Source organism: Talpa occidentalis, unplaced genomic scaffold, assembly GCF_014898055.3.
Source record: "Talpa occidentalis isolate TD23 unplaced genomic scaffold, MPIMG_talOcc4v2.1, whole genome shotgun sequence".
Classification (NCBI taxonomy): Eukaryota; Metazoa; Chordata; class Mammalia; order Eulipotyphla; family Talpidae; genus Talpa; species Talpa occidentalis.
Genome location: NW_026555331.1, coordinates 34,944,030 through 35,016,118, shown reverse-complemented (window position 1 = coordinate 35,016,118; position 72,089 = coordinate 34,944,030). Strand labels below are relative to the sequence as shown.

Below are 72,089 nucleotides of genomic sequence, written 5' to 3'. Positions count from 1 at the left end.
CTTAAAAGAAAAAAAAAATCCCTTTTTGTGCAAAAGTTAACGTATTTGCTTCATTAGTATAGAAGGGCCGAGTTTCAGTTTGACTGAATCTCTGATCCCTTGGGAAGTGTTTTGGCAGGTGCAACTCAGTTTCTCAAGTTTGATCACCTCTACTATGATGGTTAATTTATGCATCAACTAGACTGGGCTAAAGGATGCCCAGATACTGGTCAAAATGTCTGTGAGGGTGTCTCTGAGAGAGATTAGCATTTGAGTCAGCAGACTGAGCGAAACTATCACCCTCTCCAATTCAGAGGGCATTATCCCTGTTGAGGACATGAATAGAACAAAAAAGTGATAGAAGGGCAAATTCGCAATCTCAGTTTGTGCTGAGACATCCATCTTTTCTTGTCTTTGGATACTGGAATTCCTGGTTCTTGAGTTTTTTGACTCAGATGGGGACTTACACCATTACCTCTCATCTCATCATACATTCTCAGACTCAGATGAAATAACACCAGCAGCTTTCCTTGTTCTTCAGCTTGCAGATGGTGGGACTTCTTAGCCTTCATAACCATGTGAGCCAATTCCTATAATAAATCTCTCTCTTTCCCCCTCTATATGTGTGTGTGTGTATATATACACACACACACATACATACATGGAATCTCCTATTGGATCTGTGTCCCTAGAGAACTCTGACTAATACATCTACCTTGAGAGAACAGGTCTAATCAAGTTTCTGATCCAGGAAAGTTGAGGTCTCAGGCCTTTGGTGCCTTAGCTTAGTAATGCCACTTTGTGATGACATTTTACTGAGCAGCTAGCCAGTTGATCTCTTCATATTTTAACTTTAACAGGAAAGGTTTCAGGTGACTGAGGACCCTGGACAATACTATTATTGCTGAAATACCATAATCACTTTGGGCATATTTCCCCAGATGCCTTTTCCCTAATTTGCCCCCCAAGGCTGTCCAGGGATTAGACTAAGATTTCTAGAGTCTTGCAAAAACTGCTTCAGTTTGGCTGTTCAAGATGGACTCAAACCACTGCAGGAGGCTGAAGAGGAAACAATGTGAGGAAGTTGGATATAATCATACATTATGGGAGAAGATTTGGTTTGAGTTCTTAACCATTCTTTTGCAGATATTCCCAGAGCATTTGCAAACTGCAAGTTTTCGTGGGGGCTCTGGGGCCTCAAAGCTGAAAAAGTTCTGCCTTAATATAGAATACGGAGCTGGAACAATGTAAGCTTCATCAAGTGTTCTCTGGAGAAGCAGGCATTTCCTAGCCATTGTGTTTACCCAGGACTAGATACACATAGAGGATCAAATTAACCTATCCTTATTTAGTTGGAAAGAAATTTGGAGATAATAAAAAGAAGATTCAGTGACTCCTACGTTTGTTGGATTATGTTCAGGGAAATGCTGCATTTGACTTTATTTATGAGTGTTTTTATGTTTCCAGTATTTTTGGTTCCTGATCTATTTATAAAATGTTTCTAAGCTTGTTCCGCATTCTTTTGACACTTCCTGATAAAAAGATCTTTTGCTCTCAGTTTTTTGCTCTCCATTAAGGATATATGTTACTTTCTTCTCTATTATTCATTTTCTATTCAGGCCAAGGCAGTTTACAACATTATTTGTTAAACATGTGCTGGGTGTCTTAAGAGCAGAAACTGTATCTCACCAATCTCTTTTTCCTGGCACAACTGGCACAGAGGAGTCAAGTTTAGAACAGTTAAGTCTTACTGAGCACCTACTACACACACTTAAGTCTTGCACCCAATTTACTTGTTATATGGTAGGGAGAGATGGCCAAGTGCACAAATAATGAAAATAAGAAGCAGAAACTATAAAGTGCCACCAGGAGTGACAGGTGATTGCTTCAGTTTTCTAAGGATTGTCCTAATTGGTTTGGGGATTCATTACAATTTTTATAGAAGTAAAGTAAATTATGGAATTTGAGTTGACTTTGTGATGATTGTTAGGGTTTCAATCCCCATTTGACATTTTTTAAGCACCCATTATGTTAGGGGCTGGGGTTTAAGATCTGTGGCTAGTAGAGAATTTAGGAGTCTAGCAGGGTGACATATGTATGCATTGAGACCCTTTTAGAGGCAAGTCAGCAAAACTAGTTCATGGCACCTTAAGCAACAGACACACTCAAATAGCCTGTACAATTGTCAAGTCCAGGAGCAGAGGCAATATCAGGCATCTGTGAATCTGGGGAGTCAAATAATATGATCCCTGCTTGAAGTCCTCTTTTACCTCTATTATAATTGGGCTTCCTCTATGTGGAAGTTGCTAGAAATTATGGTGTAGCTTACACCATTTCAGCTGTAGACCTAAAGAAAGAGAAATCTTTTCATTTCCTGCATATACGATCCTGAGAAGGAACACTGATTGACTTGGTGTCAATCCTTTGCCACATTCAGGAACCACACCAGACCCACAATGAGTGACAGAAGCGTAATTCTCTAAGTGCTGTGTGGATCTGTCACCAAAGGAAGGGGGGATCATGGAGGGAGGGCTGTTGAGCCGATGCACACAACAGATACCTTTTAGAATGCACAGGAAAAAAAATGACAATAAAATGTGACAATAATGGAGATGTTAGGGCTCATAAGAGATTAAGGATCATAGGAAGACTGATAAAGCAGTGATTTATATCATGGAGAGGACTCTCCTGAGGTTGAAAAATATGTAAGCAATGATGAAAAAACAATGAAGATACTTTGGTCTAATTTGTTTCAGCACTGGGTAGTAACACCAAGAGGAATAGAAAGATGAGAAAGACATGATGAAGGACCTGGAGACATGTCTAAAGTGGGGGGTCTGTTTTACTAGGGAAGGTTTCTAATGAAAACTCAGTTATACTTAGATTGTTGTGTTCAAAAGGATGGACAAGATAGAAATCTCACTCTTCTTTACAACTAAGCTTCTTGAAGGACTTAGCTAGGACATTTTCTCAAGTATGCATGTTGCACAGCATTGCTCTATTTGTCCCTGCCCTGACTGCATCTGCCATTCTTTCCCCACCTCTAGCTCACTGGGCCCTGGAGCCTTCACTGTTCAATGTTAAGCTCTCCAGCATCTCCAGTTGTGTACTGCCTGGAAAAACCTAAGCCTGGGCAAGCCCCTCTTACTCAGCTTTCTCGATATCTGACTCCAACGGCTATGCAGTGCTGGAGACAGTCACACTCCAGGGCAAATTAGTGCATGGTCCATTCAAAATGCCCCCCTTCAGCTAGCCCTCAGTATGGCCAGACTACATCCCTCTGCCCCTCTGTTTACTTTCCCACAAGATTTTCAACCTTTCACTCTAAATCTCTATGCTCCCCTCTTTCTCCCCTGCTGCCCCCAGCTGGTGGATCTCAACTTCTTTTTCACAGAGAGAAGTGAATGAATCCTTTTAACTTCCCACCGCCCTCATCTCTTCTTTTGTTCCTCGTGCTTTAGGGCTGGATTCTTGCTGTCTCAGGCCAGTTCCTGCACCCTTGCTTTGGACTCTGCTGCCCTGCCTCAAGCACTTTACCCTTTGATGATCGCTTCATTCTTCTTAACCACTTTTTTTAAATTAGATCTTTCCCATCAACATCAAACATATTCAACTCTCTCATCTTAACAAAAGAAAATCCCAACTCCTTAGGCCCCTCCAGACACAACCTTATCTCATTCCTCTTCAAAACCACACTTCTTGCAAGAGTTAGCTACAGCTATTCACATTTTCTCCTTTTTCACTCACTCCTCAGACTATCTTTTTTTTTTTTTTTTTTTTTTTTTTAAAGTGACAGTCTTTTTTTTTATTTATTTATTTATTTGTTTGTTTTGTTTATACAAGCACTGGTACAGTCAGAAGCGCGGGAGGGTGAGAGAATCCACCAGAGCCAGAGCGGGGAGCAGAACAGGCAGAAGGACCGAAGTACACTGCTGAGGGGAGCAGCGGGCGGCAGGAGAGGTCTGCGCGCCATGTGGGACCCTCCTCCGGTGGCCGGGAAGCAGCCGGGATCGAACTGGCGCCGCAGAGGCCGCGGGCAGCTTCGCAACCCAGCGCTCAACCGCTGCGCCACCGGGGAGGCCCTCCTCAGACTATCTAACCACTACTACCTTCTCTCCATTGACCAATTGCTAGGCAGATTGGTTCAATTATTTACCTCTCTTAAATTCTTAGCTGCTTTCTCTTCTGCAAACTTTCTTTTCCTTGATTCCATAATACCACATTCCCTTACTTGCTTTCTTCTGAACTCTATTATTTTTATTGTGGCAAAATATAAATAACATGAAATTTGTGTCTTTAACCACTTTTAAGTGTACATACAACTCAGTGGTTTTAATTATATTCATGATATTGTACAACCATCATCTCTTTCTAAAACTTTTTGGATCGCCCCAAAGAGAAACTCTCTATCCATTTAGCAATAACTTCCTATCTTTCCCCCCGTCCCCCTGCCAGCCTTTCCTAATTTTTAATCTACTTTATGTCTCTGTATATTAACCTAGTCTAGAAACGTCATGTAAATAGAATTGTTATAGATACACCTCTGTGAAGGGGAGGAGCCATTTCCTTGCCCCTACATAAATTTGCTATAAGTGTGCCATGAACTGGACATACTGAAGGGAGGAGCTACAGAGAGAACAAGAGATGGAGTAGAGCGGCCAACTGGACCTATATAAGTGGAAGGCAGGCAAGCCCACTTCTTATGCTTTTCTGGATTTGATTTGCACTTAGAGGAGACACACGGCAGGAGACACATGGAGCAGAGACATACAAATGTGTATAAAGCTGTCCAAGTGAAATAGGTGGCCTTAGACATGCATCTGTTGGTACTGGGGATTCAGAGGCCCATTAGCACGTAAAATTTGAAGACAGTATGCACCAAGTACCAAGAGTGCCAAGCACAGAAGCAAAGATTTTGAATTTTTAGTCTTTCCTGTCCCAGCTCTCTGGGACCTGCCTAAATCTCTTTCAGACCCTCTTTTGGGTTGAGCCTGTTTGGCTGGGTATTTGGCCACAGAGGAATGGGTAATTTTTAGGAATATTCTTTCTCCTTTTCTCTCTCTACTCACACTAATTCTATTAAAAGTCTTTTACACTAAGAGTATGCTTCCTTTGCCTTTGTGGGCACAGATGACCAAATCCCTTTTAGATGGCGCACCCCTTAGCAGTGTGGGGTCCCAGTACTCCTTGGTTGTTCATTAACAGAATCATACAATTTTTGCCCTCTGTGTCTGGCTTATTTTACTTTACAATATTTGCAAGGTTCATCCATGTTGTACGTGTAACAGAATTCCATTCCTTTTTTATAGAAGGACAATATTCTGTTCTATGGCTATACCAATATAGTTGATAGATACTTGGGTTGTTCCCAACATCTAACAATTGTGAATAACACTGCAATGAACACTGCCTTACAAGCATCTTTTTGAATCCTTGTTTTCATTACTTTTGGATAAATACCTATGAGTGGAATTGCTGGTTCATGTGGTAATTATATGTTTACTTTTTGACGAATCCCTGTATTGTTTTTCACAGTGGCTGCACCATTTTATAATGTCACCAGCAATGTAATAGGGTTCTGATTTTCCACATTCTCACAAACACTTGTTAGTATCCATTTTAAAAATTATAGCTATTGTATTTGGTCAGGCTGCCATAACAGAATACTACAGACTGCGTGACTTGAACAACAGAAACTTATTTTCTCATAGTACTTGAGACTTGAAATCCAAGGTTGAGATGCCAGCAACACTAATTTCTGGTTAGGTCTCCCTTACTGGATTGCAGATGGCACCTTTTCTGTGTATCCTCACATGGCCTTTTCTTGCATATGTATGTGGCGAGAGATCTCTGGTATCTCTTTCTCTTCTTATAAGGACAACAGTGCTTTCAGATTAGGAACATTAGGCCCCACCCTTTTAACCTTAATTAACTATAATTATCTCCTTAAGGACCCTTGAAATCTCCAACTACAGTCACATTGAGATAAGGGTTTCAACATGTGAATTTTGGGGGGGAGGGACACAGTTCAGTTCATAATAACCATTCTAGTGGATGTGAAATTGTATCTTATTTTTTTTTTAAAGATTTATTTTATTTATACAAGAACCAGCGTACAGGCCAGATGCTGGCCTGTGGGAGGATGAGAGGACTCACCAGAGACAGAGCGGAGAGCAGAACAGGCAGACTGACAAAATACACTGCTGAAGGGAGCAGCGGGCGTGACAGGAGAGGTCTGCCGCGCCATGTGGGATTCTCTCCGGCTGGCCGGGATTGAACCCATGCTGCAGAAGCTGCTTCACAGTGCTGCACTCAACTGCCTGCGCCACCAGGGAGGCCCCTGTATCTTATTTTCCTATCTTTGTTGATGACTCAAACTCTTCTACGCAGCCATTAAGTGTTGAGACTTGGCCAGAAGCCTACTCCTCTTCCCATCCCCCACTTTCTCTCTAGGCCATCATGTTTTCCCCTATAGTTCCAGTTAACAAAGTCAGAGACTCCAATATTATTTTATTTTAATTATTATTTTTTGTACTTAATTCTGTTTGTATTGAGGTTCAAAATTTATTTTTCACAAAATAGCATAACTGTCAAAATAATATCCCATCATTTTGATATCCTTGCTTATTTACTTTTTATTATTGAGGTAATGTTGATTTATAACACCTTATATGATTTAGGGGAAAAGGTTCACACCTCCTCAGATGTATATTATCACACCAAATAGAGTGTCCACATCCCTTCACCACAGACCACTGGATCCCCACGATCTCCCTCTAGTAGCCTTAAATCCGTAATCCTATTTCTAGGATTTGTTTTGGTTTAGTTTTGTTAGTTTCTTTGTTTTGTTTCTCTATATTCCATGTATAAGTGAAATCATCCCATATTTGTCCATAATTCTCCTTCTAACTTATTTCACTTAACATAGACTTCTCCAGTTCCATCCATGTTGTCTTGAATGGCAAGATTTCACTTTTTTTTAATAGCCAAATAGTATTCCTGTATGTATATACATATTACATCTTCTTATTTATTTATTTATTTATTTATTTATTTTGATAGAGGCATGTTTTATTTATTTGTTTTGCTTTGTTTTGTGTATACATGCACTGGGCACAGTCAGAAGCGCGGGAGGGTAAGAGAATTCACCAGAGCCAGAGCAGGGAGCAGAGCAGGCAGAAGGACCGAAGTACACTGCTGAGGGGAGCAGCGGGCGGCAGGGGAGGTCTGAGCGCCATGTGGGACCCTCCTCTGGTGGCCGGGGAGCAGCCGGGGATCGAACCAGTGCCGCAGAGGCCGCGGGCAGCTTTGCAACCCAGCGCTCAACCGCTGCACCACCGGGGAGGCCCCATATTATATCTTCTTAATACACTCATCTGTTGCTGGACTCCCAATTTCAAAATGCAGACCTCTTGAATTCCAGACTCCTCTGGTCAATTCTGTTCACTATTTGGATGCAATTCTGTTCACTACTAGGCACCATTTTAAGTGATTTACAATCAGTTTCTTATCACAATCCCATGAAAAAGTAATGTCATTTCTATTTATAGATGAGGAAACTGAAGCTAAAAGATTTTCTAACTTGCCTGTTGTCCCCAAGCTGGTAAACAGCAGAGCCTGGATCCACAACCAATTAGATGTCTCCATGGTCCATATTTTTCACAACTGTATCATGCTGCTTTTCAAATAGCTCCTCAAGCCAAGTCTGTTCAGGATCAAATTTCTGATCTTTATCTCTTATTATTTTGCAGGGGTTGTCATAACAAAGTACCACAAACTGTGTGACTTAAACGAAGAATTTTATTGTCTCACAGTTCTGGAGGCTTGGTATCCAAAATCAAGGGGTCTGGAAAGTTGGTTCCTTCTGACAGCAACAAGGAATCATCTGTTCCATGCCTCTCTCCCACCTCTGGTAGTCTCAGGCATTCCTTCATTTATTATTATTTTTTTAAAAGATTTATTTATTCATTTATACAAGCACTGGGTACAGTCAGAAGTGTGGGAGGGTGAGAGAATTCACCAGAGCCAGAGTGGGGAACAGAACAGGCAGACTGGCTGAAATACACTGCTGGGGGGAGCAGGGGGCGCAGCAGGAGAGGTCTGCGTGCCATGTAGGACCCTCCCGGTGGCCGGGGATCGAACCGGCGCTGCAGAGGCTGCGGGGCGGCTTCGCAACCCAGTGCTCAACCGCTGCGCCACCAGGGAGGCCCCATTCCTTCACCTATAAATGAAAACAGATTCTGTTTCTTCACAATGCTCTTCCGACAGTGCATACCTGTGCCCAAATTTCCCCTTTTTATAAGGACATCAGTCATATTACATTGGGGCCCACCCAATGACTTCATTTTATCATGGCTACATTTAAAGACCATTATTTCTAAGATTACATTATTAGGTACTTGGAGTTAGGACCTTGATATATTTGACTTTTTAAGGATGGGGGCACAATTTAATCTATGACTATCCCCAAGCCTGGCCCCCATGTTTTCTTAGCTCAATGAATATCTTAGTCATTTGTTCACTAGTTCAGTAAATAGGAGTCATCCTAGCGTTTGACTCTCTACCACCCCATATCCAAGGCTTATCTCTGATGGCCCCTAAATGGCCCAATATCTTCAATGTTCTCCATTTCCACTGCCACCATCAGAGGCTGTGTTCTCATTCTATCTCACCTGGACTTCTTTTTTTTTTTTTTTTAAAGATTTATTTATTTATTTTATTATTATTATTATTATTTTATACAAGCACTGGGTACAGTCAGAAGCGGGGGAGGGTGAGAAAATTCACCGGAACCAGAGTGGGGAGCAGAGCAGGCAGAAGGACCAAAGTACACTGCTGAGGGGAGCAGCGGGCGGCAGGAGAGGTCTGCGCGCCATGTGGGACCCTCCTCCAGTGGCCGGGGAGCAGCCGGGGATCGAACCGGCGCCGCAGAGGCTGCAGGCAGCTTCGCAATCCAGCGCTCAACCGCTGCGCCACCGGGGAGGCCCTCATCTGGACTTCTATGATAGCCTAAGAGCTGGCCTCTACTCCTCCTCAGGTTCAATCTCCATATTAGCCAGAGTGATTTTCCAGAAACAGTTGATACCTCATTCCTTCCATGAGTTAAAATTATGTGCTGGCTTCCCACTTGATGCTAGGATATAAACCCATATCCTTAATCTGGTCCACAAAGCCTCCCATGATCTGCTTGGCCCCTCTGCTCCCAGCTGCAGTAGGGCCCGTTGTCCTTCCAGCATCCCTGTTCCTCCACACCGAGCTTCTCATTCTTTGCATGAGTATCACCCCCTCCCCTTTGGTTTCCTCTGTTTAAATGTTTTCTCTAGATTTTTTTCTCTTCTCTAACCTGCCCCTTCATCTCTGTCCCTTTTTTGAAGAATACCTCCCTTGCAGTTAAGGTTGATTCATTTTCCTTCATGATATTCTCTTGTTGTATTGGGTTCCTTCCAAACTCTTATTTGAATCAGGCTCATTAGCATTTTGATTTTTCTCAGCAGCCTCCACCAAACTATAAGCACCATGAAGAAAAGATCCCTTTGGTTCTCTTTTGTAGCACTGTGTCTGTCGTAAACTATACATTCCGCATGTGTTTGTCGAGTGAAATGAGTAGATAGAGAGCTGGTTATTAAACATCTGCCCCTACTCTGCTTGGAAAGGCTGACTGCTACAGACTGTGGACCCAGTTCCCTACCAGGCACTGGCTTCTGAGTATGAGCAGAGGGCGGAGCCAGCAGATCAGAGGGCAGGAGGAGAGATGTCTCCTGGCTGCCTCCCTCCATGATCACAGCTCCTCTGGACACTGGCTCCGGGCACTGTCACAGCTTCTCATTGTTGCCAATTTTTTTTTTTCTGACAGCTTTTTGATGTTTCCACATTACTTTTTAAAATTCTTTACCTTGTCCACAACTATATAAGCAGTTCTCCTATGATCTTGGCCAATAACATATAAGGAATAAGATTACATTTTGTCTAAGCAGAAGACAGTGAAAGTTTCCAGGGTGGGGAGTAGGGTAAGTGGGGGAGGGACAGAAAAGAAAAATGGGGATAAGTGTATGATAAATGAACCCTACAATTTTAGTAGCTGATTCCATGTACAGACTGCATGTTCTCTTAGGGCAGGCATCGTGTTTCATTCGTTCTTTGACTCTTATGCCTGACTCTTAGAAGGTGCTCAATAAATATTAGTAGAATGACTTATTGGAAGAGTAAGAGATGATTCCAAGGTTCAAGCCTGGGTTAGTCCCCTTAGTAAAATTTTGCAAATTAGTGAAAATTAGTTTGCAAGCACAAGTTAAACTAGCAGTAAGAATGACACAGAATGAGGGCGTCCCTGATGGCACAAGGGGTTGGGAAGCAACCTATGAAGTTCCCCACAACCACTGCAGTATGAGTTCAATCCCCGGCCAGCCAGGGAGCTAACCACATGGTGCAGCAGACCTCTCCTGTCTCACCTGCTGCTCCACTCAGCAGTGTATTTCACTCAATCTACCTGTTCTGTTCCCCACTCTGTCTCTGGTGAGTACTCTTACCCCCCACAACTCTGGCCTGTGCCCCAGTTCTTGTATGTATAAATATTTTTTAAAAAAAAGCAGAAAATTATAAAAAGTGACACAAAATGATACTGCAGAAATAGCAAGTCAGGTGGATCTAGAACCCAACTTAAGTACTAGATCTTGGGTACAGGACTTGACATCTCTCTTTGAGATCAGCTTCCTCTGAGATCTATAAAGTGAGAGTAGAAACCCCCAATTCATAATGCTGCTATAAGGATTGCTGGAGATTATATATGCAGAGGATATACTCATCTCCTCACCATGATAGACATCTTGAGATATGACACAGAGACTGAAAGACATCAAAATCTTTCACAGGATTCTTTTCCTGCCACCACGAAACATACCATCAATTACCTGTGTCTATTGTACTCCTTCCTGGAATACCATTTAGATTTGAAAGTTTTACTTCCACCCGCTTCTAGCATTTTAGTATTCTAGAAAGTGACAGCTTGTGCTATCATTACTCAATAGATTGTATTTGAGCTTGCAGAACTGTGGTTTCCTCAGGGTGGGTCTAATGATATGAACCTTCCTCCTTTTAGTGTGCTTTTATTTCAAGCACTTCAGTTAAGAACATTAGGAATATATTAACCTTATAGTAGAGATGAAATTCACTCAACCCCTCTTTTCACCTTTGGTGTGCTTTGTATTTTTTTCTCCCTTATTTTCCTGCTGTCTTTAGACCAATTCCAAGTGGTCTCAAAGATACAATTTCTCAGCTCCAATTGGACAGCAGACTTCACATTTCAGTCTTAAGAGGTACCAAAGGTTGTCTTTAACACTTTATATTGGATTTGTTGTAAAAACTATGAATGATTCCCTGGAGACAATGTAGTGGTAGAACTGGGCAGACAAGAGGCAGAAGTTCCCTTTCAGGATATTTTTAGTGCAAATAATGACCTCTGTTGACCTGCTGCCCATAATTAGCCTTCCCTTCTAACTCATGGGGATTGTCTTTCCTACTGTTTTTGTTGTCACTCCTTCCTCTCTTAAGACATGAGACTTTACCTTTCAAGGAAAATCTATCAGGCTTTATTTTAGCAATCCAGACCTTGGGCATCCAAGAATTCTTATTCATTATGCAGTTTACTCATTGAACATTCACAACTTCTCACAAAGGCATTTTCTCTAAGTTTATCAAGGCAAGTTAGAGTGACTTCACACTAAGAAAGCATGCTTGAAAGGTAGAAATACTATATATTTTAAACCCGCATTAACATTTTGGAATAGGAAGAATGGAATACTCCTTGAAGTCCATAAAGTCCAACAGAGGGGTAAAAAAGAGGTTAGGCACTGAGTTTTCATTTAAAACATACAGTTTATTCTTTTTTTAGTTTCTTTAAGTCAATAGGTCCTTACATTGATATGAAATATTCCTACTACCTTATGGAAATATTTGCATTAACCAAATCATTTTAGGGCTTCTCAAAGGCCTCCATTATTTTTAAGGTTCCCAGTATGTTAAACATATTGTTAAAGAGTTATTTATTTATGCATACAAGAGCTGGGGTGTAGGCCAGAGGTGTGGGGAGTGGAGTGAGAGGATTCATCAGAGGCAGAGTGGGGAGCAGAACTGGCGGATTGACTGAGTGAGACAGGAGGGTCTGCTGCACCATGTGGGTCAGCTTCTTGGTGCCAGGGATCAAAATGGTGTGCCAGTGGCTGCCGATATCTTCATAGCACTGAGACTTAACTCCTTGCACCACCAGGGAGGCCCATATTAAACATTTTTTAATTCTATAATAAGGTTTACAAAATTGTGGTTTTTGAATATTTAACTTTTAATAATTAATGTCTTTAACACAAAAAAACCATAACACAAAATAGTTGAGTGAGTCAGAAATTAAAAGATTAAAATTTAATAACTACTGTGTACTAAAGGTGACAATAGTTTAGTCAGAGATCTCAATTTTAAATTTGGATGTGGTGTCCTCTTTGAATCTCATTAGAATATCTCTGTGTAACCTCTCTTGGAGGTAATACAAAAACTTAAAATTCAAGACCCTTTATAAATGTGGGGCCCGAGTCATATGTCTTCTGACTCTATTCTCTCATCCTACTCCTCTTCCTTCCCATAAGCTGAAAATATTTAGTTAATAATTGATAATGCACATCATTATTTAGTAATACATAATTTAAAGTGATCGTCATCAAGTCTTATCCATTCTAGTTGTGTAAAGAAAAACTTGGAATAATCCAGGCTTGGGTAAGTACAACAAACAGCAGATTCTAAGGGTAGTTACTCCCACAAATGCTGAAGCTTAGGATTTTCTTAGCTAATATTTATAGGTATTGGTTTGATATGTCTTATTTAGAGCATAAGCTCTTTACAGAGGAACTCTATCCTGGGTTATCATTAAAAGCAGTAATGGGTAATTTCTATTTAAACTGTTAATTCTAAGAATTAAACAGGAAAAGGTTTTCCACTTATGATATGGGCTATATTATTTATATATATGTAGAGATGTGGAAATATCCTGAACTCAGCTTCATCTTTGTGAATTCAGACACCATCACTGTCAGTCAACACCTAAAACACTTATACACATACACAAGTATCACCCACTCAAATGACTGCCTTTGATTGGGAAGCACCCTGTCTCAATATTAGTACAATAGAAACGAGCTCAATCACCTGCATGTCATTTGTAGCTGAAACTTGGCTGTTCCTTGTTATGGGGAGAAACCAGATAGTTGGATTTAGATCATCAGCCATCTTGCCCTGGGAACTACTGGGCCAAGGGGTCACAGAAAAGAGAGTGTCAATGGTGCAGTAGAGATCCTCAAGACAGCAATAGAGAAAAGTGTAGGAACTGGGATCTTCCTAAGATGCTGAAATTGCACCATAACATCCCCAGCTCCAGGACAGCCTGGCCAGAAAGTGGATTAATGAAGGTTAACCAGCCTCCACCTAAAGTTGAGCTTCTCTTTCTTTAGGAGAAAGAGCAAAGAAGAGATGTAATTTCAGCAGAGATTGCAAAAGAGGGCAGAGAAAAAGTGTTTAGAGGATAAATTGACAAATATATTCTCCTGTTAAACACACAGAAAAACCATCTTGAATATCAATTTCCCCCTTAATATATTAAAAAACTTATTGTAGGCGGTTGAGCGCTGGGTTGCGAAGCTGCCCGCAGCCTCTGCGGTGCCAGTTCGATCCCCGGCTGCTCCCCGGCCACTGGAGGAGGGTCCCACATGGCGCGCAGACCTCTCCTGCCGCCCGCTGCTCCCCTCAGCAGTGTACTTCGGTCCTTCTGCCTGCTCTGCTCCCCGCTCTGGTTCTGGTGAATTCTCTCACCCTCCCGCGCTTCTGACTGTACCCAGTGCATGTATAAACAAAACAAACAAACAAATAAAATAAAAAAAAACACACACAAAAAACTTACTGTAGGGTAAGAAAAGTATCAGGCTTTTCTGCCCTCTGCCATTAGGATTGATAATGGACCCCTGCGATCCTGAATGCATGCCTGATGGCAGGCACCTGGAGTGGGGTGTGGGCATGCGTAAGTGGGTACACCTGGGCTGAGAGACTTGAGTTTATAAGGGCGGCGTCACAGGTAGGCCAGAAGAACCAGGAGAGCAGCAGAGAGGACGCGAGAGAAGGCCAGAGAGCCTAGAAAGAGTGACTCTTGCTGGGGCTGGGAGGTCAGCCAGCAACACCCCCACTCCCGCCTCCATCCCCCACTGCCCCCCTCACCCCCACCTTTGCCTGCCAAGTACCTGGTAAATCCCAATAAAAGCCTGAAAAGCCACTGAGGGTTCCGGGACTCTCTCCTCCTTAACCCCATCTGCTCAGATCGTAGAGATCCTGCCCTGTGGCCATTCCTGCCACTACACTTACTAAACAAATAACTACTGTTTATTAATGCTTCCTTTAAAAAAGAACACATTTTTAAAGTCATATTTTTCTTAAATCACAAGCTACCCCTCCCTCAAAATACACTGCATTGAATTAATCTGACTGATGACAAATGTGTTGCCTTTTTTTTTTCAATTTTTTTTTTTTAAGATTTATTTATTTATACACGCACTGGGCACAGTCACTCCTCTGGTAGCTGGGGAGCAGCCAGGAATCGAACCAGCGATGCGGAGGTTGCGGGCAGCTTTGCAGCCCAGCACTCAACCGCTGCGCCACCAGGGGAGGCCCTGTGTTGCCTTTTCTAAGAAACACAATTGGTGAGTTGAAAACAATGAAAATAAAAAGTATAATCAATTAAAAAAAAGAAAAACAAGAGCCTGAAGATTCAACTTTATCTTCTACTCTAATAATTTAAATGCTAATTTATCTAGGAGGGTGTTACCATCTGGTATTACAATTAATTCTGATAATGCAAACACAAGTTATAACCATTTGGAACTTTAGCTTTTTACTAAGATACTTGCACAGCTGTTTTTTTGTTGTTTGTTTGCTTTTGTAACTGGGGACCTAGATTACAATTTTCAAAAATTCTATAGACAGCCACTCTGATGCAAAGTGAGGGGTTTTAATTAGTATAAACTCAAGATCCTTCTGATTCTAAAATTAGAACTGTATTGCTCATATAAGTTAGAAAGTTTTGTGGCAGAAAGGAGAGGAAAGAAAAAGGAAAGTGTAGAGGCAGTGTTAGGGGGAAAGGATGTCCTGAGCTAATCCCATACAGGCTTTGTGGACTCCACCCCCACTCCAGACTAAAGCCATCAAGACATTGGGAAAGACAAATCCCATGACCACCAAGGGAGGGTGACTGGGACCTGAGGGTGGAGTTGGCAGCCAGGTTGGATATAAAAACCAAACACGTGGGCCTTGGGGGGCTCGCTGTCGCTCGCCTCCTGGCTTCACGGCTCCTGGCTCGCGGCCAGCTCTCAGAGCGCCATTTTGGGATTCCTGATCGGCGGATCGGGTAGGACTCATTTAAAACTTTGTCTCCCACTTTTCTCCCTGAGCTGTACATTTCCTCATTTCCCCTTCCCTTGTAAATAAACCTTTTTTTTTTTTATAACAACATTTTTTTTTAATAGAGGCATGTTTATTTATTTGTTTGTTTGTTTATACATGCACTGGGTACGGTCAGAAGCGCGGGAGGGTGAGAGAATTCACCAGAGCCAGAGCGGGGAGCAGAGCAGGCAGAAGGACCGAAGTACACTGCTGAGGGGAGCAGCGGGCGGCAGGAGAGGTCTGCGCGCCATGTGGGACCCTCCTCTGGTGGCCGGGGAGCAGCCGGGGATCGAACCGGCCCTGCAGAGGTCGCCGGCAGCTTCGCAACCCAGCGCTCAACCGCTGCGCCACCGGGGAGGCCCGTAAATAAACCTTTTATTAACCTTTCGCGTGTGCCTGCAGTAGAGCATTGATAAGTCTTTTTAAGCGCGCGGGTGAGGACCCACAGGCAGGCACCCCATTTTCTATCGGGGTTGCTCTACAACAGCAGGAATGGACATGGAGCAGGATCTCTATGATCTCATGCAGACCGGGTAAAGTAGGAGAGAGTCCTGGAGACCTTGGTGGGTTTTCAGGCTTTTATTGGGATTTACCGGGTACATGGCAGATAGGGGTGTTGGGGGGCCGGGAAGCTGGCAGGCCTCCCAGCCCCCAGCAAATGCTCACTCTATCTGGGCTCTCTGGCCTTCTCTCTGCTTCTCTTCCTCTCTCGGCTTCTGTTTGTTCATGGCTTCTGCTGGCGTCCCCTTGACGGTGACGCCGCCCTTATAAACTCAGTCTCTCAGCCCAGGTGTACCCACTTCAGGTGCCCGCCATCAGGCATGCATTTGGGACCACAGGGTTCCCTCATCTATCCTAATGGTGGGAGGGCAGAAAAGCCTGATACTTTTTACCTTACCTTACAGAAAGGAAGAGAGAGAGGGGAGGGAAGGGGAGAGGAGAGAAAGGAAGAAGAACAAAAAAAGGGACTAAATTCCTGGAGGAATTTGTAATTGTTCACTCAGACAAGGCCAGTCATCTTTTAAAGTTAAACGGTGACTGTGTGGCAGAGAACAAACTGGCAATTACTCGGTTTTCATTCCCAAACTTGAAATTAAACGGTGAAATGTTTTTCAGTCTTTTAAAATTAATCCCACTAGTGTAAAACTTCAGTGGCTGCAAATCAGGGGTCTCTAACTTACCAGTTGGGATCTCTGGGGAGCAGAAGCTGAGAGAGGAAGGGGAGGAAAAGGTTTCTGGGGGAAGTACAAGCTGTAAAGAAAAAGGGGAGTGAAGTTGGCTTGAGTGGAGGAGCCATGGACCCAGGTCACTTCCTTAGGGGGAAAAGGATGTCCTAAAGCTAATTCCATACAGGCTTTGTGGACTCCGCCCCCACCCCAGGCCAAAGCCAAAGACACTGGGAACTCCAAATCCCATCCCCACACCAAAGGGAAGGTGGCTGGGACCTGAGGGTGGGGTTAAGCAGCCAGGTTGGTATAAAGCTTTGGGGGGGGGTCCCCCATTTTGGCTCTCCGGCAGCTTGCAGCGTCCGGCCAGCTCTGAGAGTGCCTTTGGGTTTCCAGGTCGGCGGATCGGGTAGGACGCATTAAAGACTTTATTTCCCTATTTTCTCCCTGAGTTGTACATTTTCCTCATTTACCTTTCCCTTGTAAATAAACCTTTTATTAACCTTTTGTGTGTGCCTGTAGTGGAGTATTAATAAGTCCCTTCTAAGCGCGCGGGTGAGGACCCACAGCCAGGCAACCGGTTCAGTATCAGGGCTGCCCTATAACAGCTTGACAAAGGATTTGCTAAAACAACAAAAGATCAGACCACAGCTTGCACTTTAAAGGAGTCCTCTATGGGGCAGAAATGTCTAGGCCTCAGTCCACTGACTGCCTCAGTCATTGCTGCAGCTGCCCTAGAAAGTGGGGTCCTCCTCTCAAAAGCTGAAGCAGAATCACAAAGAGCCCCGAACTGTCAGTCAACCATGCTGCACTCAGCAGGGAAGCAAACTGGTGGGGCCATCAGAGAATCTAGCCCCTAGGTGTTGGCCTCACCTCCACTAAATTTCTAGGTGAGCTTCCTCAAATCTCTCCTGTTTACCTGACCTCACTTTCTCCTTTTCCTCAGGAAAAGTCTAGCTTCTTCTCACTTTGTTATGCAGAGCATTCAGGGGGGGCAAAAGAATGCTGCTTTTCTAGTGGGAGGAGTCATCTTTAAAACTCAAGAAGGCAGGGCCTCCCTGGTGGCACAAGAGGTTAAGCACAGCACTATGAAGCTATCTGAAGCTTCTGCAGCACCGGTTTGAGCTGGCCAGGGAGCTACCCACATGGCACAGCAGACCTCTCCTGACTCGTCCGCTGCTCCCCTCAGCAGTGTATTTCAGTAGATCCACCTGTTCTGTTCTACGCTCTGTCTCTGGTGAATCCTCTCATCCCCACCCCCCAGCACTTCTGGCTGAATGTATGCATAAATAAATAAATCTTAAAAAAAAAAAACAACCCAAGGAGGCTTATCAGCTATTTCCCCTAAACATGAGTATAAAATATTAAGCCATTCCCTTAATATGAGAGTGGTTGTGATGAATTCTTGTTCTAAATAGCACTTTCGGGCCTCCCCGGTGGCGCAGCGGTTGAACGCTGGGTTGCGAAGCTGTCCACAGCCTCTGCAGCGCCTGTCTGACTGTACCCAGTGCTTGTATAGATAAATAAATCTTTAAAAAAAAAATAGCACTTTCCCATTCTTATTACAGACAGAAACAACTCGGGATGGTGAGAACAGAGTGAAATCGAGGAGCAAAAGCTGAGAGTTTTAACACCCTGGGTAGATGGGGTGTGCCCAATCCCCCCCCCAGGTGTCCTTCTGACCTCTCACTTTCTAAATTCACCTTTGGGATTTAACATTTTACATATGGAGACTAGCTTTGGGTGGGAGTAGTAGAAGTAGGGTCCTTTTCTTAAATATTTATGCTAAATTCCTAAAACAGAATTTTAGGGAATCACATGTCATTCTTTGCTTCCAATTGACATTTGCTAAATGTTTGTTGTGCTATTTCATTAATAATTATGTAGAAAGCAGGAATTTTACTTCACAAACTCAGAAGTTCAAGAAATATATTCATAATTTGTTCAAAACTAAATGAACATTCCTACTGGGTCTATCCTACATTGAAATTCCTGCATTGAAATTATTGATACGTATCATTTTGAAGATTGCCTTTTTTGTAAGATAGATTCCTAAAATGTGGGATTCTTAGGTCAAAAGGCAAGTGCATTTTGAATTTGAGCACATAGTTCAACACACTATCTGCCTTCCCCCTGCCCCTGCCCCAAAGTAAGAGTCTCTGATCATCCACACTCTTTTCAGCCCGGAAGTTCTCCATCTTTCAATTTTTGTTAAACAGATGGGCAAAAATTCAATTTGGTATTATTTTAACTTGCATTTTCCTGGGTACTGGCAAGATTGAACAACTGTTATGTTTTTACAGAATCTTCACTTTCTTTGATCCACTGAGTCATTTGTCTTCTTATTGATTTATAAAAGTCTTATGCAAGTAAGAGCTCTTAACTTTTTTTTTTTAAAGATTTATTTATTTATACAAGCACTGGGTAGAGTCAGAAGTGCGGGAGGGTGAGAGAATTCACCAGAGCCAGAGCGGGGAGCAGAGCAGGCAGAGGGACCGAAGTACACTGCTGAGGGGAGCAGCGGGCGGCAGGAGAGGTCTGCACAACATGTGGGACCTTCCTCCGGTGGCCGGGGAGCAGCCAGGGAGCAACCGGGGATCAAACCAGCGCTACAGAGGCTGCTGGCAGCTTCGCAACCCAGTGCGCTCAACCGCTGCGCCACCGGGGAGGCCCGCTCTTAACTTGTTTTTGAGTGTGTTTGCTGCAAATATTCTTTTAATTTACCACTTGTCTTTTAACTGTTTGTGGGTTAGCAAAGATAGCTTCCTGCTCCTCAGCTCATGTTCCAATGGGGACTTCAGAAGAAAGATAATGATAATGCAACCTGATAAAGGTATACATAGACAATGTTAGAAGGGGCACTTCTAATATCGGCAGCTTATTACTGAAAACAATTGTGAAAATTTGTTTTCACATTAATGGGTAATGAAAAAAACCTATGTACACTGATGGCCACTGGCATATTTTTTTCATAACATCAGGCAAAAAAGATCACTACTTTTTAGATTTTGACTATTCAACCTCATTCAACTTCTACCACTTCTCAACCTTCTACTCCCAAATTCCATTCTTCCTCAGTACATCGTACATCTATCCTCCCTTTTATTTTCAAAGGAATGGATTTTGTTTGTTTGTGATAGAGATTTTAGGTCGCTCTCCAGTATTTAGACCAAATATATACATTAAAGACATCTGAGAAGCCTTTGTTTCTTCAAAGTCTACTATGTGAAAAGAAGTCATATTTTAGTATGTAATATTTTCAAATAGGAGAACTTATTTTCCTTTTTTGTATTCATTCATTTAACAAATTTTAACTACATACCTCCCTATAGTAGGGACTGTTTTAAATACAGTGGATATAGCATTATATCTACATGTTCATAAAACTTACATCTTAGTTGAAGAAGGCAGTTATTAAATTGATAAAAACATAAGTTTATATTAGATGGTGATACATACTACAAAGAAAAATGAGGCATCATAAGGGGTGTTATAGATTGCATTATATTGTCCCCCAAAAGATGCTGAATCCCAGTACCTTTGTTTGTGACCTTACTTGGAAATAGGATCTTTGTAGAAAATCAAGATGAGATTATTAGCATGGGCTCTAATCCAATATGACTGTTTTCATAAAAGGGGGGAATTTGGACAAAGATACACTTGCACACAGGGAGAATACAACATGAAAATAAAGCAGAGTTCTGGGTGATGGATCTGTCAGCCAAGGAAAGCCAAACGTGGCCTACAAAACACCAGAAACTGGGAGCAGGGCATGAAACAAATTTTCCCTACAGCCTTCAGAAGAAACCAACTCTGCCAATACCTTGATCTCAGACTTCAGTATCCAGAATTGTGAGACAATACATTTCTGTTGTGTACCCAACTTGTGGTATCTTGTTATGGCAGCCCAGGACACTAATAATAATAGAGGGAAATTAAGATTTTAGATGGGGTGATGAGAGAAGTTCACCTGAGAACAGACAACAGAATAAAGTAAAGCAGGGAACCAGGTAGAACACACAAAGGTGGGAAGAGCCAAAGCAAATCTGTCTGGTTGTAGCATGCCTTGCAAGTGTAAGCATCTCAAGGTCAGGGTTCTTGATGTAGAGTGAGTGAAGTGGGAAAAAGTGGGAGGAGATAAGGTTAGACTATGTAGGGATTTACTGGCTTTGTGTGGGCATTGGTAAATGACATTATCATTGTCACCAGTAAAGTATCTACTTTTTTCTGTTAAGCAGATTTTATTTTACATGTAACTTGCTTCAGTTATTTGCTGATTTTTTTGTTTACATATAACCAATGAGTTTCAAAAAATGTATAGGCCAATGGATTTCTGTAATCTTGTGTACTTAGAAGTGTTATAGGGCAGCCCTGATACAAAACGGGGTGCCTGACTGTGGGTCCTCACTCGCGCGCTTAAAAGGACTTATCAGGGCCTCCCCAGTGGCGCAGCGGTTGAGCGCTGGGTTGCGAAGCTGCCTGCGGCCTCTGCGGCGCCGGTTCGATCCCCGGCTGCTCCCCGGCCACCGGAGGAGGGTCCCACATGGTGCGCAGACCTCTCCTGCCGCCCGCTGCTCCCCTCAGCAGTGTACTTCGGTCCTTCTGCCTGCTCTGCTCCCCGCTCTGGCTCTGGTGAATTCTCTCACCCTCCCGCGCTTCTGACTGTTACCCAGTGCTTGTATAAATAAATAAATAAATCTTTAAAAAAAAAAAAAAAAAAAAAAAAAAGGACTTGTCAATACTCTACTGCAGGCACACAAGAAAGGTTAATAAAAGGTTTATTTACAAGGGAAGGGCAAATGAGGAAATGTACAGCTCAGGGAGAAAAATGGGAGACAAAGTTTTAAATGCATCCTACCCGATCCGCCGATCAGGAATCCCAAATGGCACTCTGAGAGCTGGCCACAAGCCAGGAGCCGTGAAGCCAGGAGGCAAGCGACAGAGGGAGAGACCCCAAGGCCCACGTGTTTGGTTTTTATACCCAACCTGGCTGCTTAACTCCACCCTCAGGTCCAAGCCACCTTCCCTTTGGTGGTGACGGGATTTGTCTTTCCCAATGTCTTGATGACTTTGGTCTGGAGTGGGGGTGGAGTCCACAAAGCCTGTATGGGATTAGCTCAGAACATCCTGTTCCCCTAACAGAACAATTCCCTAATTAAATGAGATACTTGAAGAAAAACATTTTGTCATACTGCAAAGTTTCCATCATACATGTTAGTTTTTTCAATTATATAGAAATTTTCAAATGTCAAAAATAGTATGGAGACTAAGATAATGTATACTCACATATCCGCCACCCTGATTTAGAAAATGTTCTAATTTTTGTTTCTAAATGTTTCTAAATGTTTGTTTTGCTATTTTTAAATAAATGAAATATCACAGATGAAGTTTTCTTGCTACTTCTCATTACCTTCTGTTGATTTATTCATTAATGTCTTCATTTACTAACTTTCATTTAACTACTTTCTATATGATCAAGCCAACTGATTCAAACAAGCAAGTCTGGGCTTGTTTCCTTTCCTCAAACTGCTCCCAATCTAGCAACATGGGGCAGATAAGAAAATACCTGGAAGGAAGGTGAGTTGGGGTGGGAAAGGAGTGTGTATCTCAGACATCTGGATAAAAATACAAATGTAAAGATGATCATTTAATATAAATTATAATGAGCTAATATTGGAAAAGTGGATGTCAACCCGATGTGAATGCCAAAAGAGAAAAGAGGAAGAGAAGGAACAAGAAGAGATGAAGGGGGAAAAAAAAAGATGAAAAGGAATGATAGGGCCTCCCCTGGTGGTGCAGCGGTTGTGTACTGGGCTGCAAAGCTGCCCGTAGCCTCTGCAGCGCAGGTTCCATCCCTGGCAGCCAGAGAGGGTCACACATGGCACGTAGTGTATTTCGTCAGTCTGCCTGTTCTGTTCCCCGCTCTGGCTCTGGTGAATTCTCTCACCCTCCCACGCTTCTGACTGTACCCAGTGCTTGCATAAACAAACAAACAAACAAACAAATAAATAAATTTAAAAAGAAAAAGGAATGATATCACAATCTTAAAAGCTCCAAATAATCTCCTTTTACAAACACACATAAAGAGTGAAGGGGTGATGATCACAGACATGCTCTGCCTCTATGGGAACCTGACCTAGGGACTGTGGCTTAGGTATTTGCAGTTTTTGGTACAATGCCGCAATGGCATCTTCTTCTCTCCTATGTTAGAATGGCATTATTATGGGGATAACCTAGGATCATCTCCCATACAATATATACATACATACATACATACATACACACATATATAAATAAAGCACACTATTTTCAAGCTTTGGTTTTTTAGTTCTGATTCAAAATTTGTGCAAGGCAACTCACTAAAACCACATGACAAATAAGACAGGTCTTGCCATCAATCTCCCTTACTCTCTGACAAAGGATTTTGTGGATTAAGAATATGGAACATTTCGTAATGATAGTCCCAAAATAGCAAATGGTCATTTTGTACTAGATGGGTAGGAACATAGAAGAAAATAACAAAACTAAAGAGAAGACAGCTTCTGCACTGAAAAAGTGGCAATATAAGACCACAGAGGAAGCCAAAGGGCAAATGGATAAAACTGCAATTGTACTCACATGTGACCTCTTTGCCTCTTATTGTTTCTGATTGTGTTCTTAGAATCGTATGGTAGACATGGTTTTAGCAAATGAAAACCTGACACTTGCTAATTTTATCACAATTCATAGAGTCTAGTTCATACCAAGCATATAGCCAGTACTAAGTGCTCAAAAATGTTGAGATGACTAGCTTTCCTTCAAGGCTAAAATGGTCTATTTGTATGTATTCTTAAAAATAGTAATTGAGGATATGTATGTTACATTGAAAAGCACAACACATTCAAGTACTCCATACTCATAATTGATAGCAAGTACTCAAAAAATCACATAACTACCATGTCTGACTATTAGATGAGCAGTAGAAACTTTTCACAAGGGAACCTATTCCTTTCAGCTTGAATGTCTTCACATTCTGCCATTGTTAGAGTTGCTGGGTCTGATTTGCAATTCCGGTTGGAAGATTCACATTTATATACCATTGTAGTGCAAAACAGGAAATGTTTCCTCTGGGTTCATGCAGCCCTACAAACTTGTGCCTTTCTGCAAAGAGAAAAGCTCCCTTTCCTCAAAGATGCCTCAAACCAGCCCACACTAGTTCCACTTGCCCCCTTGGCTGGGCACATTTGTTCAGTACACAAACTGTATAACCAGGTGCCTTGTGTCCAGTGCCAAGACAATGGCTTTCTGAACAATACTCCCTAAACCGGGCACTCAGCCAGGCACTGAAAATAAAAAGAGGAATAAAACAGAACCTACCTTTGGAGACTGGGAAGAGGGCCATATAAAAGATCACCACAAACAGACTTAGTAATCAAAGAGAAACACACGCAAATTGCTATAGGGATCACAAATGAAGAAATCACTCATTTTTCTTGGATGGAACTGAAGTCAAGGAAAATTCAAAAAGGAAAAGGCATTTGAATTTGGGCTCACAGGATGAGGTCCATGAGGTGAGAGAAGGGCATCAGGATTTTTAGTGACAAGCACAAGCTCAAGGGTCACTTCCTGTACCCCCAACTTCAGGAAAGTCTAAGTTGCAGCTTCCTCACTTTGATCTAGGTCTTTGGTCACCATTTTTGTTTGGTTTGTTTTCTTTTGTCTCTTTTTGCCTTTGAAGTGATCTAGACAAACTCAGCAGTGTAATAAACTTCATTTGCCAGGACTGTCCCCCTGTGTAGCTTTCTTGGGAGTCTGTGGAGCAGTAGGTGGCTAGTCAAAGGCTGTGGATTTGGGATTGTGGCCAAATGCCTCCTTGAAGATATAGCACTCAAGGACATTCCAGGAAGAGGGAGCAGCATAATCCCTAGTATTTTGTTTGCCAGATGGAAATATCTCTAGTGACAAACATATTTAATTTGGCTGCAGGTGTGACCTTTGGTTACGCAATAGAATTGTGGATCAGGTAGAATCTAATTTTCAAAGATCTAGAATGTTTAGTTCCCTAGAAGGATCAGTTAGTTTTGCCCTGAAAGGCTGTTCCAAGACCACAGACTACATTTCTAACTCTAGTGAACCTTTTCCCTTGTTGGCAAGTGTTACTGGTTGCTAGAAGATTCAGGAGGGAACATGTGCATAGCATAGCTCCACACAAAGCCACTTGCAGAAAAACAACTCAGTTTGTGTCCTTTTGGCAGGAAGTCAGAAACATGTTCTCTGAGTCATCAAGGGAAAGCAGTCTAAGGAAGGCATCAGAGTGGTTGTGAGGCTACAGTAGGGGGTTGGTGGCAATGACCTTTGTTTCTTTCCCTATAGCAGGCACTCTGCGGCTGCTTCGATGTTCTGCAATGATGTCGTCTGAATTTGTTTAGGGAGTTCATGGAGGCCCAGGAGCTTCACTGGGTGCTGTTTTGTACAATAAAGACAACAACAACAACAACAAGCCAACTCTGTTTTCACTGATTAGTTCCAAACTAGCTATTCCAGGCCACACATTCACAAACCAGTTTTTCATTTGATGACCCCTATATTGAAATAAAAGGTAAGGGTTTAGGTTACATAGTACCAGTGCTCAGGAACTGCCTGAGGGCCCTCACTGCATGACAATCTGATAACTGCTAAAAGTACTAAGGAGTACTTCCCCACTCTGTTTTTATGACCCACTGACTGAGGAATGGAAAACACTGGCCCATATTAGTACCCAGGAAGGAGTCATCAAAGAGAGAACAGGACAAACTCAAGAACAATTTGTAAACCCCAAAAGCACATTTCTACAAAGTAGGCAGGTACATTAAAACATGGCAGGTCAAAAATAAAAACCAAGGGCAGCCACAGCGAGTTGAGAGATGTGTCAGGCTATATTTAAGGGTCTTGTTAAAGCTGGTCATATGTTAATAAGTATCACTGGGAAAGTACTAAGCACCAAACTATCACTTCATAAAAAAAAAAAAAAAAATCACTTCATTAAGACTTCACATTCCTCAGCAAAGGAAAATAATAAAGATACCCCCATTCCACCTGTTGCTTATGCCAAAAGCATAACTATCATTTCTTTTATTCTTTTTTTCACTACCTGGTACTTCCACCTCCCATAAGTTAAACCTCCAAATTATATATTGGTCTGTCCTTTTTTTTCCATCTCCACTGCTACCATCTCAGTCCAAGCCACAATAATATGTGGCCCACACCACTTCAATAGCCTACGTAGTGGTTTCTCCATACTCCAGTTCCCCTCCATCTCCGCTTTCTGTTTGGGAAAGGTCTTCATAAGCATAAACAAATGTAATAAATTAATACAGGGAAAGTTCTATAATTTGACAACAAAAAAACTTAAAATTTTGAAATACCAGCAGACTCCCTTAGCAGTAGGAGTGAGTGGAGTGAGGAAGAGAGAACATTTTTATTGTGTTTCCGTATTACTTAATTTATTCAGTGAGTATGTACATATTTAAAAATAAAAGAAGACAAAATAACATGTTGTAAATAAGTAAAAGTTAATAAAAAACTGGAAAAATAGTTGACACAAATATAACAAAGGCTTAATACATTTGATAGTCTTAATATATAAAAGCTCATACAGGTCAAAAAGAAAAGCATTAAGATCATCAGATTAAAATAAGAAAAATATTATATTTTGAACTCAATGACTATGTTTTTAACAAGAAAATGTGTAAGGATGATGTTAAGAATCACTGAAAATTAAATTCAAATATGAGATAAATAGAAAATGTTCTATTCTACTAATAATCAAATAAATAAAAAGTAGAAGTGAAATATCACTTTTTGTCTATTAAAGAGAGTAGCAAGCCTATTAAACAGACTTAAAATTTTTTCATTTTCATCCAGAGTTTGTGGGAGGACAAAATTTCTCTTTGGTAAGAATTTTGGTAATGTCTGATAGCTTAGAAGTTCAGTCTTTTGACTAGTGATTTTATATCTAGGAATTCATAAGGTAATAACTACAGATATGCATAAGACTCAATAATAAAGGTTTACTTAAGAATAATGTGTACAGTCAAAAATTGGGGAAATTATAAGAATTGAATAATAAAAGTATAGTTAAACTGATGGTGTTACATCTATCAATGAGTTATAATGTTATAGAAATGTTTATGAGGGCTTAATATATTAAGTAGATATTTTTCATGAGTTAGGTGTAAATTTTACATAATTCCAATAAAAATACCTCAGTAGAAAAACTGACCCTAAAAGTCAAAAGAATGGCCAGAAAAATTCTAGAGAGGAAAAAGGCAATCAGAAAGGACTTAGTACTACCAGATATATTTTATTTATTTTATTTTTTTAAAGATTTATTTATTTATTTATACAAGCACTGGGTACAGTCAGAAGCGCGGGAGGGTGAGAAAATTCACCAGAGCCAGAGCAGGGAGCAGAGCAGGCAGAAGGACCGAAGTACACTGCTGAGGGGAGCAGCGGGCGGCAGGAGAGGTCTGCGCGCCATGTGGACCCTCCTCTGGTGGCCGGGGAGCAGCCAGGGATTGAACTGGCACTGCAGAGGCTGCGGGCAGGTTTGCAACCCAGCGCTCAACCGATACGCCACCAGGGAGGCCCCTACCAGATATATTTTAAAGCCTCAAGAGTGAACCACTCTTAAGATTGTGGTTCTAGAACATTAAGAGAGGAACAAATAAAACAGTATAAATACAAAATACATGCAAGGAAAAAAGGCGAACTCCTGAAGAAATGATAAGACTAGATCAATGTAAATAAAATGGTTGACTCCATGTCTTCATAACATTTACCTTCTCCAAAAAATGGAAAAAGAAATGTAAAAATTGAAACTGTATAAGAAACCAGAAGTACTAGAAGAAAACAAAGAAAAAAAATTCTTTTAAAAATTGAAAAAAGGGGAAGCCCTTTTCGAAGTGTTTAAAAATCCAAAAGCCATCACAGTAAATACTGGTGAGTTTGACTATATAAAAACATATCACAAAATTACTACATAGCAAGATTCCACAATAAAAATCAAAACCAAGGCAAACGGAGAGAAATATTGTAATCTCTATCCCACTGAGCTAGTTTCTCTCATGTATATAGAGCTCTCAGAAATCAATATAGAAGAGGGCCTCCCCGGTGGCGCAGCGGTTGAGCGCTGGGTTGCGAAGCTGCCCGCGGCCTCTGAGGCGCCGATTCGATCCCCGGCTGCTCCCCGGCCACCGGGGGAGGGTCCCACATGGCGCGCAGACCTCTCCTGCCGCCCGCTGCTCCCCTCAGCAGTGTGCTTCGGTCCTTCTGCCTGCTCTGCTCCCCGCTCTGGCTCTGGTGAATTCTCTCACCCTCCCGCGCTTCTGACTGTACCCAGTGCCTGTATAAACAAAACAAACAAATAAATAAATAAAACATGCCTCTATTTGGAAAAAAAAAAAAAATGTGAAAAAAAAAAAAAAAAATCAATATAGAAGACCTGCAACTGATAGAAAAGTGGGCAAAACGTCTGAGATGACAGTTGATAGAAAAAGCTATAAAAGCTACTCTAAAACTATGAAAATATTCCGATCTTCACTCAAAATAAGAAAAATGCAAAATAAAACCATATTGTCTTGCTACTTTTTAGTTTATCCACTTGTCAAAATTCCCCAAATTTGATAACACACCCTTTTGGCAAGACTCTTCAGAATTGGGTACTTTCATAATAAACAACTAATAGGAGCATAAAATAACAGAACTTCTAGGAAGGAAACTTAATTGCATCTATCAAAATGACAATTTTATGTAGTCTTTGACCCAGAAATTCTACTTCTGGGAATTTATTTATGCATTTGCATGCAAAAATGATGCACAAAGTCAATAACTGGGCACTGCTTGTCATAGCAAATAATTAGGAAAAAAACCAGTATTTCCACCATTTTGTGTTTTGAATAATGCTGCTATGAACATGGCCTAAAATTTTCTTTGCATTCTCACTTGTATATTTTTATATTTAAACATTTTTGCACCATGGAAATTTCATTAATAATTAGTAGCTCCAAAGCTTGATGATACTAGCAACAATGATTTATTATTTGTCCTGGTTCTGTGGTTTGGTTGGGGGTTCTTCTGTTTGTTTAGCTGGTCTCAGTCATGTGGTGGCATTCAGCTGGGTGATCTGGTAGACTTGGAGGTCCACATAGTCTCATTCATATGTCTGCAGCTGGTCTTGGCTCTTGCAGGTTCTCCTTCATGTGACCTCTTACCCTTTGATAGATTAGAACAATTTCCTTAGATGGCAGCCTCAGAGAAGTGCTCAATAGGAGGAAAGTGGAAGCTGCAAGGTTCCTGAGGTGTAGGCTACAGAACTTGCACGATGTCACTTTTGTTATATTGGTCAAAGAATATCATAAAGACAGTTCAGATTCAAAGGGAAGGAAACAGATTCTACTTCTTGATGAGAGCAGTTGCAAAAAAAAATATGGCAATACTTAATTGGCCATAGGAATATATTATCTGTTCAAAAATATTAAATGAAAGTGTCTATAAATAAATCTTAATGATACGGGAGAGTTCATGCTATAATAATTTTAAAGAGCAGAGAACCAATGGTATATGACTTGTGTGATTCATATCCATACTACCAAGTCTCCTGAATTTCCTGCTAGCTCCCTGATAATTCTATTTCTCATTTCCACTAGAGATAATGGCTTCAAGGAATATGGATTATTTCATATAACGAAACGTTCTGAAGAAAGGCCGTTCCAGTGGTTGAAAATTCATCTACATACTCAAGTCAGCAGAAACTCAGAGCCACATCAGCATTTCACCTAAATCCTCCAGCTAGACTCCCTCATGATGTAAGATGGTGTCTAAGTCACATTCAGAAAAGATAATATCCAGAGGAAGAAGAAGTATACTACTTCCCTTCCCATGTTTCTCTGGCCCCCTTCTTGTCTAAAATTCTGAAAAATTTTAAACACACTGAAAACCTTGCACCTAGATCCAACAATTGATAATATTTTCCCACATGCTATAATTGCTTAGTCTCTCTCCTTCACTCCGCGTAAGATATAGACTATATAAGGGTTTTAGGAAAAATTTCTGTATCTGTTGAAATCAAGTTGCAGACATCATGACACTTTACCCCTAAATAATTCACTTTGTATTTCCTAAGAATAAAGATATCTCCTGGGCCTCCCCGGTGGCGCAGCGGTTGAGCGCTGGGTTGCGAAGCTGCCCGCGGCCTCTGCGGCGCCGGTTCGATCCCCGGCTGCTCCCCGGCCACCAGAGGAGGGTCCCACATGGCGTGCAGACCTCTCCTGCCGCCCGCTGCTCCCCTCAGCAGTGTACTTCGGTCCTTCTGCCTGCTCTGCTCCCCGCTCTGGCTCTGGTGAATTCTCTCACCCTCCCGCGCTTCTGACTGTACCCAGTGCATGTATAAACAAAACAAACAAACAAACCAGCAAACAAATAAATAAAGCATGCCTCTATAAAAAAAAAAAAAAAAAAAAAAAAAAAAAAAAAGATATCTCCTATAAATCACAATAGCATCATACTTAAGGAAAATTATCAGTAATTCCCTAATAATACTTAATTTTCAAAGCTCAAATTTCCTTATTTGTCCCCATAATGCTTTTTATACTCTCCAAACCAGAATCCAAGCAAATTTCATATTTAGCATTTGGTTTCATATTTTTTTTTATCTCTTTGAGTATAGACCATTACCCTAATTTGTTTTCTTGAAACTGAGTTTTTCTTTGAAATTTACCTGATTTCCTCATGGTGTCACTTATTTTCTTCTTGAATTTTATTTCTTATAAACTTTAAAATTAGATGTGGATGCTTAATTAAGTGTATGTTAAACCTTTTTGGCAAGAATATCTTATAAGCAGCAAGGCAAACATTCTCAGAATCGCCACAGTGGACTTTTCCAGAAGGATCATAGGCCACAGTAGGGAAACATGCGCTGTCCTGTACCATCCACTGGTGATAAATGTGGAAATACCATGCTTTATGGGCCTCCCCAGTGGCGCAGCGGTTGAGCGCTGGGTTGCGAAGCTGCCCGCGGCCTCTGCGGTGCCGGTTCGATCCCCGGCTGCTCCCCGGCCACCGGAGGAGGGTCCCGCATGGCGCGCAGACCTCTCCTGCCGCCCGCTGCTCCCCTCAGCAGTGTACTTCGGTCCTTCTGCCTGCTCTGCTCCCCGCTCTGGCTCTGGTGAATTCTCTCACCCTCCCGCGCTTCTGACTGTACCCAGTGCATGTATAAACAAAACAAACAAATAAATAAATAAATAAAACATGCCTCTATAAAAAAAAAAATAAAAGAAATACCATGCTTGGTTCACTCATTAGATGTACTTCTGTGAGCTGAGGATGATGCCCATCCTCTGTAGGAGAGGGGAGGGTTTCATGCATTAAAAGGGTTTTGCCAGAAAGGAAGAAGCAGGCAGTTCCCTTCCCTACTCCTTTCTTGTCTGCAGCAAGTTCCCTTGGTGTTACTTCACCATATACCTGATATCTGCCCACTTTTCTCCATCGCCACTTCTATACCTATCCAAGTCACCTACAATCTCACCTGGTCTCTAGCTATAAGCTGGTCTCCCTGCTTCCAATCTATTTTTCAAACAGACACCAGAGTTGTCTTTTAAAATTCAGGTTATGTCAAATCCTTGCTTTACTTTCTTCTTCAGTGGCTTCACATCTATATCTAAGGTAAAATCCTCAAACTTGGCCTGCAAAATGTCACATCATTTGGTCCCTGCTTAGCTCTCAGCCTCACATGGGCCACCCTCCTGCACACTCAGTAAGTGCCCATCACACAGTTTCCATTCTGTCCTTTTAATGTGCTAAACCCTTTACTGACTTTTATGCACTTGCAGTTCCCTCTTTTTTTTTTTTTTTAAATAGGAGATACCATCATGTGATTTATTTATTTTTTTATTTATTTTTAAGATTTATTTTTATTTATTTATACAAACACTGGGTACAGTCAGAAGCGCGGGAGGGTGAGAGAATTCACCAGAGCCAGAGCGGGGAGCAGAGCAGGCAGAAAGACCGAGGTGCACTGCTGAGGGGAGCAGCGGGCAGCAGGAGAGGTCTGCGCGCCATGTGGGACCCTCCTCTGGTAGCCGGAGAGCAGCCGGGGATCGAACCGGAGCTGCAGAGGCCGCAGGCAGCATCTCAACCCAGCGCTCAACCGCTGCGCCACCGGGAAGGCCCTGCAGTTCCTTCTTGTTGAACATTACCCCTCCATTCACATTTTGCCTGGCAGTAAAAAATAGTAGTCATTAAGGGTTAAATTGTGTCCCTCCCCCCAAATTCAAATATTAAAGTCCTAACCTCCACTACTTTAGAATATGACTGTTATTTGGAGATAAGGTCTTTAAAGAGGTAATTAAGGTAAACTGCCTTAATGATTAGCATGGGCTCTAGTCCAATATTACTGGTGTTCTTATAAAAGATGAGACTAAGCACAGAGATACACAGAGGGAAGACTATGTGAAGATACAGGGAAAAAGCAGCCATCTACAAGTGAAGGAAAGAGGGCTCAGTAGAAATCAACCTGCAGACATCCTGGTCGTGGACACCAGAACGGTGAAAAAGTAAATTTCTGTTGGTCAAGTCATCTAGTCTGTGGCACTTTAGGAGTTCCTGGGTAAATTTAAGCAGTAGTTAAGAGGATGCATTGTGGTGCAGCCTTCCTAGGTGTAGATCCTGTCTTTGCCAATATACTAGCTGTGTATCTTTAGGCAAATTACTTACTTTTCCATACCTTGTTCTCCTTTTCTGTATGATGGGGATAATAACTACTGTATTATCTGGTTTGCCCAAGATTAAGGGGTTTTCAGGGATGCAGGACTTTCAGAAGCTGCCATCATCAGAAGTCCTGCGAGGCTGTCACGGTGAACCTCACTGTGTTTGACATTGCTGCCAAAGGGGAGCTCTTGAGCCATCTTTGAGATGTTTGCAGACAAAATTTCAAAGACAGTAGAAACTTTCATGCTCTGAGCACTGGGGAGAAAGGACTTTGTTTAAAGGTTCCTCCTTTTATAGAATTATGCAGGATTTATGTGCCAGGGTGGTGACTTCACACACCAGAATGGCACTGGTGGCAAGTTCATCTATGGGGAAAATTTTGATGAGCTTTTCATCCTGAAGCATATAGGTCCCACAGTCTTGTCAACGGCTAATGTAGGAAGCAACACAAATGGTTTCCAGTTTTTTATTTGCACTGCCAAGACTGAGAGGTTGGATGGCAAGCATTTGGTCTTTTGCAAGGTGACAGGGGGCATGAATATTGTGGAATTCATGGAGTGCTTTGGGTCCGGGACTGGTCAGACCGGCAAGACACCATTGCTGACCGTGGACAAATCTATTACATTTGATCTGTTTTATCTTAACCACCAGACCATTCCTTCTGTAGCTCAGGAGCACACCCCTTTATGCCCACCTGTTTGAAATAGCCTATAATATTTATGCTCTGCCTATAGTTCTTTGGGTTCCAAATTTTCCTTCTCTCCTTCAAAGTCTAGCTGGATTGCAGAGTTAAGTTTATGATTATGAAATAAACAACAAACAGGGCCTCCCTGGTGGCGCAGCGGTTGAGCGCTGGGTTGCAAAGCTGCCCATGGCCTCTGCAGCGCCGGTTCGATCCCCGGGTGTTCCCCGGCCACCAGAGGAGGGTCCCACATGGCGCGCAGACCTCTCCTGCCGCCCGCTGCTCCCCTCAGCAGTGTACTTCGGTCCTTCTGCCTGCTCTGCTCCCCACTCTGGCTCTGGTGAATTCTCTCACCCTCCCGCGCTTCTGACTGTACCCAGTGCATGTATAAACAAAACAAACAAACAAATAAATAAATAAAACATGCCTCTATATAAAAAAAAAAAAAAAAGAAATAAACAACAAACAAACAAACGAATCCTGAACAGTTATCCTAAATGGGATATGGTTGTTGTGAGACTGAATTAATACTTATAGCATACTAGAACAATGCCCGACACATGGTAAGTATTCAATTAGCAACAGATATTATTACAATTATTAATAACTACATTTCAGATCTCAGTTTAACTGTCACTTTCTCATATACTTTTACTGATATCTTAAATTGGATTAGAAATTCCTATTAAACTCTTTAAAAGAATCTGGTTCTTTTTGGGGTTCCCTAAAATCCATTCTCTTTACTTTCAAATATAATAGGACTCCTGGGTTTTTTGTTTTTTTTAAAGATTCATTTATTTATGCAAACAAGAGCTGGGGTGCAGGCCAGAGGTACAGAGGTGAGAGGATTCACCAGAGACAGAGTGGGAAGCAGAACAGGCAGATCTACTGAAATACACTGCTGAGGGGAGCAGCGGGCAAGACAGGAGAGGTCTGCTGCACCATGGGTCACCTCCCTTGCTGGGGATCAAACTCATGTTGCAGTAGCTGTGGATTGCTTCACAGTGCTGACGCTTAACCCCCTGTGCCACCAGGAAGGCTCTGGACTCCTGTTTTTTAACTGAGCACATGGCTACCTGGAATAAAGACTAATTCTTAGGTCTTCTTTGTAGAAAACTAAGTTTTGACTTAAGGGTTATGAGCAGATGTAACATGTACAAATTCTGAGTTGTGCCTTTAAAGCAGGAAGTTTCTTGACCCAAGGAAGCTGAGAGAGAGAGAGTTCATTGTGTCTGTGAACTTGAACGAAAAAAATAAAATGACATCTGTATTTTCACTAACTGAAATTTAGCATTTGCTTTAATTATGAATATAGGCAAAAAGGCAAAAAGTATTAGTAGTAACTGTAATATTGCCACCAAGAGAAATTACAAATACTTTCATATCATAAACAGTTTTTGCAGACATCTAAAACATTGCTTATGTTCATTACTACTTGAAATCTGAAGTTAGGCTTACTCCTAGAGCTTACTTACTATTGTGGCATGCTTACAGAAGCATATATATTGCCATATACCATGGTACAAAAATGGTTGGAAGTCATGGCTTAGAGAGAAGGGCACCTTGCCTCTTGCCCTTCACAACTGCTGCTGGCTGGTATGTGGATCTAGCCGTGGGCCATCTTGGATAACAGGTGAGAGCTATATTCTCAGATGGTGGAGCAACCAGACTGAGAGGGCCTGGGTCCCTCGGAACCTTGGATACTCCAAGCAATTCTAGATTTATACTCGAATTGCTACTTGAAAGAGGAATACATGTCTTATCTTTTTTGTTACTATAATTTTGTATATTAGTTTAGTAGGTGGAGTTATATCCTTATTAATACAATAGCAATTATCATATTTTGTAATTATATTTATTTGTGATGATCTTTGCTTGAAAGTCTTTACTACTAAAGAATAAGCTTTTTGAGGATGTGAAACCTATTTGTTCACTCTGTAATTTTAGCAACTGCCTACAGGGTAGCCAAAGTAGACTGTCATTAAGTGTGTCAAAATAAGTAAAATAATGGCGTATGAAAATGTTTATGACTATGATAGGTTAATCAAATGATACAGTATAGGCAATATGTAAAACATGCAAAAAGTCTATGCACAGAAAAAAGGTGGAAGAAAATACCAAAATACGATCAGTAACTGAATTACAGGTTTTTACATGACTTTTTTTCCTACTTTTGCTTTTATTTCCAGATTTCTCTATGTGTAAGTATATACATATTATGTACATATACTATACACATATATTATATACATATATATAATGCAAAACATGTAATAGAAGAAAGTGAACTGAGAAGTCAGTTGATCCCTAGGAAACTTGGAGAAGGAAGAGAGAATGTGTGGAGTATTCTTGTCCAGGAAGGATTAGCTAGCTGTGATCTAGTATAGACTCTTTCAGACATTTTAGATACTCAATGTGCCATGTAAAAGGCAACAGGCCAGCCTGACTTTTAACATAAGGATTGAAACTTATTACTTAATTAAGAGGCCATGGAAAAATTTAGAGATGGAGCAATATTGTGAAATAAGGCATAATTCTTTAAAATATAGTAGTCAACCAAAGGACAATCTTTATTGGGTTAAAGTTTGAGAAGAAATGTTATTACACTTCATCTACAATTATACAATTGGATCAGTTATAATAACCAGGGAATCATATACTTAAAGAGGACATACTGAGCTAAAAGCTAAGTTAAACAAATTGTGCTTCTGTGGTTACTTACATTGTTAATCCTTTGGCTCAGCACTGAGCTTCTGCCTTGATTATAACCCTGACTGCATAAAAAATGTATGCATATTTCAAACATATTGGTTTTGGTATCAAGAAATTAGATGGGGGCTTCCCCGGTGGCGCAGCGGTTGAGCGCTGGGTTGCGAAGCTGCCCGCGGCCTCTGCAGTGCCAGTTCGATCCCCGGCTGCTCCCTGGCCACCGGAGGAGGGTCCCACATGGCACGCAGACCTCTCCTGCCGCCTGCTGCTCCCCTCAGCAGTGTACCTCGGTCCCTCTGCCTGCTCTGCTCCCCGCTCTGGCTCTGGTGAAGTCTCTTAATCTTAAATCTTAAGAAAAAAAAAAAGAAATTAGATGGGAAATATTTTCATGTGCTCATAATTATAAAAAAAAATTAAACTTAAATGCTAGCAAATAATAAAAGTTCAATAAATGTTAATTGGTGATAACGTGTTATCCATAGCATAATTTTTAAAATTCTTAATCTTTCCTCTATTGCCCTAAATGGAATTCTCCCTCCAGGTTTAAATTCTCCCTTCATCTTTTTTTTCCCCTAGGTTTATAACATCTTTAATATAGTTGTGATTACTAGAAATAGCTGTATTTTTAGTATAGATTGATTGCTCTAAATACAAAGAAACAAATGAAACACATCCATCAGAAAGATGTGAAACTCAATACTGGGCATAAAATGGAAGAGAAGTTAACCGCTAATGATAACTATTAGAAAATAATTTTTAACAAAACTGTATAATCATGACTCTTGTACAGTTATAAAATAAACACATCTCAAAAATTTCATTTTAACTCATGAATTATTGAGGGAACTAGTTAAGCTGTTGCAACCAAGTCAAAGAAATATTCACATAAATATTCTAAGGCAGCCAGGAATGATTAAGTAAATCTGCTTAACAAATATGAAAGATATCAAACTGGCAAAACTGGTCAATTTTTACAGAACAAAATATCAACTGAATCGCCAATGGACATAATTTGCATATTAATGGATAAGAATAATTTGCATTGTGACTATTCTGTAACTTACAAAATTGTATTGATAAACTAGCTCATAGGCAAAGAAAGGCACAAAGGTCTCACTGAATCAGATAACTTGGAAAAAAGTTGGACAATGTCTAGCTTTCAATGGAGACTCACAGCGGTCATTTTGGTGCTTTTTAAACATCTTTCTTAATGTTTTCCCTACGTAGTTGACTTGGCTTGAATGCTATTTATTGGTCAGGCACTGCCCTGGGTATCTTAAATGTATTAACTCATTTAATCTTATAAGAAAATTGTAAGATAGAATCTATTATTTCCATTTACAGGTGAAGAATCTGAGGCATGAAAAAAGGGGAGGCTGTCATGTAAGGTCCCAAAGATAATAGGCAGTAGAGTCAGGATATGAATCTAGGTAGTTTTACAAGATCTATGTTGCGAATGAGAAAATGTGAAGGAAAAAGAATTGATAGGACCTGATCAGTTAGATTACATTAGATATAAAGGAGGGAAGAGGTAAAGATGATGCCAAAGTGTTTCCCCTGGTTGTCTGTAAGAAGGGGGACACTGTTGGGATAACTAAAGAGACTAAGAAGAGAAGTTAATATGATTGGGATTTTTGACATACGGATTTTGAAGTAATGGTAAGATATGCAAATGAAAAAGCCTAGTAGCGCAGGAGATGAGAACTGGAGATGTTAATGAATGATACCCCCCACCCCCCCAAGTTTTAACTGTGGTATTGAAAACCCTAGGGCTTGTTTGTCAAAACTAAGGGACAGAAGCTCAGAGGGAAGAGAGTACATTCTGCTGCATAAGGAGAATAGAAGCAGTCTCAGGAAGTAGAACCTAAAGCAGGGTGATTGGATAGTTTTCTGGGCCAGACAAAGGCGCATTCTCCTTTGGGTTTAAAGAGACACATTAAATTGGAGTTACAAGCACAAATGGCCAGGGTCGAGGATGAAATGTAAACAGAGGTCATTTCATGGCAAGACTTTATCAAAGCGCAGTAAAAACTATCAAGCAGGGAAGTGTCTTACATTATAGAAAGAATAGTCTGGCTGCAGTGTGAACAATATGGGCAGATCTGGAGGCAGGAGCTGAGATCACTGAGATCCAGATGTAGGCAGCAGCTGGCTTGGACCAGGTGAGGTGATACCGAGTTAACCCAATTCTAATATTTGAGGGCCTGAGGGCAGGAGACTCACATACTATGCGAAGACATAAATAAAATTTATAAATCATGCCAGTAAACTGTCAAACTCCATCCTCCTACCTTGATAAATTCAATTTCTGGAGGACTTGGAAGGGCGGGAAGAGCCCGGGCGGGATCGGCCGGATTGAGGCGGGGCTTTCCTGGCCCCCCCAGGCACAGAGCGCGACGGCGGCCCATTTGCAGAGACCCACAGCGACCCCTGGCTCTTCTCCGAGCGCCGTCCCGAGGCCGCCTTCCCGAGGCCGCCTTCCCGCCGCTAAGAGGCGGTGGCAGGCCCCGCGGGGGACGTGGGGGCGTGGCCTCGCGCTGACGGCGCGGGGTCGAAGGGTGCGCGGCGTCCTGTCATGGCGGCCTCCATTCTGGGTTCGGCATGGGGTTCTGCGCGGTTTGGCTTCCACGGTCTGTGCCGCCGCCGGCCGCCCCGGGGCTTGTGGGCGCGCGCGCGGCGGCTCCCGGTGCCCCCAGGATCGGGGCTTTGCGTGGCCGCGACGGGTGGATCGGGCGCCTTGGGCACTGACCTCTACTGCCTGGATTTGCTGCGGTGAGCGAGCCCAGGCGGGAGATGGAGGAGCAGCCCAAGGGTCCGGGCGGGCGCGGCGGGACTGGGCGGGCGCAGGCGGGCGCAGCGCCTTCCTCGCGTCCATCTGTCTTGCCCTTGGGTTGACTCCGGGTGCGAGTATGTGGGTAAAGTGAGGCAACAGGAACTTTCTCACTGGTCACAGAGTGGTTGCAAAATTCCTTCGTCTGCCTGTCGAAGACGAAGGCTGTCGCCTTGCCCGAACCTGAACCTTATTTTTTCACTAATTAAACATTTTTGCTTGCAAGGCTTTTTAAAATGTGCAAGACTAGTAGTAATTCATTTTAATTCTAACAGTTGCAAACTTTGAGTTCTTCCTCTGTGTCAGGCACTATGCAAAATAGTTTACAAGTAATTTACTCATCTTCGTTACAAGTTGTGATAGCCAAATGTGATAGACCTATCACTTAAGGTTATGAGGATTAAAGCATTTAGAACGATGTGTGGCCCATAGCAAGGGCACAATGAGTACTATATAAGCCAATATTATTATATAATATACGAGGAAATGGAGGTTTAGAGACATCTGGGAATCTACCCGAGGTGTCTGATTAGGTTAGGGGTTTGACAACACTTTTGTTCACCCTGTTAAACTCAGAAAGGGCTGGCACATAGTAGTCGCTGTAATCATTTGCGAAGTCTAGTTGGATAAATTAGGTCACCATGCAACTCTGGGTAGGGTCCTGCCTTGAAATCCAGGTTTGACTGCAGGGACCTCTGGCTTTGCCCTTCCCTGGCCTTCTGATTTATAATGGTTGCATAGAGACATTTCTTAAGGATTTATGAGAAGTACTAAAAATAAATTACATTGGGGTAGTAAATCCAACTTTTTAAAATTCTATTTTAGCACATGTACTACATCGCAGCAAAATTCCCATACATTTCAGTGATTTGTTCTAAATTACCTTTTTGATCCCCCCCATAATTATTTGGTTATAACTTACAGGAGAAACAAGATAGCAGTAGAGTAAATCAGTACATTAAGAATTATAAAAGCCAAGACTGCTAAAATAAATAAATTTATTTATATATATATATAGTAGTTCCCCTTTATGGGGGTGATGGGGATATGTTGCAAGCTCCCCAGTGGAGGTCTTGAAGCCTTAGATTGTACAGAACTCTATATATACTATTTCTTCCTATATATACATACCTGTGATAAAGTTTAATTTATAATTTAGACACTGTAAGATTCATAGTAATAACTAATAATAATGATTATAATGATACATGCTAATAAAAATTTTGTGAATGTGGTATCTCAACATGTTGTATGTGTTGCGTTGGCCATGTAGCAAACTGAAATTATGGAAAACAAAAGTGAGGAATACTGTGTTTTTATTTATTTATTTATTTATTTATTTAGGAATACTGTTTAAAGTTGTCATTTTTAATATTTAAAAGTTCAGGTTACCAAAATGCATACCACTTATGTCCAGTGCACTTCTTTGATAGCATTAGTGTCCTAATTTTTCTATCCAGAGGTGAATGATCATTCTTGTTAAATTCTTATGTATTCTTTCAATAATAGTCTGTGAGTATTACATGACCCCTTTTCTTTATATATTTCCAAATGGTCAGATTTGGAATTGGTAATACTACCAATCTATCCATGATAGTATTAGTGTGGAATGAAGGCTGTTGACTCTAGTGATTTAAGAGCCTGGATTTGCAGGCAGACTTAATCTGAGTTTATTAATTCTGTCTCTGTCACTCGGGATGGTTAAAGTTAAGATGCAGCTATTTTTTCTTTTGTGAATTTCTACCTTTATACCTTCTTTGTAAGGATTAAATGGGATGATGTATGTGAAAATGCTGGCACATAACAAATGCTCAGTAAGTAGTCTTAAAGAAATAATACTTATAAGGAAGTTAGAATTTCTAGTTTCTAACTGTCCATTAATCTTTGTTAGATTTGGCTGCTGAAATTATTTGTAGGGTTATTTTGGATGTGTTTCTTGTGCAAGATCTATTTTTGTCTTAGCTCTATATTCTATGTATTTATATATTTTTAAAACATTTGTTTATACCATACTGGAACAATTAGTAATTTGATATCTATTTCTGTAGCTCATTTGCATTCTTACTAAAACCAAAGGGATTCTGAAATTAAAATTATAAGTGTTATTATATAATTCAAAATGAATGAATAAAGATTGGCTGTTCCTTTTTTTTAAACTGGTCTGGGATTGGGAGCAGATACATTTTTTGTAATGGTAGAAAACAAGTATAAAATATAGCAGATGTCAGGCCTATTTTGAAATAAAGCTTCTTTTCAGTAATTTTGGTCAGTATTTTTTTGTTTATGTACAGTTTTGAAAGTAAAAAGTAACTCTCTTTTGCTATTTTTTTTTTTTAATATAGGAAACGAGATTATGAAGGCTATTTATGCTCCCTGCTGCTGCCTGCAAAATCCAGGAGCTCTGCTTTTGCATTGAGGGCCTTCAATGTGGAACTGGCTCAGGCTGGTATTAAAATACCTTTACAAATTATTTGCAAAAGTGGCACTATAGTGTGTTTAATGCTGAACAACAAAGAAAATTTGTTGTAATTTATGTTAGATATGTTTAAGGTCTCTGCTCATGATGTCTTTCTCCTGCTGTTTAGCCAATTCCAAATATGAAACTAGCTAATGAAATTAATGTTTCTGGAAATACCATTCTGGACTTTTACATTTCTTTTTCTAAGTATATTATTAAATTATTCAGCTAACATTGTACATTTGCCTGTTAATTGAATAGGTTAATAAGAGTACTACTGCTATCCTTTCTAAGAGGTACATAATTTGCATGTATATAACAATTTTTGAAAGTACTTTTTAAGTCGAGGCTTTAGTTGTAAGGTGAAATGGAGAACAGAAGCAATTACAGCAAATGCAGACCTTAGATTATACTTACTTTTGTTTAAAGAATTACAAAGGAAGAAGCTACTATACTTTTTTGTATTAGAGAAAAACGTGTTGATGCAGCATAAATTGAAATGGAGACTAGAATCAAGGGAATTGAAGTAGAATGGCCTTGATCTCAGTAAATTAGGCAGTTACTGTGAATAAGGGGGCATGGGAAGGTTTGTAGTCTTGAAGAGAGAGGCAAGTTTTGGCACAGCTTCTCTGCTAACAAGAAGTGAACTAGGAATGAATAAAGAAAGTGAGTATAGAACAGAGGCACTACTGAGGTTGGAGACTGAATCTGCTGAGAGTCTATTAGGCTCTGGTTATTTTTCCTTGGGGTATTTCTAGGAGTCAGGAGTACATACTTTTTCATGTTATCCTTTTTCAAGTATAAACTATATATACATCAACATCTCAAACTTTTCACTGTTTAGCAATAGAATCCTCATTGTGAGCCGCCATTATAATTTTAAAATGATAAAAATTCCACTTTTAATAAATACTGTGACCCCTAGCTCCCCTGCTCCCCCAAATTCTCCATCACCTTTTTTCTTTTTTTCTTTTATATATTTTTACATCATTTTTCATTTTGGCATTCTTACTAAAACCAAAGTGATTCTGAAATTAAAATTATAATGTTATAGTCCCCATACAATTCCCCAATTCCCACCCCCCTTGTTTTGATCCTACTCCCTCTTCCCCCTTGTAGTGTGTGTCTCTGGTTTATAGTTGCTTGTTGATTTTGATTTTTACTTTATTATAATTAGTCTTTTTCCTGGTCCCTTATTTAGGTTTTCTAAATTCCTGCTATGAGTGAGACCATCCGGTATTTTTCTTTTTCATTCTGGCTTATTTCGTTGTCTCCATCACTTTTTAAAGAGTGTTTTGCTGCTACTCTACACATAGTCTTGTTTGCTCATTCACTCAGCAACTATTGCTTTTCTAAAATATGTTAGGCACTGTTTCAGATCCTGGGGATGTAATATTGAATAAAACATACCGAGGCCCTGTACGCAGGCAACAAACAAGTGCTGTGGAGAAAAATTAAGGGGGATAGAGAAAGCAACATGCTGTTCCTATTTTATGTAGGATGTTGAAAATTCTTATTGAGCAGTGGTTTTTGAGTCAATATTTGAAGGAGGCAAGAGACTGAAATGTAGAGGTGAAGAGGCACAAGTGTGCCATATATCAAAGAAAAGGAAGACCAGTATGGTACAGTAGAAGAGGGAGCAAGTGCTTGGGAGGAGATTAGGTTGGAGGTATCTGCACCAGAAAGGAAGGCCTTAGAGATTAACACAACCACCTCAGCTTTTACTCAGCGGGGAAACCATGGAGAATTCAAAGCAGAGAAGGACATCATCTCTTTGTCATATTTTAAAAGGACTACTTTTGCTGCTATATAAAGAGTTTTAGAGTAATGTGACTACATCATGGCCCTTATCCTTACAAACTTGAGGTGGTATTTCATAAGAATAAGAATATTCTGTTACATAACCACAGTACAGTTCAGTTTTAGGAAATTTAACATTGATATAGTATTTTTATGATCTGCTTTCAGGTTTCAAGTTTTTATAAATAACCCAGTGATGTCCTTTATGGCATTTTTCCTTTTTGTACAGGGTCCAATCTAGGATCAGGTATTGGATTTAGTTTTCATATCTCTTTAGCTTCTTTTAATCCAGAATATTGACAGCCTTTCTTTGTCTTTTATGACATAGACGTGTTTAAAACAATACTATTCTTTCAAAAAATTTTTCATTTGGTGTTTGTTTTATTTTTAGTCATGTTATATTCTGCCTTCCTAACCTAATAGTATCTTAGTAATATATTTCCTTTTTGGGAACTCCTTTGTCTCTTATTAGTAATAATTTTGGTTACCAGTCAAGGTGGAAATATTTTTTCCCTTGCTGTAATAAGCAATCTATGAGGAAACATTTTAAAACCATGATCTTCATCAAATTTACCTCCTAGATTTAACATGCATTGCCGATTCTTGTCTGAACTTACCAAGGCTATTCTTTTTTTTTTTTTTTTTTAAATAGAGGCATGTTTTATTTATTTATTTATTTGTTTGTTTGTTTGTTTATACATGCACTGGGTACAGTCAGAAGCGCGGGAGGGTGAGAGAATTCACCAGAGCCAGAGCGGGGAGCAGAGCAGGCAGAAGGACCGAAGTACACTGCTGAGGGGAGCAGCGGGCGGCAGGAGAGGTCTGCGTGCCATGCGGGACCCTCCCCCGGTGGCCGGGGAGCAGCCGGGGATCGAGCCGGCGCTGCAGAGGCTGCGGGCAGCTTCGCAACCCAGCGCTCAACCGCTGCGCCACCGGGGAAGCCCCCAAGGCTATTCTTAATACTAGCGAATGAAGGACACAGTCTAATAATCTCTTCAAAAATCATTTAGTGGGTGAATGAATGAGTTTTTAGATGTACATACAGTAAAATCCACTTTCTGTGGTATATAGTTCTATAGGTTTTGAAAAATGCAATCATATATTCACCACCATAGTTATGATGTAGAATTTTCTATCAACCACAGATTCCCTCATCTACTTCTATGTAGTCATCCTCAACATTATACTTTTGCTCATCCTTCTACTTCTAAGAGCTGTGAGTATGTAGAGCTTGGGATAAACAACCACCTTTTTGAACTGTATTTTGCATATTTGGCTGTATTGGTGATGACCTGGTGCATTTGTTACGGGGATTATGACCACATAATCTCTGGAGCAGTCCCTAACACAGAGCCTAGCACTTGTAAACATTTTCCTTCCCTGGTTTTATTTCCTTATCTTCAGGCTTGAAAGTATTTTTACTATCAATAACCTAATGAGGGTGGTTTTTCTTCTCTTTTACTTATTTTTTAAAACCTTTTTATCATGGAACATTTCAAAGAATTAGAGAGTAGTATAATGACCTGCTAGATGCCCATCACCCAGCTCTAGCCATTACTAACTTAATGTCAATCTTGTGTTTTAATTTTTGTTCAGCCCTCACCGTTTCCACCTCTAGATTACTTTGAAGTAAGTCTCAGATAAATTTTCCATCTATATTTCAGTATGTATCTCTAAAAGATAACTCACTTAAAGAAAACCCTACAACATCATTACCATTCATTAAGAATTTAACAATAATTTCTTAATACCATCATCCTCTTAATTTTTTAAAATCTAACTGTTCCCTCTCCCTCTCTTTGTTTTCTATCTTGAGAAATCTCCTGTTGTTGAATACAGACTTAGAAAATATTTTTAAATAAGCACCAAGTAATTTGCAGCTCTTATTTAGGAAACTAATAGTGACAACAGTTTAACTGAAAGTAATAGTGACAACAATTTAACTGAAAAGTTAAACCACATATGTAGAATTAAACTTGTTTTTTGGCTGGTTATGTGATTATACAGTCACAAATATCAATTTTCAAGACTGAAAATAGTATATTGGTTATAATTTTTAAATCCTATTTATAGATTAAGGACTCAATCTCTGAGAAAACAATTGGATTGATGCGAATGCAATTTTGGAAGAAAACTGTGGATGATATATACTGTGACAATCCACCACATCAGCCTGTAGCCATTGAATTATGGAAGGTAAAGAAAATTGCTTTTACTTTGTAAATGTTATTTGAGCCTATTTTTTGATGCATATAATTTGGATAGTGGCAATGGGGAATGTGGCCTGGATCTGTTCTTAGGCACATGTAATGTTCAACTCCATGTTAGTTTTGACTAAGGAATTTAAAATCATCTAATAATTTGCACTGATCTTTGGTGTATTTTTTACTAAAGGAAAAAGGAGGATTCTGGTCTCTTTGTATTGTGAATTACTCACCTTCCTCATATTGGTTGTAAAATTTAAACCTGTGAATTTTGAAGCAATGCAGGTCAATTTCCTGTTCTCTCCTTTCCAGTGCTTTAGTCCACACTCCAGGCTGTAGAAAGACCTGAGTGGATCTTTCTTGAAGGAAGATTTGCTCTCACCATTGTTCAGCCATATCCAAAATTATCTTATCTATTTTGAAAGAATTGCTGTTTCATTGATAAATTTTAGATATTAAAGAATCAAAGCTTTTGGGCTATAGTATTATTTGTATAGCTAAATGTATGTAATAAATAATTTTACATTAAAGCAGCTATATAGATCCTTCATTCATAAAGAACCATGCTCAGTTTAGAAGTATGTTAAAAAATAAAGGGAGGAAATTAGGTGCCTTTTGTCACTGACCTGTGTTCCCGTTGTAAAATGATGAGTGCCAAAAGACAGATTCTATAACAGGAGCCACCGAGAGACCTGACAGTGGTACACCTCTTCTCAGGTCTGCACACCAGCAGAGGCAGGCCACATTTCTGGGCCCCAGAGTGACTGCACAGAATCTCAATAAGGATGAAAGCCAGCTCCCCATCCTCCCAACTTCCCACCCCCACCAAGCCAGGGATCCAGAAGAAAAAGTAGATAGGAAATTGTGAGTAATAGGTGGTTGTTTACATCTTTTCATACCACTTCAAGAACCTTAATCTGGTGACTCAATTTAGAGAAAAGTTTCTCTAAAAGCCAGAGATTCTAATATTTTACACAGCAACCTGACTGCAGGGGATGCTTATCCTAAGACTTCCATGGAAGGTTATGGAAGGTTCATGGAAGGTTAGGATATACCATGGAAGATCAGATTTCTTGAAAAAATTTATCTTATTTTGGCTCCTCTTGAAAAAACCAGAAGACATACCTAAATTATGCAATGTTTATATGTGAACCAATTTGTCCAGTTTTCACAGCTGCTTAAATTTTGATGGTTCATGTAGGCCAGCTTTCTACTAAGACCAGTGGTGAAGGTTAATATGTATATTTGAAAGAAGCCGGTAGCATTCAGAGCAGTTGTCCACATTGTGTTTTCTCTGTCCCTTATGGTTCTGTTGAAGCATATGCTTATTGTACCACTGTCCAGTAAAACTTTACATTGGTTCTTTGAAGAGTGTCGGGTTCTTTAGAAGATTAAATAGGGAAGCAGTGACAATATTTTGTCCTTAGAGTCCTTTTGTGCTGCTATTTCATTGGTGTTTTTAGGGTACAAAATAGCTAAATGTCAGTAATTTCTTATACATTCCATATGGGCTTCTCCATTTCTCTGTGTATTAATATTAGTTGCAGTTTGTATATATATTTATAGCCAAGGTTTTCATTCTATTTGGTTTCCGTTTCCAAAGTTGTTGATACTTTATTCGGTGGGTTTTTGTCTTCTTTAAATATTTATTTTTTACCTTGATCGCTCACTTTCTTCAGAATCAGACTGAAAAATTGTTTTTTTGTGGTCAAGGAACTGCAGCCATAAGATCCTCTCCTGTCTTGCCTGCTGCTACTTCTTTTTTTTTTTTTTTTTTAATTTTTAGAGGCATGCTTTATTTATTTATTTAATTTTTTTTGTTTGTTTGTTTTGTTTATACAAGCACTGGGTACAGTCAGAAGCGCGGGAGGGTGAGAGAATTCACCAGAGCCAGAGCGGGGAGCAGAGCAGACAGAAGGACTGAAGTACACTGCTGAGGGGAGCAGCGGGCGGCAGGAGAGGTCTGCGCGCCAAGTGGGACCCTCCTCAGGTGGCCGGGGAGCAGCTGGGGATCGAACCGGCGATGCAGAGGCTGAGCACAGCTTCGTAACCCAGCGCTCAACCGCTGCGCCACCGGGGAGGCCCGCCTGCTGCTACTTCTGTCAACAGTGTATTTCAGTAGATCTGTCTGTTCTCCCCACTCTGTCTCTGGTGAATCCTCTCACCCCCCCACTGGCCTGCACTCCAGTTCTTGTATACATAAAGAAATAAAAAATAAGTCTTTTAAAAAAAGGGAAATATAGGCTATTCCTAAGACAATGTTTTAGTGCCATATTTGTTGTAAAAATATATTTAGTGTTGACTTAGCAAGTAAACAGTTTTTCTAAAACTTATTTGGAAATAAATTCAAACTTTCAAAATTTAAAATAGTACAAAGAATATCTCTATATTCTACCCAGATTCACCTACTGCTAACATTTTATCCTATTTGTTAATCATCTGTGCATATTTACTCACAAGTGTGTGTGAGTTCTCTCATGTATATATGTATTTTCATGCTCAATTTTTTTCCTGAAGTGTTTGGGTGTAAGTTACACACATGCGCGCGCACACACACACACACACACACATCATGGCCCTTTATTCCCTGAATATTTTCGTATTTGCTAAGAGTGGAGATATTCTCTTATATAACCAGGGCAGTTAGTGACTTTAGTAAATTAACAATATAATACTTCTGTGTAATTTTCTGTTTATATTCCAGTTTTGTACAGTTGACCCATAATGTTTACTATAGTATTTCTCTTCTCTAGTATAAGATCTGGTCTAGGGTCAGGTATTTAGTTGTTATGTCTCCATAGCCTACTTTAATCTGGAACATACCTATAGCTTCTTTTTGTCTTCTATGGTGCTGAGATTTTTAAATATAACATTCCTTTTTTTATTTTTATTTATTTTTTTTGGGTGTGTGTGTGTGTAGAACATCTCTCATTTGGGGTTTGCCTGATGTTTTCTCATGATGTTTTCATCAAAATTATTGCCTGGCTTTTCCATTGTATCATTATAATTCCTGTTGCAACCAATCCACTTTGACTATGAAAATATCCTGCTCTTCATTAGTTTCCTGCTAAACTTAGCATTCATTGTATGATTCAGTCTTTACTAGTATGATTTCAAAATGATAATTTCCAAACTGCAGCACCCTGTCCGCATTTACCAGTTGGCATATGGCATTCTGCTATAAGCAAGAGCTTACTCTCTTGCATCTATATATTTTTAAATTAATTATTGGTATACATTAATGAATTCTGGATTTTTCAGTAGTTTATAATTCATCACTAAATTTTTAAAGCATTTTTCTATTTTCTGTCACAATAAAATTTTCTGTGGTCATCTTGAATCTGTTACCTCAGCTCTAGACTCATACATTTCCTTTGGAAGAATGTTATTAGAGACCAGGAGCTGGGTATTAGGTGGTCTTCCCTATTGGGCTATCCTTATTTGCTAACATAACATTTACCCTGCAGATAATTATTGAGTTTTACTCTTTTCTTTTTTGGAGAACTGGTTATTTTCATTAAATAGAATCTTTATCCTGAGGAAAGAAGTAGGTATGTAATAAGTAAACAAAGAAGTCAGGGTGCATTACATAACAGAAGCTCAGTATTTAATTCTTGTTTTGTTTTTCTTTTGAAAGTGGAATTGTTAAATTACGAGTAGTTTTAAGAACAAAGGAAGGTTAGTGGAAAAGTTTTGGATGTATTATCTTTGCTTGGAAATGTTTCCTGGGGGCATTTTCTTTTTCCCTGATATTTCTTGAACACAGTCATACCTCTGGTGATGAGTTATTTATTAAAATATTCCCTTACCTGGTTTTGTATTTGGTTTGTTTATTCTGGCCCATAGAAGTCATTTCTAGTACTTTCTAATACTTAAAACACTCTTGTTTTTTAGGCTGTCAAAAGACATAATCTGACTAAAAGATGGCTTATGAAAATCATTGATGAAAGGGTAAGCTGAAATTGCTAAACTAAGTTTTTTCCTCCTTTTCAATTTTTAAACTAATTCTCTAGAGAGAAAATGTTCTAATACATGTATTAATATGTTGGAGGAAGGAATTTTTAGATAACTGTGCTGTTTTAACCATTCTCCACTACTGCATGCTACCCATTTCAGTTCCCTGCCCCAACACTTTGAGACAGACAGGCAAAGACAGGCACCCAGGCAGAGACATGCATATGCACACCCACACTCTACTATGTTGGTGTCATTTTAAATGGAAATTTTCAGACTTACACAAAAGTAGAGAGAATAGTATAATATACTTTCATGTATGTGTCATCCAGCTTTAATAGTTATGAGCACATGTTCAGTCTTATTTCATCTATATTCTAGCAACTCCCTTCACTAACGCCCATTGAATTACTTAAAAACAAATTTCAGACATGATGTCATTTGGTCTTAAATATATAGATAAAAACTTTTAAAAACATAAGAATACAATTTAATAATCATACCTTAAAAATTATGAATGATCCTTTAATACACATAATTATATACACACATGTAACTATATACACACATAACTATATACACCTAATACTTGGTATCTTTTGAATAGAGGGGAAAAGAGAGGTCTAATGGTTCCTGTACTGAGTTCTTAGAACTGGGTTCTAGTTCCAGCCAAGCTTGCAAATTGCTCTATGACCTGGTCAACTTTTGTAATTTTTCTGATTTATTGTTGGCTCAGTGTCCTCATTGACCTGATATTTATCACATGCTGTTGTCATGAAATTTTAAGTTTACTTAGTTTATTTGGATATATGCTATCAATAGCCACATACTTTAGTATTAATAATATAAGCCAAAAGAGATAATGTATTCAACATTAAAAAAAAAATATATTTCAGTTGACCTCTATAGAATCAATTAGTACTGAGGTATCTATTTTTCAGAAAATTAGAGAACTCAAAACAGAGTTGCTTTTGTTTAATGGAAAATAATATTTGGCATTTTTTGAGAGGTATTTTTAAAAGTAAAGGGCTAAGATTATTCTCCCTACATTGGCCTGTAGAGGTAATGCAGTTCCTATAAAAATTCTGCCTTTTTTGCAGAAATAGATAGGCTGATCCTAAATTCATATGGAAATGAATTCATTGACCTGCACATATTTTCCCCAGGATGATTGCTGGTAACAATTTTTCCTGATTAAAAATAGGAGTAAGAGGTGGGAGATAATTCTACCTCAGCAGTAGAATTTTTATAGTGGCTAGGTGTTTTTACTCTAAGATTTACATTTTTCTGTTTCTCAGATATAGTGTGTTTGGGTAATCACCCTGTTAATTAGTTGAGCATGGTTTCTTTTTTTAGGGGTTACGTAGAGGAGGCATTTTACTTTCTTTTTTCTAGGCATTTTGTTCCTTGTTAAGAGCATAGGCTTAGTCAAAAGGTATGGGTTTGAATCCTGTCCTCATCACTTATTAGCTGTGTGACCAACTTGATGTATTGTGACTATTTTTTCATCCACAAAATGAAAAAAGCATTAATTCATTATCTTTTGGAAGGTTGTTAAGATTAAGAAAATAATGTCAAAAGTGCTTAAATAAGAACTCAGTATAGTAAGTTTCTCATGATACCTTAGATTTAAAGAAATTAAAATTAGGCTGACCCCATGTCGATGGTAAGTTGTGCATTGAAATTATTCCTGCAGTATTATTTTGAAGGGGTGATTCATAAGTATTAATCTATAAAACTTTAATTTAAATTTAACCTTATTTTTTCTGTACTTAACTATATTTACTAAATATTCTTATTCTTTATTATTCAGTTCTTTACATAAAAAAGAACAGTGCCTTCTCTTTATAAAATGTTGACAATTTAGCAAACTTTATTGGAATTTCGCTTGACTGTAGGAAAAAAATTTGGATGACAAAGCATATCGTAATATTCAGGAACTGGAAAATTATGCTGAAAACACACAGAGCTCTCTTCTTTATTTAACACTAGAAACATTGGGTAAGTTTTTGTTTTTTTTTTAATTTCACACTCATTCAAAGATGATACCTTTCATACTTCACACTTTCATAATTTGACAGTCTAACCAGTTCAACACAGAAGCTTTTCTTTGTACCATCTGTAAAAGAACAGTTTTTCTTCTTTATTTTTTAAAGCAAGAAGGGGATTAAGTATACCTTTCTTTGGAGTGCAGACTAATTAAAATGCTGAGGCTTTCATAAAAGTGTTTAGGTACCTCATGGGAATGCTGTAATTAATTATAGGTGATTTTACTTTGTTATAATAGTGTCTCCTACATTTTGGAGGACCTGTGGCCTTACTTTTCCAAGTTAAAAAAAAGTAGGAGAAAACAAAGTGCATCTCTAAAAGTTTTTAGGAGATTTTTTTAAAAAAACAAACTAATTTAGATGATACTTTTCCTTCTCTAACTTTGTTCTGAGTTGGTGAAGTCTTATTGTAATAAGATTGTAATGAGGAAATTATTTGGGACAATGACAATACCAGCCATTTGAAGAAGGTCATAGATCTTTATGTCACCCTAAAAGAAAAATACAAGTCCTTGTTGAATTTCCCAGGCTTGTTCTGCCTGCACACTTAGTGACATGTTTGCCAACACAATGAAAGAAGGGAGCAAAGAGCAGAACGTTTGTTAAGCATATACTTAAAATGAGGTCATATGGAAATTGCACCGAAGAGAAGAAATGGAAGACTTGTAATGTTTTTCCACATTAGCTGATTAAAATTCCAAATGTGTTCTTGGTATGCTGGAGTCTTGGAAAAACTCTTTTATTTAAAAGTTGAAGTTCAGAAACCTGTTAGTGGTAAATGGTCAGCTTGTCTTAGGGCCCAGTGTGCTCTCACAAATCCTGATTTTCAGATGTAACATATAGGATAAAAACCAGTTTTATGTATGTGGGTGATTTCTCATGCTGTTTTTACTGATTTGTTGTGCATTGTTTAATTTCTAAAATCCCAGGTATAAAGGATCTCCATGCAGATCATGCTGCAAGTCACATTGGAAAAGCACAAGGCATTGTCACTTGCTTGAGAGCAACCCCCTATCATAGTAGCAGAAGAAGAGTGTTCCTTCCTATGGATGTTTGCATGCTGGTATGGCTTTTATTTGTACCCTCTGATAATGTACCTCAGAAGTATGGGAAGGGAAGCTACCTCTTGGTTTTTTGTTTAGTTTCGTCAAGTAACTGCTTTGAAACAAATGCTTATTGCTTTTTTACTCCAGAGTTATAACGTCAGAATTTTATCAGCTAGCATTTCAGATGTCTGGTGGAGCTATGAAATAAGAGGGTTCAGAGAACCTCACTGGGTATAACTTAATGTTGATGCCTTACTCCTGTCCAGGCAATTACAGTAATTATTTCTAGTGTTCAGTTTAGCCTTTTCATTACTTTAAAAGAGAAATTAATCCATAAAAAAATTGTTTATATGAGAACTTTTGTTTTCTCAATAATGAGATCCATTGTTGTCTGTTCTTTTAAAGTTCTTATATATGTTTTCTTCTATATTTTTGTTCCACCTACAACTACTGTTAATACCTTGTTGCATATTCTTATAGACACACACACATTTTTAAAAACAAAGTAGGCATTATACTGTATACACTGTTCTTCCACCTGTTTTCTTAGTTTTAGTCTGCTTTTAGTTCCCTAACATCATGTTTATTTTCCCACACAGCATGGTGTTTCACAAGAGGATTTTCTACGGAAGAACCAAGATAAAAATGTGAGAGATGTGGTATATGACATTGCCAGCCAGGCACACTTGCATCTAAAGCATGTAAGTCACCTCTGTTTGCTAAATCATTTATGAAACGCCTTTCTAGATGTGGCTATTCTCCAGGGATGGTTATGGTAATCCCCTCTTAGTGGTCTTTATTCCATCTGTCATTGAATTTGCAATAGATCTCTCTCAGGGACTATTGTAAACTTACTCACATTTTAAAAATTCCCCTATTTCCCTCTCAGCAGTTGAACACACCTTTTACTGAGTAAGTCAAGCCTCAGTTTTCTCAATTAGGCTCTCTCTGCTCCATCTACTCATCATCTCCCTGCCCTTCAGGGGATAGCATATCTTTCTACCCTGCTAATTCCTCTCCCATCTTTTCCAGGGCCTTGCATCCTTAGCAGACCCAAATTGGGTTTTCAGTATACCTGTCCGATAATTTGTACCTTTTACCTTGTAGCTTGTTGTTGTTGTCTTCTAAATTTGGCATCTAAGCACATAGGAAGTTTATGGTTTATGGTTACATCTAGACAAGGGCAGAACCTTGACATCCACTTCCATTTCTCAGGTAGAAGAAGGGTCCATTTATTAGAAAGACAAAGAAAGAAAGATCAAAGAAGTAGAATTGAATCAGTGCCTTAGAAACCCAGGGAGGAGAAAATTCCAGGAAAGGGAAATGTTATAAAGTCTTGCATATTACAGAGAGATTGAAGAGAGAAGATGGGTATGGTGATTACAATATCATGGATGATCTTGATGGAAGAGAGCAATTTTAGTAGACGGTTGGCAGACATAATTGGGCTTAATGAGTACAGGATGGGCACCAGGCTGACTGGACTAGGGTTTCTTAGCCCAGAGTAGTAGGAAGTTAGCTTAGGGAGACAGGGTTAGAGTCAAGATGTAGAGGCCTTTGAATTCCAAGATGAATAATTGAGACTTGATCTGTCACAGAATTGGGTCAAAGAAATTAAAAAAAAATGATGACTTTGGGACATTACTTTGGCTAGCTGTATGAACTGAATTAAAGGGAAGGCGGGAAGGAAGAGCAATTTGGATCTTATATTCAGCTAAGCAGGAGCTAGAGGTCAAAACTAGGGAGGTGCTGGGGTTTGTTAACTTAAGTATTTCTTTATTTACCCCTTGCTATAGAGCTAAAGGGTCAAAGTTACCATAAGATGTTATAAGGCAGTTGAAAACTACCAAAGTCAACCTGTACAAAAGAATGGAATTCTTAATATAGCACTTTTTACTGAGGCCTGCAAGCTTAGGAAATTAATCCCAGGAGATGAGAACTATTTTTTTGAGAGAGGCCCTACTCATGTTAAGTTGCTAAAGTTGTTTTGTATTCACTTTCAGAGGGAGAATTTATTTCCAGAAATATTTATATTTCAAACCAATTTCCTTTTGTTTTCCTTTTTAGGCTAGATCCTTCCACAAAAGTGTTCCCGTGAAAGCATTTCCTGCTTTTCTTCAGACGGTGAGTTGATTAACATAGAAGGCAAACGGGCCTCCCCGGTGGCGCAGCGGTTGAGCGCTGGGTTGCGAAGCTGCGCGCGGCCTCTGCGGCGCCGGTTCGATCCCCGGCTGCTCCCCGGCCACCAGAGGAGGGTCCCACATGGCGCGCGGACCTCTCCTGCCGCCCACTGCTCCCCTCAGCAGTGTACTTCGGTCCTTCTGTCTGTTCTGCTCCCCGCTCTGGCTCTGGTGAATTCTCTCGCCCTCCCGCGCTTCTGACTATACCCAGTGCATGTATAAACAAAACAAAACAAAGAAACCAGCAAACAAATAAATAAAGCATGCCTCTATTAAAAAAAAAAAAAAAAAAAACATAGAAGGCAAAGGCAGTATAATTAATAAAGCAGATGTGTATGATCTGTTTTATAAAGTTCCCAGTGCGGTTCTTTAGTTGGAGTCTTTGTTTTTGTCTCCCTTCCTTACGGTGAGCCTTGTTAATTGCATTCTGCTTTTGAAGATAATCACCCCTGTGTTTCCCCCAGGCAGTGAGTTGAGTTGTCCTTCGTGTTGACTGTAGTCAAACTACAGGAGTTTCAGTTGGCTCTGCCACTTACTGAGCTTGGGACAACTGTGTTCCTCAGTTTATGTACAAGTAAAATGGGAATCACAAAAGAAGCTACCCTAAAGGAGTGTTAGGCTACTAACAGCTATATAAATAGTTTTTAGTTATATGAATATTAGTTTTTCCTATTCATTTTTTCTCTGTAATGACCATGTTGTACCACTGGTTCCTCAATAGTTGTTCACAGATCACTGCTGGGCTGGCTGCATCTGAAAAACCAGGAAGACTTTTTGAAAATATAGATTCTGGGATCTTCTTACTGTATAAAACTTGCAGTATTGGGCGTCGGGGGCAATTTCTAGAAGAATCTGTGATCTTAAAAAGTTCCACTGGTTCAGGAGCCATTGTTGCAAAATATATTTAAAAAATGAGAATAACTACCAATTATTTAGCACATATTATAGGACAAGCCCTGACTTATTTCATACATTTTTCGTAGTCATCTTAGTTGAGATTTACTTCATTTTATAGATAAGATACCAATATTCAAATATTTATGATCTTTGAAAACATAATACCCAAATATCTTCTACCATTTTCTCTAAAATAAATTTGAAGATTTATTTCTGCTTTCATATCATCCATCCTAGGTCTCAGATCTGAATGTTCAAAATAATTTTGTTTCTTTACTGGGTTTGCTTATTATAAAAGTAGTAAATTGGGCCTCCCCGGTGGCGCAGTGGTTGAGCGCTGGGTTGCGAAGCTGCCCGCGGCCTCTGCAGCGCCGGTTTGATCCCCGGCTGCTCCCCAGCCAACAGAGGAGGGTCCCACGTGGCGCGCAGACCTCTCCTGCCGCCCGCTGCTCCCCTCAGCAGTGTACTTCGGTCCTTCTGCCTGCTCTGCTCCCCGCTCTGGCTCTGGTGAATTCTCTCACCCTCCCGCGCTTCTGACTGTACCCAGTGCATGTATAAACAAAACAAACAAACAAATAAATAAATAAAACATGCCTCTATTTAAAAAAAAAAAAAGTAGTAAATTGATATTTTTAACATTCATGTAATATGAGTATGCAAAAGAAGAAATTAGAATATTTTCATACTTTTATCCTTTCCAGAGATAATGTCTATTTGTCTGGACTTTTTATGTTTATATAATTAGATATCTATTTTTTATATACATGGGATATAAAACATCTCTATGTCAATATGTATTATTTTATATCATCATTTTTAGTGATTATTTATTTGGTTATTTGGTTTTAATGGTTTTTAGTGATAAACAATCAACTTATTTAAGTAAGCTCCATGAAGGTTAAAGACTTTGTTTTGTTTACTTCTCTGCAAAAGATTGTTCTCAACTCTGTCCATTAGAATCACTTGGGGATTGGGCAGAGGTAGATGGGGGAGGGGACACACAACAGTGTTGGACCCCTCCCAAAACAATTATGACATGTATCAGATTGGATCCTGGCATTGATATATATATATATTTTTTTTTGAAATTCACGAAATGTGTTTATTTTCAGTTTATGTAAGTGACATCTGAAATAAAAGAAGAAATAATTTTCAAATAGTGGAATCATCGATGGATTACACATTTAACTTTAGTATGAAAATTATTTTTAAACTTACAGAAAAGTAGATTTAATACCATAATGAGCTGCCAAATACCATCTTTGGGATTTAAGTTTCTAATATGTTGCTAAATTTGTTCCTTTTATTGATTTCCTGAGGTTTTTTTGAAGTGTCTTATTTCCCTAAACAGTAAATATTCCCAAAAAGGGACATCTTTTTAAAATTTTTATTTTTATTATTATTTTTTTGAGATGTATTGACATGCAACTTTATATTAATTTCCCTTTTTCAACATCCTCTCTAATACTTGTTATTTCTTATCTTTTCGGTACTAGCCTTTCTAATGAGTATTTTGATTTGTATTCCCCTGATGATTAGTTATGTTTTCATGTACCTGTAGGTGATCTGTATGTCTTTTTTTGGAAAATGTGTGTTGCTCTCTACCCAATTTTAAAATTGAATTGTTTTCTTGCTATTGAGTCATTTTAATTCTTCATCTATTTTATTTTTTTTTTTTTTTATTTTTTTTTTTTTATTTATTTATACAAGCACTGGGTATAGTCAGAAGCGCGGGAGGGTGAGAGAATCCACCAGAGCCAGAGCAGGGAGCAGAGCAGGCAGAAGGACTGAAGTACACTGCTGAGGGGAGCAGCGGGCGGCAGGAGAGGTCTGCGCGCCATGTGGGACCCTCCTCCGGTGGCCGGGGAGCAGCCGGGGATCGAACCGGCGCCGCAGAGGCCGCGGGCAGCTTCGCAACCCAGCGCTCAACCGCTGCGCCACAGGGGAGGCCCTCTTCATCTATTTTAAATATTAACCTCTTGTCTGATATACTATTTGTATATATTTTCTCCTATCCCATAGGTTACCTTTTCATTTTGTTAATGGTTTCCTTTGCTTTGCAAAAGTTTTCTAGTTTGATGTCGTTTCACTTGTTACGATCTCCAAAATATCCAAAATAATCAAAAAGATCTATGTCAGGGAACTTACCACCCTTTTTTTCCCCTAGGAATTTTATGGTTTTGGGTCTTACATTCAAGTCTTTAATTTTTTTGAGTTAGTTTTTGTATATGGTGTAAAAGAGTGGCCTAGTTTCATTCTTTTGTATGTGGCCAGTTTTCCCAATATTACTGAACAGACTGTCCTTTTACCAATCTTTTTTGGACTCTTTTGTCATAAATTAATTGACCATATACATGTGTTTATTTCTGGGTTCTATATTCTTTTCCATTGATCTATGTGTCTGTTTTTGTGACAGTATCATACTGTTAGAGTACTATAACTTTGTGATATAGTTTGAAATCAAGGAGTATGATGTCCACAGCTTTGTTCTTTCTCAGCATCTTTCCCCCCCTTTTTTAATCATAAATACCTAATCACATAGAATAAAACTAAATGTTTCCTTAGTATAATCTAACAACCAGTCCATATTCACATTTCCCTGATTGTTCCCAAAAGGTGTTTTTATGGTTGATTTGTTCAAATCAAAATTGAGGTTAAGACCTACCTGTAGTGCTTGGTCTTTTTAAAATCTATAATAATTTTTATTGTTTTCTTGCATTAACATGGCATTAACGTAACAGTTGTTTTGTGAAATGTCTTATTATATGAATTTGTTTACTTCCTTAGGGATTAACTTCCCCTTCTATCCCTTATATTTACTATGAATTTGGAATTGTATCTGCTGGTTTTCTTAGGTCAAGGTTAGCACATTTTTGACAATTTTAGGTGATGATTTGTACTTCATATTGCATTTATCAGGAGGCATGTCTTGAAGTCTCACCTTGCAAAAGTTTATCTTTTTCTTTTCAGCCTCTTCGATAAAAATATCTTTATTTAGATCTTTTACATAAGACATAAAGTTCTCTCCTTTACATATATAATATTCTAGCATAATTAAAATGCTTCCAGTTTTCCAAAGACCTTGTATTTTTAAGAATCTGATTTTTCACATGCTGTTTCCTCACCTGGGAAGAGGAGAATCCCTTCTCCGTCTGGCATTGATATTTTTTGAAAAGCATGTTGCTTAGTTTTGGTTTTGAGCTTTAAAAAACAGGTCATTTTCTGTTTATCTTCTAGGATCTCTTGCTCTCTTTTATACACATACATTTTATAAGCTTTATCTTAAATCCATCCAGCTATATATAGTGTGCATTCATTTTACTGCAGTACAATATTTCACTGTGTGAAAAAATTATTTTGTTTTTCTTGGCAATGAACTTCTGGGCTGTTTGCAGTTTTTACTAATATAACATAAAGCAGATAAGCACACTCAGGGACATTTCCTATTGTATATATTGGTTTTAAAGAGTAGATACTGAATTTGTATGTATGCTATATTTATAAGTGTATAAAAAACTGTGGGAGCAAATACATTACTCTTTGGGTTTTTATTTTTTGGTCATCTGCATGCTAAAGACTACAAGTATAATCTCTGTTGGATCACACGGATTGTGCTGTGGAACTCTAGGGGGTGCTGTGTGCGTAGACTGAGAAGGAAGTGAGGCCTCAAAATCGTGTAGTGCAAAACTAAATGGTTTCTTTCTTTCTTTTTTTTTTTTTTTAAGATTTATTTATTTATACAAGCACTGGGTACAGTCAGAAGCGCGGGAGGGTGACAGAATTCACCAGAGCCAGAGCGGGGAGCAGAGCAGGCAGAAGGACCGAAGTACACTGCTGAGGGGAGCAGCGGGCGGCAGGAGAGGTCTGCGCGCCATGCGGGACCCTCCTCCTGTGGCCGGGGAGCAGCCGGGGATCTAACCGGCGCTGCAGAGGCTGCGGGCAACTTCACAGCCCAGCGCTCCACCGCAGCGCCAACAGGGGAGGCCCACTAAATGGTTTCTGTTTATTAAAAAAGTTACTTAAACATATTATAAATTAACAATAACTGAAACCCAGAAATAAAACGTGCTGTCCATTGCGGGTATTTTCCATGCTGTTCCCCTTTCAATAAAACTTTGTCAGGTTTTGTATGTTAGAGGAAGCATGGGCTGACTTTTATGGAGACCTGTTCTTCTCCCTGGTTGCAAATGACCATCTTGCAAGAATAGGAAACCCTGTTCACAAAATAATGTTTTTAAACAAATAACTTGAGCTCCCTCTTGTGGCACAGTGCAGGTGGGAGGAGATGAGGGTATCATTTTCCTTGACTGAAACATCCTTTTGTTGTCCATAGAGGCCAGTAGTAAAACATTGCAAATTATAATTTCTCTAATCGTTTGCACTTTATTTTGTTATTTTTTAAAAGATTTTATTTTTTATTTATATAAGAACTGGGGTACAGGCCAGATGCGCGGGAGGGTGAGAGGATTCACCAGAGACAGAGCGAGGAATAGAACAGGCCGACTGATGAAATACACTGCTGAGGGGAGCAGCAGGCCAGACAGGAGAGGTCTGATTGCTATGTGGGTTGCTCCGAGGCCGGCGAGGATTGAACTGGCACTGCAGAGGCTGCGGACAGCTGCACAGCACTGCGCTCAACCGCCTATGCCACCAGGGAGGCCCTAAACTTTTACATTTTAACCAGAACACTACAAATTACAGTCAGAAGCTAGATACTTCTAGTAATAGTTCTGTGATACTGTTTACTGGTTTAATAGAAACTTCTTAGAAGTTATCTTTATTTTCTCTTTCCCTTTTAAAATTCTCATTTAGAAAACCATCTCAGGGATGCTAAAATAGTCTTAATACTTATAATTTTCTTTTTAAAGCTTACTCATTTTATGATCTGGTGATCCCTATACTCTTTTTCCAGATTGCTCTGGAGGACTATTTAAAGAAAATTCAACAAGTGGATTTTGATGTTTTCCACCCATCTTTACAGCAGAAGAACACACTACTTCCATTATCTTTGTATATTCAGTCATGGAGAAAAAGATATTAAAATTATTTTATGGTACTGATGCTAATTTACTTTTGTTAGTTTTATTAAAGTATAGTAGTTAAGGTTCTTCTTTACAAACAACGGAATGGCCTCAGTTCACTTAAGAAGAAAAGGAATTCATTGGATGGGTGTGAGTAGCTTACAGAAATGGTGAGAAGTTGCTGAGGGGAGAAATTGTCCACGTTGTACCACAAGCACTGCCGTTATCACCACTAGCCCCGACTGTGTCTGCTGTGCTGTCCCAGTGAAGGTGGAGCCCCCGGAGGGACATTGTTTTAGCAAAGCTTGAGCTGCAGGCCATCCTTCAGCTACCACAGGTCAAGGAGAGAATGCTTCCTTCCTCACCGGTAGTGCGCCTTACATGCTGAACCAATAGTCAGGTGTCCAGTATGGCTGGAAAATATGTTTATTTAGGGGTCACAGAGAGTGAATTTAATATTTGAAGAGTGTTGGTCACTATATTGAAGGCTCTGTATCCCTCAGTTCCTCAACCCTGTAAAAATTTATCCATGATGATACAACAGCTTTATGGTAAGACAACTGGCTGACAAGAGCTGGAACCCTAATTTGGCTTTAGGTCTGGCTGATTTGAAAACTTTTACTTTTTTTTAAACCCACTGCTTCACTTTCTGTCATTCAGCATTATTGTGACTAGTATTGAACATTCATTAAGAGGATACTACATTTTTTTCAAACTGCTCTACTAGTTGAGCCATACAGCAATAAGCATATACTTTCATCAGTGTTCTCATTTGGTCTTCCTTAAAGCCCTGTGAAGTAATAAAAAAAAAAAAAAAAAAAAGAAATTGGCAATGAAAAATTTTCATTATAGAAGATACACTAATTGCAAAAAATAAAATTGTTTGCATTGCTGGTAATTGGCAGATCTGGATTGTGAATGAGCCTCTGATTCCCAAGACCAGGATTATGCCAGTTTTCCTGCCTTTTCAATGGCCTTGTCTCCTGCCCACCTACCTCTGATTTTAGCACCTTTTGGCTTCAGCTGTGAATTACTTTATTTGGATTAGTAATGACTTAAAATATAACATTTTTGCAAATAAAACTCAAACCTGAGAGCAAACATTGGTTTATTCAAATCTTGAGATCCCCTAGCATCTAAATGGCTTCTGATTTACAGCACGTAGAGGTTAATAAATGTATAATTGTGTGAATGTGCAATGTAACTGTATACATAGTATAATCTTAGTTGAATGCTGATGCTGAAAACATACCCTCTTAGTTTAATTGTGGGACTCTTTCAAGAGTCTTTTACCTTACGTAAAAAAGGCAAGTACAAGGAAATGGGACATATTTCCTCTTGGGACTCTGAATGAATCTAGGGTTGAAGAGTTCTTTAGAGACAGTCTTTGTTAGTAAGCTTTGTCTGTGGATCTTCCCAGGTTAAATTTGGCAGCAATCAGCTGCTGAGTATCTTGGTTCCTGTCTAAGAGTCTTAAAAAGAAAGGTTTAAACACTCAGCTGAATTACTTATTCTTTTTTTTTTTTATGTTTGTGTGTGTGAGTGTTTATTTTTTTTAAAGATTTTTTTTTAAATTTATTTATTTATACAAGCACTGGGTGCAGTCAGAAGCGCGGGGAGGGTGAGAGAATTCACCAGAGCTCGAGCGGGGAGCAGAGCAGGCAGAAGGACCGAAGTACACTGCTGAGGGGAGCAGCGGGCAGCAGGAAAGGTCTGCGCGCCATGTGGGACCCTCCTCCGGTGGCCGGGGAGCAGTTGGGGATCGAACCGGCGTTGTAGAGGCTGCGGGCAGCTTCCGCAACCCAGCGCTCAACCGCTGCACCATCGGGGAGGCCCTGAATTACTTATTCTTTATTGGCTCAGCAACCAATTTACTACAAAGTAAATAATTTCAAAATACTTCCTAAACCATTTCAAATTTGATGCTTTGAGATTTGGATGAACATAAGTTTCCAGTCATTTAGAGATTAAGATAGGGTCTTACTCGGTGACACTGTACTATTAATATACTGTACTATTAATTTCCCGGCATAAAAGATACTCCCGTAGATGGTGCCAACATTGTTTTCCATTTATCAAATCTCTATTTTTGGTTAGAGTGATTTAAAGGAGAGAAGAGAGATACAGTGTCTTTTTTTTTTAAAGATTTATTTACTTATACAAGAACCAGCGTACAGGCCAAATGTGTGGGAGAATGAGAGGATTCACCAGAGACAGAGTGGGGAACAGAACAGGCAGACTGACTGAAATACACTGCTGAGGGGAGCAGCAGGCGAGACAGGAGAGGTCTGCTGCGCCATGTGGGTACCTCCGCGGCCGGCAGGATTGAACAGGCACTGCAGAGGCTGCTGCAGCTTCACGACAGCTTCACAGCGCTGCACTCAACTGCTTGCGCTCCAGGGTGGCTGGAGAGAGGTACAGTTTCAAACCGTTTAAGATGTATTTTGATTCTTAGGTAGGTGGAGAGCAACAGAGAAAAAAAATGTTAAGTATAAATTACTAATTAATCTCAATGTACGTAAAATTAAATATTTTATAAAATATGTTTTGGGCAGTTTCCAATCAACAGCAGTATTCTTTCTCACTGGTTAAATCTTCTGATGAAATTAAATTACTTATGAGAAATAGAACAGCGTCTAACACTTGTGTGAACTTCAGTGCAAATTTGGACAGGTGATGTACTGTCTTCTTATACATTAATCTTCATAGAAGAAGTGGGTCTTTACTTTCCAAATGATAAAACTGCCTCAGAGATATTATGTTCTAGGTCATACAGTCATTAAAATTAGAGGTGGATGCCATATCCTTATTTTAATGCCAAAGCCCACAACTCGTGTTTGTTAGTTTTTTTTTTTTTTTTTTTTTTTACCATTCTTGAGATTGTAAAACAAGTTTAAAAATCTCAAGGGCACAACTTTTTTTATAAGTAAGTGTTACTGCATAAATTTCAGGTACAAATTAGTTTATAGTTGCTATATAAATTCCCACTACAAATTAGGTGAGAGTGAAATAAATAGGTAATTGAAATAGATATTGAGTGCTGGTCACTGAGTATATTCATCAGGGGCATAATCACCACTGTGGAAGTCCAAGAAGGTTTCCCAGAGGATGTGGCATGCAGGAATTGTCAGGAAGTTTGGGTAGGAGCCAGGGTTTGGGGAGCAGAGCATGTCTGAGGGAGCAGTGTGAATAAAGGCTGGGAGGGAGAATGGATGGGGTATGTCAAGACTTAATTTTTTAGCTTAATTCACTTAAGTAAAAGAACAGAATGTAATGTCCAGAGTACTTAGGAAAATTTGTGAATAAAAAGTGACCACAGCCCCTCGTCTAGTGAAACTTTTTGAATTGAGATCAAAGACTTGGGAGTTTATATTTTCCTGTTTCAGCTAATCCCCAGGTGCCCTTCAATTTGTTTTAGCTCATATAAATAAGATTTCTCTGAAGACATTGGCCTAATTGATTGCCTTTCCAGAAAGATCCACAGAGTTGTAAACATGCAGATGGTAATTGAAAATTGTGTAATTGAAAATTGTTTATTTTCAATTTGTCTGAACTACTGTTTGTATCCATAACGAGGACTGAGCAAGAAACCACTCAGAACTGGGAAGGCTACATTAAATACTACATTAAATAACTCTACACTTCACTCTACCTGTTTTTTTCCTATAATGAACATACATTTCTTGGATTACTGTAAAGCTACTTCTTAAAACTTAGGACCCTTCTAATGAGTAAGACAGTGGTAGGAAGGAAATGTGATCAGTTTATGGAACAATTAAAAGATAAACAAATACCCATTTTTCCATCAAATCATACATACCTATTAAAAGAATTTATTCAACACAAGCACAAATAAATTACTAAATATGCAACATTCTGTAGTATAAGCTGAGCAAATTTAAAAATTTAGATACAGTGCAGTATAGTGCTATAAAGCACCTGGTTCAATTCCCAGCTCTATCACCTTCACAGCAGTGTAACCTCAGCAGTATTATATGAACTCCGTTAGTAAAATGGACAAAATCATCATAATCTTGAGGGTTGTGGAAAGCAAATTAGCTAAGACATGTCATGTGCTTAGAATTGTGACCTGCATGTAGTAAACAGTAAATGTTATTGTACAGAAGTCACAAACTGGCAGTCTGAATCACATTAGGCCCTTCAGGCATGTTTTGTTTTGTAGGCTTGATGTTTAAAAAAGAATGAACTTGAATGCCTTCAGACAGGATGTGTACTCTCCATGTGGCCACAGGCCACAGCGTGAGCTGTCTTACACACCTAACCTATTCATACACTCATGTTACTTGCTTACTCTATAAGCTCCCAGTTTGTGATGGACAGCTTAGGAGAATTTGTGGGGAATGGATTAATAACAAGTGATGGCCAACTTGAAGCTAGTTTCATGAAGCATAGCTATGCTTTCTCCTGAAAGTTTTCCTATTTTTAAATTGTTTACCCATCTGTCCCTCACTCAGTCAAAGTCCTATGAGTGCAAGATGTTTTATTATTTTTTTAAAGATTTATTTATTTATGCATATGAGAATTGGGGTACAGGCCAGAGGTGTGGGGGGTGAGAGGATTCACCAGAGACAGTGGGGAACAGAACAGACAGATTGACTGAAATACCCTGCTGAGGGGAGCAGCGGGTGAGTCAGGAGAGGTCTGCTGCGCCATGTGGGTTGCTCCCTGGCTGGGGATCGAACTCATGCTGCAGTGGCTGCGGATTGCTTCTTAGGTTGCATCTCAACTCTTGAGCCACCAGGGAGGTCCAAGATGTCTTATTCTTCTGTGTGTTCTCAGAACCTTCCATAGATTATTGATGCTGTTTCATAAATCTTTGTGTTAGTGATAGGTGGGGGTGATGGCTCTTGGAAATCACTGGTGGGTTTGGACAATACGTGAAGGAGGAATTGCGAGTGTGTCATAGAGGTGGGGGTTGGTCAGTGTATATGGCTTTTAAGAAACTAGGTTGTCAGGAACAATTGGGAATCAGGGCGTGAGGAAGGAAAAGTGAGGCTGAAAATAAATAATTCATGGCCCCATTGAGATTGGGTTTAAAGAACAGCATGAAATTTGAGAATAAGCATTTCATAAATGGTCCATAATACATATATTTTTGTATATGCTTGTGGATAGTTGTATTTTTTCCCTGGTATAATCATGTCTTTGGCGAAGCAGTACCATTTGAATTTGATGTAAAAGAGAATGTCTTTATTCTTAGTTGGTAAGTCCATGGGTTGACTTTTATATTACCCTATACAAATACTGTTTTCCTTTGAGTCTCACTTTTCTTATTAAACAGTCCTGCCTTCATGTTCTGTGTGTTTTCCTTTTTATTTTTAATCATGATTAAGCCACCCAGCTGCTTAGTTATATAATAATATCCTGTGTGTTTAAACACAGGCCTACAGAATGAGCAAGTTCAAGAGCTTTTTAAAATGACAAGATCTCTTTTTACGGGTGCCACAAAGATTCTTTAGGAACTCAACATTAATGGATTTGAGAAACTGTTTTACTATCTTATATTCATTTCTTGTTGCAGCTGTTTTATCCTACACTAATCTTCAAAGTTAACTAATACATTGAGAAAATTCTTAAATTAATCAACAGAAAGACACCTCTCCATCCATTTCTTAAAAGTTATTTCATGTTGTTATTTTTATTTGAAACTTGGCTGGGGGAATGTACAATACTCTTTTTCCTAAGAGATCACCTAAAATAATTGACGTGTTTTCTTTTTACATAAGTACATTACATGTGCCCATTGCAAAAATCTTGGTCGAAAACTGAAATACAGAAGTGCAAAAGGAAATGTATTTTTTAAGTTAACCATGATTTCACCAGATAAACTATAACCACCATTGACATTTTGGTTTTTATCCTATCCATTTTTCCCTTGGCACATATATACAAAAATGGTATAGTCTATACATTGTTTTTTAGTCTGCATGTGGCCTCATCACTCTGACCAGTGGTGGCAGTCCTGACTCCCCAAGGCTTCTGACACCACCCACGGGGAGGGCTGGAGAGGGGTGCCTTGCAACTGTTATGTGCACTCAGAATTCAGGCTCTTCAACGGGTCTCCCCTCACACCAAGGAGGTAGAGGTCTTGTTGTCAGGTGTGTGTGGGAAATTCCAGGTCCTCATCACCCTCACAGACTTGGTGTATGTATATTTTGAGGGAGGGGCGCAATTAGGATCCTTTGTTATAGCCTGGTGAGGCAGGAAGTCCAGGCTCTCACTCCTCCTTTGCTGGTGTGGGAGGGAGTGGAGCCACCTAATTTTTTTTTTTCCCTGTGGTTTTTAGCTGGAGTGAGTGGTTACTATCTCAGAGTTTTCTGTTTTGCTAGGCTGCCCCTTTCCTGCTCATTTACCTAAAGAGAATAGGCTTCTGGGGAGGCGTTTTGTTTGTTTGCTTCTCTTTGCATCTCTTTAGCATCTTCAGCTCCATGTCTGAAAGAGGAGGCTAAAAGACAATCCTGGGAACCCATCACCAGGTTGTGCCTTGGATCTCAAAAGCCCTTGGCTTGTCTGCCTTCTCAGATCCTATATGTTATGTCCAGAGTTTTTTATTTTCCTTAGTGGGAGAATAGGGAAAAAAGTACATTTACTCCGTTTTCATAAAGGCAGAAATTAGGATATACTTTAAAAAGATTAGTTGGCTTTATTTTTGGAAATGTACAGAAATATATTTACCACTAGAGTGCTAAATCCCTCTCGAGAACAACATTGCCACATGTAGAGCTCAATATAATAATATTCAGAGACTAATTGAATCCCCACTGTACCAATGAAAAAACTCAGAGAATTAAGTAATTTTTCCTAAGTCACACAATAATAGCAGGAACTGGGATGTGAACTCGGGCAATCTGAATCTAAAGCCTGCGCTCTCAGGAGCATCACAGGCACTCATGAAGTTCAAGGCTCCTTTTGTTCCTTAAGGACAAAAGATGAGTGAGAGGGAGCCTCCACTTGAGACTGTGACAAAGTGACAGCATGACACTTTGCTACTGAATTAACAATGTGCTTGCATTCTGCAAGCAAATGACCAACACTGCCATCGCTCTTTCCCTCCATTCACTGCCAAACTTCTGCCTGGTGTCCTAATTACTCCTTAATTTCTGTGCAAGTGGGGTTCCCCTTCAGTTGCTCCTCTACAGCTGCCCTTTTTTTTCAGCCACAAAGACCAAATGCAATAGTGCCTCCCCAATGCTCATCTTTTTTATTGTTCCTGCGGTGCTTCCTAATGTTGTTTACCGCTTTGCAAACTTCTCCGTGACTTCCACAATCCTTCCTTTTCTTCACCTGCCCCTTCCCCACCAATCCTACTAATTGGTATTTCTTCTTTCTACTCCCTCCCATTCTTCAAATGGCAGAATTTCTTCTTCCTTTCTCCTCATTGTGCGCAGTTTCATTTCCAGAGCGTTAACCTAAGCTCCAGTCTCGACAAGACTGATAGGTGTACTCATTCATCTGTTTTCTCAATATTCATTTACTGAGTACCTACTGTGTAACAAATATTCTATGGCAGAGAACCAGGATTTGAAACAAGGTGGCTATGCTTATGGAGTTCATATTAGAGTGGAAGAACACAGAGTATAAACAACAACAAATTGGTTAGTTATGGAGTCCTAAGCATTTCACTAATATTAATCAAACTTGTAAACCTCCATGTGTATAATCTCAATGAGCAATGAGATTCAAAATTATGGAGTGTAAGAATTACATTATTTCCATAACACTGTCACCGTCTTATATTTGCTTGTAGAATGGTTTATTTTATAGGTGTGCTTTTACATAGCTGGTGATTTTAGAAAGCTACTGAATTATTTTCTTCTAAGAACTTTATTAACAAAGAGGTCATTTCACTACAATGGGGGTGGGTGGGCAGAGAGATGGGCTGGGAGAGGAAGGACTAGAGTCAAAATAAGGGGGGGTGCAATTGTATGGGGAATATAACCATAATGAAAATGCATACAATGTGCAAAGATGAAAAATGATGTAAGAATTATATAAAATAAAATATTAAAAAAACAAACAAAGAGCTCATTTCAATATGTCCTTGGTGTTGTGCAATTTCTTAAAAAAAAAAAACAAAACCTGTCTGACTACATACCAGCTGCATCATCTGGGGCAAGTTACCTACCCTCTCTGCACATTTGCTATTCTCATCTGCAGGAGTTTCTTAACTCATGAACCTCATATCCAGACAAGGACTTAAGTCAGGTGCCTTGAGGGACCTGTGTGTGCTAGGGGGATGACCTCTTTTTCAACAAAAGTGATTCTGAAAGCAGGCAGTTTGGGCTTATGGACTAGCTCTACCATGCTAATGTTTGACACTTAACAAGTTATTAAACCACTCTGAGCCTCCCTTTTTTCATCCATGAAATGGGATAATGGTAGTGCCTACTCCCTAAAATTATCATAAAGATTAAATGAGTTAATACATGTAAATGCTTAGAATAATACCTGGTTTTTAATAAGTGTTATGTGTGTGTTTGCTATTTTAATCTATTTATATACACACTTTTGTCATTTCCAAAAAAAAAAAAAAGATTCCTAAATTTTTATCTTTTGGAGTCTTAAATTTTGGACTTCAAAGTATGAGTCTTGGACTTCTGCATCTGGAATGCTTTAATGAATTCAGGTTAGCAAACAAATAGCTTTATGAGAGGAAGCACATTTTTATCTCTTTCAACTTCAGAGATTAAGCTTCTCAAAATGAATTTTGAGTTTCTTTCCACTAGGATTTTTGGGGAAAAAAGACATATTAACAAGACAAAACATAATGAAAACACATAAAAATTCACTAATTCAGAAGCTGTATTTAAAATAAACAGGCCAGATGGCAGATAATTAATATACTGACACTGTTAAAGTCACACATACGGATTTAAATGTATAAACACCAGAAGCTGGGCAGAGAATTTTTGGTGTCACAATTTACATTTAAAGCACTTGGTGTGTAATACACCTGCAATTAAAAACAGAAAAAACCTCTCTCCCGCACTTCCCCCTTTCTCAGGTTTGTGGTTTTAAAGCATGTCTCCTTTGATTTTTTCACTTTTTTTTTTTTTTTTACTCAAATCACCTTCCTTGTATTATTTGTCTAAGACAGAGGGAGAAAATAATTTTTAAAAAAGCAGAGAGGAGCAATTTCTACAACAGGAAACAACATTGGTGATAATCCAATGTAGAACTAGAAATTAAATCACCTTCCTTACATAGCAAAGCGGACTAAGCTTTGCATCTGTTAGACCATATGCTTGCGAAGGCAGACTTACCCAGCACAGCACCCTTCCTCCAGACAGCTTTGCAGACTCACAAGACTCCACAGGCTGTTGGGACTCCTGTGCCTGCAGGGGGATGAAAGAGATTGGCCATTCACCAGGGTTGACCCATCGACCTCCCCGAAGCTTTTCTGTGAGCGCCTCAGGGGGCTTGAATCCTGTCCCATGGGTGCAGGGAAAGTGGCTCAAGTTAGGGGCTGGCTCCCTTTGGCAGTAAGTAGTTCCTAACAGAATTCCTCTACAGATGAGTAGGCATGGTGATGAAGTGTCCCCTAAAGAGGTGGCTGAGTGGCCTGTGGGAATCTTGATGGCAGGGGCCGATGTCATTGGTGGTCCAGGGCTGAGCTCCAGCACTGCCCCTGAGGACTTGAGAACCAGCCGTGTCAACAGAGGTAGCCCTATACCTTGTGCCATGTTGGAGGCTGAGATCCTATTAGGGGCTTTTGATAAGGAAATGAAGAAATATATGATTTGTATATCATATATATCCAAACCCTGCAAAGAACTGATACATTCAGCAACAGCAAAATATAACCCAATCAAAAAAAAAGTGGGTAGATGAGCTAAATAGACACTTCCCCAAAGAAAACATATAGATGGCCAACAGACATGTTAAAAAATTCTCATCATCACAATCATCAAGAAAATACAAATCAAAACTACAATGAGATACCATCTCACACCTGTGAGAATGGCCCATATCAGAAAGTCCAGAAACAACAAGTGTTGGCAAAGATGTGGAGAAAAAGGAACCACATACACTGTTGGTGGGAATGAAAACTGGTCTAGCCTTTATGAAAAAACAAATAATAAAAATAGATCTAACGTGATCCAGCAATTTCACTCCCGTCAGAAGAATGCAAAAACACTAATTCAGAGGGACATACGCACTCCTATGTTCCTTGCAGCACTTTTTACAATAGCCAAGTTATGAAAACAACCTAAGTTCCTGGGGCAGAAGAATGGATTGGAAAAATGTAGCATATATACACAATGGAATACTACTCAGTTATAACAAAAGATGAACTCTTGCCATTTGCAATAACCTGGATGGAACTGGATGAGGAAAATGCTACGCAAAATAAGTCAGAAGGAGAAAGGCAAATACTAAATAGTTTCACTTATATGTGGAATATAGAGGAACAAAACAAAGAGCCAGACAAATAACAATCCCAAGAAATATGACTGTAGAATTGGGCCTATCAAAGTGGGAGGTGAAAGTGAAGGGGGGAAAACAAAGTGGGGAGAAGGCACAGTGGACTATAGTGGAAGACTGTGGGTGCCTTGGTAGTGGCTGGGGTGTGGTGACATGTATCTGAAGAGGTGTGGTCCTTAGCTGCTGAATCACATACAGTGCTGTAAACCAGTGTTACTTCAATAATAATAATAATAATAACAATAATTATCATATAACAAAATCTTTCTTTTAAACTTCATAATGAGATATTTATGGTGAAAGATGTCTGAAATATGTTTCAAAATAATAATGAAGGGAGAAATGGATTAGGATGAAACAAGGTTGCTAATAATTTGATCACTGTTGAACCTGGATGATGGGAAAAGACATCTATTGTTATCTAAAAATTTCAAGTATGATTTGGTAGTTTATTTGGGGAATTCTACTATTATTAATTTATATTGACCAAAAAAAAAAAAAAAGAAAAAAAAAAACCCAAGCAAACCCAAACAAACCCACATACAAAATAGTAAGCTACTTTTTTTTTTAAAAGATTTATTTATTTATGCATACCACTTGGGGAACATGCCAGAGGTGCAGGGGTGACAGGATTCACCAGAGACAGAGTGGGGAACAGAACAGGCAGACAGACTGAAATATACTACTGAAGGGAGCAGTGGGCGAGTCAGGAGAGGTCTGCTGCACCATGTGGGTTGCTCCCTGGCCAGCAAGGGATCGAAATCTCGGTGCAGAGGCTGCAGATAGCTTCACAGTGCTGTACTTAACCCCTTGCGCCACCATGGAGGCCCAGTAACTTACTTTTTTATAGCAGAGGAAATATACATTCTCTCTATTTTTTGTTTAATTTTTAATGATAAGAGTTTAAAAAAGGGAATGATAAAAATGAATACATTTTAGCTAATAAAGCTCAATATTTTCAGGGTGGCATACAAATATGTGACATTAACCTGGAAGTCCTTTTCACTACAAATTTGTGTGGCTCCCCTGGTACCCTCTGATTCCTAATTGAGTTATCTTTGCCATGGGGCTGGCTTTCTGCCTCTCTTCACTTTCCTTCTTGAACAATTACTAGAAGTGGTCTTGGATTTCCAACTACATGAAGATTTTTTTCTTTTATCTCTTTATGCTTTCACTCCTAAATTCCCCATTCCTATTAATGGCCGAGCATTTCCACTGTCTCTATCACAGACTGGAAGCCTTTTAGTGATCCTTCATTCCTCTTCTCTCTGTCCAACCATTTAGTCACCAAGTTGTATGGGTTCTTTCACAATGTTCCCCAGACTCCCCTCTTCCTTCCCTGTCTCATAGCTATTGTCATAATTTCAGATGTGGACTTTTTCCTATGTGCATTTATCAGTTTCCTGTCCTTAGTGTCCCCCTCGAGCCATCCCACCTGCCCTGAGCCTTAGAGAGCATAGATCAACAGCTTTGTGTTTAGT

At 39.6% G+C, this 72,089-nt stretch overlaps 1 protein-coding gene and 1 pseudogene across 4 annotated transcripts; both read left to right on the top strand.

Moving 5' to 3' along the window:
• Window positions 1-32,584: 32,584 nt before the first annotated feature.
• On the top strand, window positions 32,585-32,962 carry LOC119249533 (peptidyl-prolyl cis-trans isomerase A-like; annotated as a pseudogene).
• Window positions 32,963-38,299: 5,337 nt separating this feature from the next.
• NDUFAF6 (NADH:ubiquinone oxidoreductase complex assembly factor 6) lies at window positions 38,300-60,534 on the top strand. 4 transcript variants are annotated; one of them, XM_037503906.2, is made up of 9 exons: window positions 38,300-38,496; window positions 40,897-40,996; window positions 44,886-45,008; window positions 48,911-48,967; window positions 50,869-50,971; window positions 51,948-52,081; window positions 52,664-52,765; window positions 54,132-54,188; window positions 60,054-60,534. In XM_037503906.2, exons 1-9 carry the CDS (start codon window positions 38,300-38,302, stop codon window positions 60,180-60,182), a joined length of 1,002 nt encoding a protein of 333 aa, XP_037359803.1. In that variant the 3' UTR covers window positions 60,183-60,534. The 4 variants fall into 4 exon arrangements, with proteins under 4 accessions (XP_037359803.1, XP_037359812.1, XP_037359829.1 ...); XM_037503915.2 differs by lacking the exon at window positions 38,300-38,496 and having other exon boundaries at window positions 40,943-41,000; XM_037503932.2 differs by lacking the exons at window positions 38,300-38,496; window positions 40,897-40,996 and adding an exon at window positions 43,958-44,028.
• Window positions 60,535-72,089: the final 11,555 nt, after the last annotated feature.

Excerpts from the sequence above, each read along its gene's own strand:
- NDUFAF6 (XM_037503906.2), top strand. The coding sequence starts at position 38,300 with ATGGCGGCCTCCATTCTGGGTTCGGCATGGGGTTCTGCGCGGTTTGGC. Across the intron at positions 38,497-40,896 it reads TACTGCCTGGATTTGCTGCG|GAAACGAGATTATGAAGGCT; the intron begins GTGAGCGAGCCC and ends TTTTTAATATAG. Across the intron at positions 45,009-48,910 it reads TAGCCATTGAATTATGGAAG|GCTGTCAAAAGACATAATCT; the intron begins GTAAAGAAAATT and ends CTTGTTTTTTAG.